Source organism: Nematolebias whitei, chromosome 14 (assembly GCF_014905685.2).
Source record: "Nematolebias whitei isolate Nwh7 chromosome 14, NemWhi1, whole genome shotgun sequence".
Taxonomy (NCBI): Eukaryota; Metazoa; Chordata; class Actinopteri; order Cyprinodontiformes; family Rivulidae; genus Nematolebias; species Nematolebias whitei.
In genome coordinates, this window is record NC_056511.1 from 12,683,780 (window position 1) to 12,752,715 (window position 68,936).

General features: G+C 38.5%; 2 protein-coding genes across 2 annotated transcripts in view; one reads left to right on the forward strand and one right to left on the reverse strand.

Moving 5' to 3' along the window:
* The first annotated feature begins 742 nt into the window (after positions 1-742).
* On the forward strand, positions 743-47,921 carry stk10 (serine/threonine kinase 10). Its single transcript, XM_037687876.1, has 20 exons — positions 743-990; positions 16,306-16,470; positions 21,339-21,387; positions 22,040-22,189; positions 25,045-25,117; positions 25,759-25,953; positions 26,457-26,538; positions 31,744-31,878; positions 34,571-34,921; positions 35,019-35,411; positions 40,336-40,460; positions 41,460-41,583; positions 41,805-41,984; positions 42,101-42,193; positions 43,175-43,304; positions 43,427-43,551; positions 44,875-45,063; positions 45,145-45,270; positions 45,383-45,496; positions 47,708-47,921. The coding sequence occupies exons 1-20, from the start codon at positions 841-843 to the stop codon at positions 47,846-47,848; spliced, it is 3,090 nt and encodes a 1,029-aa protein (XP_037543804.1). The 5' UTR covers positions 743-840; the 3' UTR covers positions 47,849-47,921.
* A 5,378-nt stretch (positions 47,922-53,299) lies between these two features.
* sh3pxd2b (SH3 and PX domains 2B) overlaps positions 53,300-68,936 on the reverse strand; it is a 46,768-nt gene continuing 31,131 nt past the window's right edge. Inside the window, exons 5-15 of the mRNA XM_037687877.1 lie at positions 68,478-68,569; positions 63,427-63,452; positions 62,988-63,023; positions 61,228-61,359; positions 60,931-61,032; positions 58,516-58,599; positions 57,735-57,852; positions 55,865-56,070; positions 55,580-55,626; positions 55,362-55,487; positions 53,300-55,213 (exon numbers count right to left, since the gene is read on the reverse strand). Coding sequence (XP_037543805.1) covers positions 53,678-55,213; positions 55,362-55,487; positions 55,580-55,626; positions 55,865-56,070; positions 57,735-57,852; positions 58,516-58,599; positions 60,931-61,032; positions 61,228-61,359; positions 62,988-63,023; positions 63,427-63,452; positions 68,478-68,569 — 2,505 coding nt within the window. The 3' untranslated portion in view covers positions 53,300-53,677. The remainder of the gene's footprint in view (positions 55,214-55,361; positions 55,488-55,579; positions 55,627-55,864; positions 56,071-57,734; positions 57,853-58,515; positions 58,600-60,930; positions 61,033-61,227; positions 61,360-62,987; positions 63,024-63,426; positions 63,453-68,477; positions 68,570-68,936) is intronic.

A 68,936-nucleotide genomic window follows, 5' to 3' on the forward strand; every position in this document is an offset into this window, starting at 1 on the left:
GTCTGGACTTGGCTTTTTAAGTGTGTTGATATAAATGTCCACTAGAGGGGAGTGTTTCTCTAACTACAGAAAAGTGACACGTGAAGTAAACAGGTAACCAACATTTAATGCATTTTAAATTTGAACTAAACTGAAAGTTGATAAATAACTGAATACATTATCGACCGTATAACTCTGTTTTTTTAAGTCTAAAACTTTCCTAAATTAAATATAACTAACTAACTAACAATGAACGGTTGAAAAACAGTGGATTGGTGTGATTACAGAAAACTAATAAAGTTATCCCTGTGGAGTTGTTATAACTTTATTAAATGTTTTACACCCGGCTTTATTAAATGTTAAATGACCCTAACCCTAACCCCGCCGACGCTGCTAGCACTAACCCGGAAGTGAAGTCCTTCCGCCGCATCGACACCATGATGACGCACATTTAGAGGACTACATTTCCCTGACAGCACTGGGAGGACAGTTGAGAAATAAGGTGGGGCTTCGTCGCTCAGTCTCAATCAACAAGTTGCTCAGACACTCAGGCAGGCAGCAACTCCATCCGTGCGTCCGCAGCGGCAGGTGGTCAGCGCGCAGCTTCCAAAAAAGGATCATCATGACTCGGTTTCACCTTAGAACCAGCAGATCTGGAGTTTAAGATGGATGGAGTAGAATAACTTCTTCAATCCTGCTTTTTATCTCTTTTGTTTAGTTTGTTTTGTTAAAGCGGAAAGAAAAGATAAAAGTTTTCTCTGACAGGCGGCGCGCTCCTGCGTGCGTAAAACCCGAGATCCAAAGCGACTGATTGTTTTTAGCGTTTAATTTTATTGAACTCGGGTTGACGCAGACTAAATCATGCCTTTCGCGAAGCTGAGTAAAATCCTCCGGATTGACACCAAAAAGAAAGTGAAGCAGTACGAGCACGTCCATCGGGACGTCAACCCAAATGACATCTGGGAGATAGTTGGAGAGCTCGGCGACGGTGCGTTTGGGAAGGTCTACAAGGTAGGAGTGATTGCGCAAACACGCGGCACCTGCCTGTCAATCATATAACGACTAATACACTTTTATAAATTGTGTCAATCACATGTTCCTTCAAGTTTTAGGTTATTTTATAACTTTTCTTATCTCCCAGTCTTTTTTTTTTTCCTAGTCATTTATTTATTATTGGGCCACATTTTGAAGCGTTTCTGTTTTAACTTTCTGCGTTTTGGGATGTGTTGAACTCCTTCCAGTCACATGTGAGGTGTTTGACCTCACAAACATTGCTGCTAATCTATGACGGATATCTGAAATATGTTGTTGGTCCAGAACTAAAAGTTAAGAGTCACTCTGAACTCACCCAAATCAACTGAATGAATGATTTTTACTCCCATTAATTATCACATTACTTTTTTTTTTTTCAATTTGAAACATCTTCAAATGTAGAAAAAAACAAGAATACATTGTCGTCCCTCTCTGACACCCACCAGTTTTTTTTTTTTGCTGTGAATGCTCAACACAGTCAGCCCAGGGACAGTGAAAGCTCTTTTTGTTTCTTCCATAACTCCACAACCTCTGCCTCAGAGGATGGATTTAATCTGGACCTGCCTGAGCCCCCCTCTGTGACGCAGGGCACAGGCCCCCCCTGTGCCTGCAAACTGCACTGGAGCACAGTGGACACATTTTACGCTGCGGATGAAGAAATGCTTCAGAGGAATTCTGTCTTGACCAGAAAATGCAGCGTTTTTATTTTTCTAAGAAGGAGCCAACCTGTTTGGCTACTTGGGTTTGACTGGAAATGTTGCAGAAGGCATGAGGAAGGCGACTGTTCAACGTGCTTCAAGCAGCCATGTTGCGTAAAAGTGCATTTTACCTTACGGAGAAGTTAGAAAAAAGTATAAATCTCTGCAACAAGTTTGAATAAAAGTCACATAAATCATATTAGAGTGCATCTTTTTAAAAAAAAGTAAGGAATGACACCACATGAAATATTACATAATTAACTATTTTTCCCTTCAAGAAGCCAAAACTTGCTTAACTTGAGGGGTTATATCACAATTCTTTCCAATTCTGTTACAAAGCATGAAAACAGACATATTTAGCTGCACAAAAGCCTCAAATTAAAGCTTAAATCTGATTTAGGAATAATGTACATCTCATGTTTAGCCAAATATCAAGTTTGAGCTTTGGCTTCCATTTCCTCTCGTTAAGTGGAGGGACGTCTTCATACGTGCAGCTGGCAGATATGGAGGGTGGGAGGCTGAGTGGGAAGACGGATGATTGCCAAGACAGGAAATTGTGGGACAGCCGCTGGTTCTCTGAAACCGACAACTTCCTCACACAGCTCCCAAATCTCCGAGTAACCATCTTGTGTGTGTGGGAGGGAACAGCCCCGGGAGGCGAATTGTATGTTTTCTGTTGAAGTATTTGAGAGGTGGCCTGAGTGAGGGGTGGGGGGCTCAGCGTTCTCCATCACGATCAGCGTGTTGAGGACGTGAGTGCGAATAAAACTAAAGATGCAAAGGAAGGGTTAGCAGATTATCACAAAAAAATAACCGTTTTAAAGACTATTTTGCAAGAACAAGAGCCGTGTGCTTATGAAGCTGCTCTGAGGTTAAACAGGCCTCTAGCTGTGTCGTGTGAGTGCAAAGTGTCAAAAAGGATTCTCTAAAGGAGAGATGAGGACAAACTCATGCCGAGTCTTGTTCAACTTTTGTTTTCTAGAAGCTCAACACAAGAGAGTTAGATTTTAAGCGCTATGATGTATGTAACCTGTTAAATGACCTTACAACCCTCGGCCTATTGTTCTGTAACCAAGTTAGCTTATACGCTAACACCACGATGGTGGAGATTTAGCATCAGGCAGGAAACACCCTGTCCTGTACAACATAATGGTTTTTTTAAATGTGTGTACTTGAGCAGGATTTCTATTGGAGATTGGTGCTATGAAGATACTTGTGTGGGCTAGTTAAGAATCTAGTTTTACTTGTGACTAGTACAAAAGAAACTGTTCATAAGAGTGCATGCTGAACTATGCAAAAGTTTTTCAATCACACACCGTTTGCTTCTTATTTTTCCACCAACACAGACTTTCCTGTAACATTAACGTTGTCTCGATCAAAAGGTCTCCAGGCTTCATAAAGATCGCTCAGCTTTCTTCAGACTTCAGCTGCTTTTCACCTACTTTATATTTCGAACTATAAGGCGCGCTTTTCATTCAGCCTTTATTTAGACAGAAAAATCACATTGAGCCTCAAAGACTCATTTCCATTTGAGACCTGTGTTTTTGGCTTTTTTTAGTTGAGACCTGTTTTTGCACTTAAAATCCTTAAATTTTCTCAAAAATCGACAGTGAGCCTTATAATCCGGTGTGCCTCATGTATGAAAACAGAGCTATTTGTTGATATTGCGCCTTATAGTACAAAAAATATGGTATTTTTACTTCAGCTGATTGATTGTGCTGAGAGTCCACCGTTTACTGTTCTGTGCTTGTTGGAGGCCATTTTTTCTTACATAGAGGGAACCTTGTTTTTTCCACTTTTATTTGTGTGCGTCGATCACATGCAGAATTTTTTAACGCACAGGTTGGTTAAACATCAAAAAATAAAGTTTGCTAATAATCTTTTTAAAGAGTACCTATAGGGTGAACACACGATCTGAAGTAAATATATTAATAGTGTGAACGCTTGTAAAGCATTCACACTATTGTGATCCATTTTTTCTTTCGTACATTTTTTGACGTGGTTCTCGTCCTGCAGTGTTTAAGCTATTTTAACAAATCGTATATCAAAACGTTCATCAGTTCTTTCAGGACAATCCTATGACTTTTAGTGTTGGTGCAACTTTAGCTTGTTGAAATATTTAGCATTTTCTGCCACTTTTCATATCATAGAAAATTAATTGAGCTCATTTCCTTCATATCTTTAAATATGTTTACAACCTTACTGCTCCTTTCACATTTTGTTCTGCTTCAGCTTCTTTCAGCTTCCTTGTGCACATTTAGACATTTTTCAGCTAATTTCAGGTGTTTTTTCAGCTGTTTTGTGCTTCTTTCAGCTTTGTTCTGCTAATTAAAACATTTTTGTGCTTCTTCTAATTCCTTTCTGCTAATTTCATCTTATGCTAATTTCATCTTATTTCTGAAAGTTTCAACTTAGTCATTTTCAGCTACTGTTTAGCTGTTTTATGCTAATTTCAGCTTTTTTCAGATAATTTTCACTTTATGCTTCTTTCAGCCTAATCTGGCAAACATGTTCTTTCTACTTTCTTCTGCTTTTTCTACCTTTTCAGCTACTTTTTTAAGTTTTTTTTTTTTTTTTTTTAGCTAATTACAGCCGTTTTCAGATAAATTCAAGTTTTTCATGGTATTTATTTTGCTACTTTCAACCTATAACTTATTTATGGTAATTTCAGCTTCTTATGCTCCTTTCTGCTTTTTCTGCTAGTTTTGACTTGTTTCTGCTATTTCAGCTACATTTAGCTGTTTTATGCTAATTTTAGCCTTTTCAGCTATTTCCACTTCCTTTTGGTAGTTTAAGCTTCTTTCTGCATTTCAGCTATCTTTCAGCTATTTTTTGCTAATTTCAGCAAATCTTTTTTTTTTTAGCTATTTTCCTATATTTTGTGCTACTTTCTGCAAAGTTATACCAAAGTCTGTTTTTCATCAAGTTCTTCAGCAATAAGCATTCTCGCTGAATTTTCACAGGAAATATACTTGCTCTAGTTTTATTTATGTTTGTATATTGTGGCCCTGTGATAGACTTGCGACTTGTCCAGGATGTACCCCATCTCTCGTGCAGTAACTGCTGGACATGGGCACCAGTGACCCCCATGGCCCACAAAGAATTAGCAGTAATGTTAATGGATGGATGTGTGTGTGTTGTACAAACCTAAAGAAAAATGTTTCATTACAGTTTTTGTTTTAAGCAGTTGACATATTGCTGTCAATCAGCATGGCAGCAGGTTTTTACAGCTGATAAACTCGTAAAAACAGTGTTTGCGCCTCAAACATCCATCCTACCTACCTCGCTTCTTCTTTTGCAGCTTGCTGTGGTCGCTGGTGTCCATGTCCATCTGTCACTGGAAGAGGCAGGGGACACCCTGGACAGGTCTCCAGTCCATCGCAGGGACGCATGGAGACAAACAAGACAACCATTCACTCTCTCACCTAAAGACAAATTAGTTAACAATTAACCTTACATGCAGGTTTTTATTTGTGGGATGAAACCAAAGCATCCACAGAAAACCTATTATTGCACGGGGACAACCTGGAAAGGTCCTTTAAAGAGTTTTAAAGATGAGACTTTATTTGAGTATCGCCCTGTGGTGAGTTAATGTGAATATTTGGCCTTTTTAGACCAAAAACAATATATTTTCCCCTTTAAAAAAATTTAAAATGAAAAAAACTACTGGAATTTGGCAGAACACAAACAGAAATGAAACAATATTTACGGATGAATCGGTCGCTTTGGTTTAAAAAGCCAAGTAAATATTAAGAAACTGAACTTTTCAATGTCATCACAACCACCTGGATCTTCCTTATCATGTCATAACATGACAAACGTTTCTCTACTCCTACGTTCAGTGTCAAAGAACGTTGCGTTAAGCTTTCTTCACACACGCAGTGCACTTCATCAATCTGTCAGCAACAAGATGTGTCTGTGAGACATGCAAAGTATCCCGCTGGCACTGTCCAGGAATCTTATCAAGTCTTGCCTTTTCACATACGTGTGGATTTCAACACAACCGCCTCAGATAGATTTTTATAAGATAAGCACAGCGTTGAGTGAGATCATGATCCTAAATGCTTAAATAATAGCTCGAGCTTTCCTCCTCCAGATTTTTCTCCTTTTTAGTTGTCTTTTTCGTTTAACAATAACGTATAAGATTTTAAGTTTTATCAGAACACAAAGTTTCGTGTTTGTTGCTTGAACGGGAGTTTTTTTTCGTGTTATCTGATAAACGGTGACGGTGTTCTCAGGTAAACTCACTCATCGTGTTTTTCTCGACTTGACGGCCTCGTTGCACAAGTGCAGTTAAAGCTTCAGGTATGCAATGTTGACTTTTTTTTTTTTTTTTTTTAAATTTGCTGTTTTCAGCTGTTTTTGATTTAACCATTTGGTGCTTTTGTTGTTTAGAAAACTAACACTCAGAACTTTTATTTTACAAACTATCTTTTGCACCATCTTATCTGGAAGTGCTCAGACTGCAGGCTTACTCGCGGTTCCTAGAGTTTCCAAAATCAGAATGGGAGGAAGCTCTTTCAGTTATCAGGCTCCTCTCTTGTTGAACCAACTTCCAGTTTCTGTCCATGAGGCTGACACGCGTTCCAGTTTTAAGACTGGGCCTAAGACTTTCCTTTTTGATAAATCCTATAGTTAGGGTTGGCTTGTTACGCTGCTATAGGCGTCGACTGCTGAGGACAAATTGACCTAATTTCCTTAAATGATTTGCTAAAATTGAAAAAGATTTCATTTGATACTATTTCTATCTTAGTATCTTTTTTTTAATCTTTTTTTTTCCCCACAGTGATAATTCTGGTTAGAGATTCATGAGTCTAACAGCTTCAGGGTAGAAGTTGTTCCTCAGTCTAGTGGTTCTACACTTAATGCTCCTCAACCTCCCTCCTGAGGGTAGTGGGGCAAAAAATTGTGTGTGCTGGGTGAGTGGGGTCCTTCATGACGCATCTAGAGGTCAAACCCAGCTGGTCGAAGCAGCTGGCCGCTTGTCCTGAGCCTTCTGCTAAAGAAGTGCTATCAACTGGTGGCCCGTGGGCTGGAGTCCGGCCCACTTCATAAAAAATTTATAATAATAAAAATTATTATTTATTTATTTTTTTGCTTCTGGGTTTTGGGTTCTGTTTTTTGCATTTATGATTCAATGCAATAAAATAAACACATTTAAAAGATACAGATCATTGTAAAACTTTGTTTATCTACATAATCACTGCATGTCTGGCCCCCAAGCTGTTGGCTTTCAGAAACTGTGACACCCACCCCCGAGCAGTTTTGTTTAATAATCCTGTGCTAAAAGTTTCTTCATCATGACGGAGTTTTAAACTGAATTGAATTAAATGACTTGTATGCATGCTGTAGCTTAGGTCACTGTCATAGGCATGTCTGGTTAAGGCATGAGGGGTATGCATAGAAAAATGACCATGCCAATCACTAAATACAGACCCTTTACTAGAATTAAGAAATTAATTTATGTTGTCTTGTGCATGGAAAGCACTTTGTTTGAACATTCGACACTTGTTTACTCTTCTTGAATTCTGTGCGCATCGCTACAGTCGGGGCATGAAACAGATGAGTTGTTGGTTCCTCTCACTAATTAATGAGTCACGTGCCGCTGAGCACATTGCCCTGCTGCTGCCTCTGGTGAACCGTCTCCATAGACACTCTCAGGATGTGAGGATACACGCCGTCGAATCCCCATGGTCCCCGTGGCTCTGGAGTGTAAAAAGACTGTGCTAAACCTGGACTTTAATGGTGTTCTGTAGTTGGTGCCCACCTGAAGTACAAACTCCGTTTATTCAGGCCCTCTCAGAAGAACAGCTTGTCTCAAGTACATGATTAAAATTGAAAGATGAATTTGTTTTGTAACTTTTTTTAAATGGAGGATTGTTGGTGATAACATATTGACTCATCTTTGACAATTTTAATCTGGTCTTAAAATCTTTTTATCAGTCTCATCATGTTTCAGGTCTTTAACCAGTGTTTTGTTCATCATTTACAGCATGTCAGAGCAGTTGTTCAGGTATTTTAGAGTTGGTTTCTGTGAAAAGGCTGCGAACAGCTAATGGAATAGTTGCTGTATAAAGCTCTTTAAATGAGAGTTTATTTCTGACTCAACTGATGAGTTGATGTCTAGTCCAGGGGTCTGCAACCTTTACGATAAGAGCCATTTTTGCGCCTTCGTTCACTAAATTAAACGTGTCCAGAGCCGCTACAACTGTGGTTAGCAATTGGTGGCCTATGGGCCGCTTTTGGGGGGTGGGTTGTAGCCAGTAGAGGCCACATACTGTAAAGCTAAAAATGTTTATTTTTTTTATTTTTTTTTTACATTTATTGATATTTTTTACAATTTAAAACAAAATAAATAACAGATTATTGTAAAGAATGAAAATATAGTTGTTGTTTTTTTTTTAACCATTATTTAAATAAATTTAAAAAATAATAAAACTGCCTTGTGCAGACCTGTGATTTTATTTTTTTTATTGTGGGCAAAATGATTAAGTATAGAAATAACGCATAAAGTTAGTTAGTATGTTTTACTTATTGTATTAGTTCTAGTATTCACATATTTGGAAATGACCAAAAAGCTGAACAATAAAAACTACTAAAAACCAGCTTTATGTATGTATTTATTTATTTTTGTTGTTGTTAAAACAACCAATAAAATTCAGTTTTATGTCAGTTTTGGTCAAAGCTTGAAAGAGCCGCTGCAGAGGGACCAAAGAGCCGCATGTGGCTCTGGAGCCGCAGGTTGCAGACCCCTAGTCTGAACAAGATAACTTTAATAATATTTATTCCTGCAAAAATATTGTGATTTTACCAAATGGTAATACCTCAGGCTACAGCTAGCTGTTGTGTGTATATATATATATTTTTTTAATTTAAGTAATCATACATTTTTATAAGTAATTCTGTATTGTCAGTGTTGTAAAGATTCATAGAACAGCTATATGTTAACTGTAGACGTTTTAAAGACTGGAGTTCCTTTTAAACGGCTGGAATCCACTTTGGTTTTGTTCTTGCTAAAACTAAATTTGAGCGCATTGTTCTGGTTAGAAATATCTTCAAATCAAGACGTTCAGTTTACAGCAGATACTATAAGATAGAAATTGTTCATAACCTTTCCATAAAATCCTATACTTTTAAAAGATCTGAGCGGATAAAATTCATAAAGGCTCACCAAAAAAAAAAAAAAAAAAGTCACATTCAACTCTAGTCTTTGCTTTTTAACCACACAGGAAAGATATATTTCTTAATCCTTTTGGTTTAAAAATGATTAAAAATGCAAAACTCATGACACTTTTGAGCATGACACTGCTGTCACGGTATGTTGAGGTGTAGTCGGCGTAGAGGTCATCCCTGCTGCAGAAAGTCTGTGCTTTCCCTGCGTCTAATCTCGGGGCACAGCTGAGCCCATGCTGACTGATAAGAGCCCAGCTGGTTGGGTGGGAGCACCCTGTGCTGGGAGTCCCCGTCAGCCCTGTGACCCCAATGCTGGGGCTCTTAAAAGATGCTTTCCAACATCCTTAGATTCATTGCAATGCTCACTGTTTGCAAAGCCGAGTTTGTTGAGCTGCATTTTTTTTTGTCAGAAAGTCTCAGTTTCATAAAGTTTGCTCATTAACGCTTAGTTTTTTTTTGTTTGTTTCTAATACGGAAGGGCTTGCTATCATGTAGTTGGTCTGTGTTTATGTTTTTTTAACCCACGTTGCCACCGTTTTAATCACAGTGGATATAGTTTCACTTAATAATCTTGCAGTACCTGTTTGGTTTTCTTCTTCCTGTAGCACGCTCTTAAAAACCAGAATTGTAACTACCACAGTCTGTTTGTGCTGTACTCGGGAAGTGTTTCTCATTTGTCATGAGATTCTTGGTTGTGAAAGTTCACTTAGAAAAAATGATTGGCATCTTTTTTTAATTTTTTTTTTTTTACAAGGTCTTTTGTAAAGTGTCATAATTTCCGTCCACACTGAGCTGTTTTACTTTGAATTTTTCACTTTTTTTTTTCGTAATGCTGATCAAAACATTCACATCCTAAAGCGACTGCTTCATTTTAGGGCGTGTGGTTGACGTTAGCATGAGTGTCACTCAGTTTCATGCTTCACGCCTAACACGCCTGGAAAAGCAAACGTCTTTTAAATGCAGTCAGCAGATTGGGCAAGAGAGGAAGCTTGGAGACGATGCGTCGGATGTTTCTGTTTGTGCCCTTTAAAGCTGTAAAAGTTTAAAGTTTGTGTAGCTGCTACACACGGACGCCTGCTGACGGAGGGTACGCAGGTACTGAGAGCCACATTCCTGCTTGCAGGACTGTAAAGAGAACATACAGAGGAGGGGAGGTTTATAGGTTTATGATGGGGCAAAGGTCTAACACATTCATGTTGCCACCCCCCCTGAAGGGAGGTGTGTGCTTTGCAGAGAGCATAACTCTGCAAACATCAGCATGTGGTAAGCTCGTTCAACCAGGAGGTGATTGACCTCAGGAAGTCATCAGATTCACTAACGGTGATTGTGTTTTCCAGGTATACATATTAAAACGTTGGCTATAAGAAGTGGAAGGTTTTTGAGGATTTTCGTTTTAGGTTATTTTGTTCTTGATGGTGTAGTTTGAATATGAACTGTCTGGAAGCTTTTAAGCCAAAAAAACCCCAAAAAACCACAGAAATTAGCATAAAGCTAAACATTGTCGGTGCTGAACACGTTATTTCCCAGCTTGAGTCAGAAGAAAAGACTGCGTGTTAATTTTAAAGTGTAAACAAATGGTGCATTCAACACAAGTCCGTGGTTATTGAGTCAGTAACATTGTCTTCCTAGTTTATCTTTCAGCTTACGCTTTTATCAAGCAGACAGTTGCTGAGATGTAAGTAAAACTTTACACAAGCAGGGGTGATGAACAAATCTGACAAAAAATAAACGCATGCTGTGGGTGGCAATTAACAAAAACTAAGTTTTGGTTAAAGCAGATAATAAGCATATAATCAAACATTAAGCCTATTGATTTATTTATTGTTATATATTCACTTCACAAAAAAAAAGTTAAGTCAGGTCATCTGGACAGATTCTTCACTTTTTGTGATTTATTTACCTGGATGACTGAGCTTACATCAGGACTTACATACTCAATTAATCACCGAGTCGAAAACAAAAAAAAAAAAGACAATAAAAAGACCTTGGCATCTAACAAAACTTATAATTATTATTATTTTGTAAGATTGCAGGTTATATTTAAAACCGACCACCTTTAAAATCAGACGCGCACAATAGTTAAGATTTCGTATGAGGAGTAATGTAAAAAAAAATGGCTATGTAAAATTTTAAAGGACGTCAGGACTTTATCACCAACGTTTAAAATATTACAACTATTATTTTGTTTTACAGAATCCAGAGAAATCACGGTATATGGAAGGGGTGATGCCTGAAAACAGATATCCAAAGGTTACGACCTCCATTTATAGCATTAAAAACAAAATTCGATGGCAAAAAACTCAAGAACAAAACCTGAAAACTATTATTAATCCACAAAGTTTGTTCCTACTGTTGCAACTGTTATACTTGCCAATAATTACATAGTTTTTTGAATAGAATTCCATCAAAAATTCAAAACCTTTTGATGATAAACATCTCATTCCTCAGCATGAAGAACGCATAAACTATCCGGTTAGTCATCAGCATACTGTGCTACGTGGTGTGTGTGTGCTTATTGCAATGAAATCTTGCACATCTGTAAAGGTGCCAATTAAGTTAAATGTTATGTAGAGGTTCTTAGGCTTCAACCCACACATGCTGTCACTCAGGAAACATGTTCTTCAGGGTGTTTTTTTTTTTTTTTTCAGCAAGACAAACGACATTCTCTGTGTATTACAACAGCAAGGCTCCGCTGGAAGAGCTCAGGGTAAACTGGTCCAGACGTATCTCCTATTATTAAAAAGAAAAGAAAGTGTAAACATTCATAAACCCCAAAACTTTTAAGCAGCACCAAGCATGGAAAATATAAAAATTTATGAAAGCCAATTAAAATATCAAAGGTGTGTAATACTAGTCAATTGTTGGGCTTTTTGCTAAAAATAGTACAATAGCCTGAGTGCAGCTATTTTCTGCAGACAAACGGGGAACAAATGTGATGAGACGCAACATTAAAAAGTTATTTGGACCGTAACCATGGAAACCAACCCCAAACAAGGACAAAGATTGTTGTTCTCCGGAGTGCGGCTTAGCGAGAGTTTGTGGGTTTGAAAACAGAGAGCTGTTGTTTTCTCATGGGATGCTGCAGCAGCTACGGTCCGCAGCACTTCTACTCCCTTGAGATTGTAATTCTTAAAAAAAATAAAATAAAATAAAAACTTTTTTGCCCTACATGGTTTGGATTTTTTGTAGCATTAGTCACAAATTATGTTCTTCCATTAGGTCTGGACTTTTGATTGAAAATAAAACTTTTTTTTTCTTTTCTTTAGTTTCTAAACCCTCCTCTGCTACTCTTGGGTCAAAATGACCCACGAGGCCTCAGGGTTTGCACTGAAGCATTATGGGTCATTTTGACCCGAATAACCAGGAGGATAAATATGTGATACCTGTGTGTAAGATTTTGCTATTCTTGAACGCACCTAATAAATGTTGATCTAAACACAATCGTTTGCACAACTAGACAAGTCGGGTTTTGCTATACGTTGTTTTTTTGATGTACTATTACTCAAATTTACGTTTCCTTTTGAAGTGTTGGTATGTGGAAAGTAAAATATAAGCAGTGTTGCCAAGTTTGCTTATTATAAGCAAATTTGGGCTTGTTTGTTTTTAAAGTCGCTTGCAGAGTCGCGGGTTATGTTTTTTTTTTTTGGCTTGTTTTTGAACGTGAAGTTTCTTATTTGGGCTTGACTTTCTTTCCGAGTGAAACTTGATTATCTCCCAGCTCCGCACAATAAAGCAAAAGACGAGTGGTAGTAGGTAGTTTGTCCCTTCCACACCCCCGTTTCCCGTTTATCCCTCCCGCCGCCCAAGTTGGCGAGGCGAAAGGCGCACACCCAAACCAACGCTCATTCTGTGGCTGACCACTAGGGGGCCCCAATCACACGCAGATGTCAAGATGTTTTTTTTTCTAAAAATATGTAGAAAAAATTATTTTTGTCGCTTACCGTTATTCCATTGTTCAGTTACTCTGTGATCTCAGTTGGAGTTGAGTAAACGAGGTGATCGAACTTAGCTCCTGTGTCGTCATTCACAATACCAGCCAGCCAGAGCCCAGAGTGACGAGACCACGGCATGTGTGTCTTTGCATTCAAACGGTTTAAATAGTTTTTTTTTTGTTGACTGTGTTTACGATGAGTTTGCTGTTACATATGCAAAATGTGGTGTTTTATTATTATTATTATTTTTTATCAGAGCTTAAAAGTATATTATTCAAAGTGTTAGCACAATTTTGCTGTTATGTGTATTGTCATAATACATGTATGTTTAAAAACGGCCTCTGTTTTACACAATGTGGCGGGTTGCCAGTTGGGCTTTTTTTGGGCTCGTTTTCGTAGAGCTGGTTGCTTGTTTCTATCGTGAGATCTGGCAACACTGCATACAAGTACAAGAGCTATGGATATAATTTGAAGACATAAATATATCTTCATACTGCCAATTGTGAACAGATTTCCAAGCATGCAAACCGCCTGTCACTTGACATCATACTGATTTTTAGAAAGTAAGGAGGTTCGATGTGAGATGAACTGAGATGTTTAAAGTGTTTTTTCCTCGTTGTGTGGGCATAAGCAGTTTCAGAGATTCGCATAAAAACAAACACTTGTCGCTACGTTTTATACTAGAGGATCCTGTTTGACGTCACACGTTCCCATCGCAGCACAATAAAAGGCGTCACAAAAATGCACAAGGTTTGGAATTTGTCCGCCCCGTTTTCTCCCCACATCCAGTCATCAGAAGGCCAGAGGCACATTCCTCAGCCTTGTTACCACTGACATGTTGCAGTTTTGTGCGAGGGTGAAGGCTCTTTTGAAGCCGGGTCAAGAAAGCTGTTTGAGTTTACAACAGCAGCCTAATTTTGAGGATAAAAAGTAAATATTTCTGAAGACCAGGGCTTCGTGTTTCTCCTTAATTTTGTCCAGCTGAAGATGTCCATGGGAGGGGAGCTGTGGTGAAATGTTTCAAACCTGGTCTTCAGCAGATATGGCTCTGTCCAGTTCGGCTGAAACACAACCACAGTTTGTTTATAGCAGTGTGATGCTAACGACACTGTGAAAGTGAGTGTCTCAGCGTTTACTGTTGAGGCTTGTTGCCCGACTGACTGATGGTTTGATGGCAGGAGCAGACGACCTGTTGACTCACACTGTGGCTTTTCTTTGATGGGTGTGGGGGCAGATTTTACTCTTAGATGCCAAATGAAGACACAGATGGCCTAATGTGATGAGTGTGAGTCACTGAGGGTCAGACATGTTTTCTCAGATGTTTTCCCACAACCCCTGTAAACCAAGAAGGCATCATACATCAGCAGGCTGTTTAGTCTGTTGTTCCTGCAGGTCACTGGATGAGCACGCGTACACCGAAATAGTCGTAATCTTTGGTTTTCTCCCCAGCGCACATCACACTACACATGTGGTGCTCCTCCTAGAAGTTGACTTTTTGTAGAAGTCAAACCGCACCATCTTTGAGGGAGAAAATACAGAAATGGTAACACATGTGATGTATGTCAAAGCATGACATCACGTGATGTTGGTCTCATCACTGTTTTATTACCCCGACTGTCCTCACGCAGATCATGTGGTTCTGACCAGGAACACAATAGAGTTTTACCACAACGTATCGTCAGTCTGCTTTCGCATCATACGTCACACAGTGTTCATCCTTTTGAATTCCGTGCCATCTGAGTCACTCATCGGTGCGTTTCTTTCAGTAATTAGCCTGCTCTCGCATTGGTATCTACTCACTGTGTAGCTATGCAAGTCAGCAATTTAATATCTGTTTAGTGCGGGGGTCTGCAACCTGCAGCTCTGGAGCCACATGTTGCTCTTTGGTCCCTCTGCAGCGGCTCCAACTTTTGACCAAAACTAACATAAAACAAGTTTATTGGTTGCTGTACCCACAAGAAATGGCTAGTTTTAGTAGTTTTCCTGTAATTGATTTTGTCAGTATGTGAGTGATGTACACAAGGAGCAGTGGTGTAGTCTACGTGATACGCCGGTATACAGAGTATACCCACTAGAAAAGTTTAAGAATTTCAGTATAACCACTTAAAAGTGCCCAATGATAAATAACATATAATTAGGCATGTGTCAATGATGCGTTAAACGGCAGTTAAATGCTTTCGTAACAATTTTATCTGTATGCAGCGCTCGTTTATTACACTTGCTTATCCAGCGAATTATCGTATAATTATGTACTTACTACTTAGTACTTGAACATGTTTTGCTTTGATACCGTTTTATAAATTCTGTAACGTGTTTTTAATACAAAGCCAACTGTTGTACAAAGTTTGTTGTACATTTATTCAAATATAAGCATTAGAGAAATTTGGAAATGCTCAATATGCTTAAAAATCAAAATAAATTGATTAAATTGCACTAACTGGTGTACTTTGGTTTCTAAGCGCAGTATACTCATCACAAAAATGAAGACTTCACCACTGACGACGAGTAAAACTTGTTGACTACGTGCTAGTAGTTTGTTAGCCACTTCTTTTAGCTCACTTCCAGTCATCTCTTTTCTCAAATTCACCAAATTTTTGGGAGGAAATGCCTTTCAGGCAAGGTGCTGAGAAGAAATATGGTGAAACTTGATAACAAAAAAAAAAATGAAAGAAAAAAACAAATTTGAAGCATTTATTTTCGTTTTAAAATTCAATCATATATCCAACAATCTGGCCTAATTCTTAACTTTATGCTTTATTACTTAATAATAAGATACTTTATGAATTGTTTCCACAATTAAAAAGGAAACTCTCATAAGCTTGCACACTTGTTCAAATTTTTATAAAATTGGTAAAAAAAAAATAAAAAAAACATTTTTTCTTCTTTACATAAATCCAGTCTTTTTTCTTTTGCCCTAAAATGTAAAAATATCAATAAATATGAATAATAATTTGATATTTTAGTTTCATAATATTACACTTACTGTCTGGAAAAGCCTCCTCCAACAGGCTTGAAATGGCCCATGGGCCACCAGTTGATAATCACAGTTTTAGCAGGTTTTGTGGCTCCAGACATTTTATTTAGTGCACGAAGGAGCAGAAATGGCTGTTTTGATCATAAAGGTTGCAGACCCCTGGTTTAGTGGCTTTCTGTGGTTTTTTTTTTTTACAGCTGGAAAGTAGCTCAGTATTTTTTATTGAGCAAGTTATCAAAATTGATTATTTCTTGTTGGATTTTCTACTGGAAAGTTCATTTGATGTTCACGTTTTTAAGCAGTTAATTTGGCACAAATATCTTTCACATCCATGTAATTCCACAACTTACACCTTAATGTCTTCTGTAGAATTTTTATTAAAAAGGAAGAATAGTCCTAATCTGGTTTGAATTAGATTTTTAACCTGGAAAAAAAAAGTAAAATACAAGGATTTTGTACAAAAGATCTGCGTTGCTTCTATTTGTTGGGTTTAATGTTCTGTTTTTTTGTCTTGTAGGCCAGCAACAAAGAGACTGGTGTTTTGGCTGCAGCCAAAGTGATCGAGACAAAATGTGAAGAGGAGCTGGAGGACTACATAGTGGAAATCGACATCCTGGCTAAATGCAACCATCCCTACATCGTCAAGCTGCTCGACGCGTTTTATTACGAACACAAACTCTGGGTAGGTAACGCAGTTCAGACGTTTGTTCAAAAGTGCTTGGAATGTTTTACTTTTAATCTGACAGCATTGTTATTACATCTGCACTTTTTCTCAAATATGTTTCTTTGTAAAGATAAGAGAAGAAGATAGACTAAATGAGAAATGACAGCAGGTCCCCAGGGTGACGTAACATTTCAGAAATGACCTCATCCTCAGTCTGATGTTGCTCCAACAAAGAGGATCAATTTCATATCACTGCTGTTTTCTGCTCTCGAGTTATTTTCTGTCTCCACATTTGCACCCGGAGTCGAGAGTAAATAATTCAGCTCCCTCTGTAATCTTCCATTCTCTGGCCAAGACAAATATTGGTGACCTCATGCTGGGACCCAGCCTCGAATATCTGAAGAAGTACAGCCAGCGTTCAGTCTAAAGATAGTTATGCCGAGTTATTTTATTCTTTTTTAACTCTTTTCCTTTAATGGACAATTTCCAGATGGGAAAGATGCTTGTTTGCCTCATCCAACTAATCAGACACAAATTGTGAAAGCCCAGTTTTACCTTCACCTGTTATATTTTATGGTAAATGGACTGTACTTGTACAGTGCCTTTCTACTTTGTATCTTATCAAGACACTCAAAGCACATTACACTACAATCTGTGTCCTCATTTACCCATTCATACAGCACTTTACTAGATCTCTACAAAGCTAATTGAACAAATCATTCTAAAGAGACCAATCAGTGCTTTAGATCGTGTTAATACACTTATGGGACACATCAGATGCAATCAGGGGTTCAGTGTCTTGTCCAGGAACACTTCAGCATGTGACTGCTGGTGAATTCGAACCCCCAACTCTTGCATTGGAGGATGACTGTTCAATTCAGTTTATTTATATAGCGCCAAGTCACAACAGAAGTCGTCTCAGGGCACTGAACAGAAACATTCATATACTTAAAAATTCATTTAGTAACATTATTTATCTAAGGAGCAGACTGCTTTGATCGCAGACTCTCATCCTGAGCACGGCAACAGTGGAAAGGGAAAATCTCCCTCATGAGGAAGAAACTTTTAGCAGAACCAGGCTCGGGCCAATCTGCTTCGACCGGCTGGGTTTGAGAGGAACAGGAAGGAGGAACAGATACACAATGGCAGGTCGAGAATCATATGTTAAGATAGAATTAATATCAAATGAAAAGTATTCCATTGTAACAATTCATTTTAAGAAATGTGGTCAATTTGTGTTCCAGTAGTCTAATCCTATAGCAGAATAACAAACCAATACTAACTATAGGTCAGGGCTATTTAACTGGCGGCCCAGGGGCCAAATCAGGGCCACAGGTGTGCTCAGTTTGCACCACCAATGGGTTCATTTTAAAATAAAACTAGATTTTAAATCATAAAACAAACTTACTTAATGACAATAACGACTGGATGTTCAGCCCCTGAGCTCTTGGCTTTCAGTAACTGTGGCTCTTGAGTGATTTAGTTGAATAGCCCTGCTATAGGATTTATCAAAAAGGAAAGTCTTAATCCCAGTCTTAAAACTGGACAATGTGTCAGCCTCACAGACAGAAACTGGAAATTGGTTCCACAAGAGAGGAGCCTGATAACTGAAAGGTCTTCGTCCCATTCTGCTCTTGGAAACTCTAGGAACCACAAGTAAGCCTGCAGCCTGAGAGCGAAGTGCTCTGGAACAATAAGATATGTAGCATAAGATGGAGCTAGGTTGTTGAGGGCTTTGTAAGATTTTGATGTCAATTCTGAATTTGACAGGGAGCCAATGGAGAGAAATTAAAACCGAAATTTTAATTTAAATGAAGTTCAAAGGCACTAAAAATTGGATACAGCCTGAGTTCGGTACAGAAAAGATGAAACCTTTTAAGGCAAGACGGTGATCTATCTTTATATTGTTGTGACAAGTCAAAAAGTAAAATGGTCTGAATGTTTGTTTGTTTTTTTTCATTCAAAAACATTTGGAACCACGTACGTTTTAGCTTTTGGTAAGCTCGATGATGCAATAGTTTAAAACGCATCAACTTTTGTGGCACGTTTACCAAGTGAACTACAAATGAATTGTGAGAGCAAAACAAGATTCACACCTTTTCCTTAACGTTTCCTGTTGGTGACCTGTTTTTTTTTTTGTTTTTTTTTCAAAGCGCTGCAGTTTATAGTGTTTGATCTTCATGAAGACGAACTCATATCCTGTAATTGCTGTACAAGATGCTATATTGTCAGAGTTTAATGGGCTAATAATTCCAATTAATAGTTCAGCAGAAAACATGTCAGATTAAGAGTTCAGTAGTTTTGGGTGTCAAACACGGATCACGTTTCTTCTAAACATTACTCGGGGTCCTCCTCAGCATACAGCTGTTTCACGGTCTCACAAACTGGCCACAGCTGTGTTGGCCATAGTTGGAATTCCTGAATGTAAAACATGAACCTTCCCCTTCAGACTGAGGTAGACACCCGTACTTGATGCTGATGAATCGGATGTACAAACACCCCCACTTGTTCCATTTAAACCACACACTTCCTGTGTCTGCTTCATATTTGCAGCTTTTACTGACGAGTCTCAGCTCTAAGTTCTATTCAGAAACCAATCCATACCTTCTTTAAAAACGTATACAAAAACAAAATCTCCAAATCTTGGCAACTCTTTGCTAATACTGCATGTGCTGGCCTCAGAATTTTAACACTTGGCTAAGTTGTTAGTGATAAGGCCTCGGTAACCTCCAGATGGGTGGACCAGCCAATGTGGGCCCACCCGTTCTGCTTTCTACTCAACATGAGAGAGTTTACAGGAAGAAAGAGGAGGGAAATAGCCGTTTGTTTCACTGCAGAGACGACTCTGGACTTGAGACGAGCAAAACACGTTGAGAAAAAGGGGCCTTTAACACGATGGTGACCGCAGCACGCTCAGAGGAAAGAACAGAGAGAGATGCAGATGATAGTTTACACGGAGGAACAGCAGCGCATTAAATTGAAAGCACCTCATTTAGTGTTGCTACAGTTTATTTTAAAACAAAGTTTCATCCTGAAATGTTGCAATCCTAAGCCATATAGTTCATGTAAAAACGAGCTACAGGTACTTATACATAGTTTAGTTAAAATCAAATACTAATAATTGCATTAATTTAAATAATGATATGTATGACAGTACAAACAAACATATTGTTGCCTATTTGACGACCTTAAAAAGCTTGAATCCAAGCCGGTGTATTGTTGGCAAACATGACAAATGAACTTTCAGACGTGTTTATGTTCAGACCCTTAAGACCAGCTGATTGGAGCATTTTAACACTAGAAATAAGCCAATCACTGTGGCTCTAATGTTCTGGTTTTAAGCTGAGCTGGTGCATTTTTTTTAGTTTGAATTTTTCGAGGTGGGCTTTTGTTGGGGAATAGCTCGACTCTTCCCTTTTGTTCCTCCTGAGAAAATGAGGAGGTAAACCACTGAAACGAAGTGGTAAAACGGTGGATCACTGTAGAGTCGGCAACGTTTTGCTCCATTTATTTGAAAGCTTGTAAGGTTATGCAAGCTCTGATTTGTCCTTGATTTAAAGGAACAAAAAGAGACGCAAGTATTTTAAATCAAAAGAAATGACATGCACTAATACTTCATGTTTGACTGATCTATGAAGTGTTAGGAGCAGGAGTTTTTGCTACTTTTTCAGGTTTTCCTTTATGTCCCAATGAGAGATTTGGGCTGCATGCATGTTCCACCCACAGTGGGTATGCTTTACATGCAGTTTGACCAGTTGGAGCACATTCTGGACCACAGCCCAACACGCCAGCCAGGATTCCTTCAGGCGCACTAAACAATTGCTACAGAAGCAATGACACCAAAATATTGTGTTTGGTTGGTGGTGATCAGGAACAAGGAAGTGGTGCACAAAGTTGTAAATGTTCTCCATAGGTAATGAAATGCGATTTAAGGATATAATTTGAAACTTCGAATTTTTAAGTGTTAAAATGACCTTTTTTTAAATGCGTGGTACATTTTTCGGTTCACGTCAGTTTTTGGGAAAAATCAATAATAACGGCTGAGATTAAAGCTCCGAAGTAGAACATTTAAAAATAGATAAAATCAAACCACGTTCACGTAATACTCTTTGTCTTAAAGCTGCGATATGAAACCTTCCTTCAACCAGACCATACCGAAGTGAAACATCCTTGTAAACGCATGATTAACGCTAAGCTAATAAACTTCACAGAAGACGTTGTTCTGCTTGTTTTATGCCAAGACGGATGTTTTTTTTTTGTCATTTTGTTTTCCTCACAAAGTCGGTATGTCTTTTTCACGTGCACCTTCTGTGTTTATAACTGGCTTGACGGAAATGCCACTCCTTATCTGCTGCCAGACTGATGCTTTAACAACATTGTCATAGTAAGCTGGGATTGACTAATCCTACAAGACTGAGATAATAAAAAAGGGTATGTTTCACAACACCTGATGCAGATTTATGGCAAAGTGAGAGTATTGAAATTAAACTGTCGGCATCAGTTCAATAAGTGTTGTCAGAATAATTCCAAGTTCAGACACTGACTGTTATGCACGAGCATATGTAGTTGTATAAATAAAAAATTAAACAGCTTAATAAATAAAGTCAGAATTGTTTAATACTTGTGCATTTTGGATAGCTTTACTTAGCAAAAGGTTAACATTCATTACTGGGTGCTGCTATTGGCATAGGAGAGACCATTTAGAGATGCTAAATTAGTGATGACATCACATATTACACAAATAGATAAACTGTGATTATGAGAATTATTTTAGGGTTTATACACTTGTGTTCTAAATTACAAGTATTCATTTTCTAGTTCTTATTTTCCACCAAGTCTTTATTGTTAAACTTTTAATGTTCTCAATCACCTCTTTTCTCTTTCAGATCATGATTGAGTTCTGCGCTGGAGGTGCTATGGATGCCAACATGCTAGGTAGACCCTCCTCTCTTTTTGACGTAGCTTTTATTTGTGATTTTAAAGTTCCACCTTTTTGCACCTTTTGTAGGGCATGGATTTTTTTTTTTTTTTTTTTTAGAGTTGTAGAAATATGCGAGAAGCAGTTCTACACAATGTACACGACAAATATTTGTGAAAGTAGTTTTATGCATCCCATCAGTAATGGTGTCGTGCATCTTTCCCAGTCTCGAACTGAATACCTTGATAAAGTCAGACTAGTTGGAGTCTTTGGGTGTGGGAAACCTTCTTGGTCTGTTTTCACTGGATAATCCACCTCCTCATTTGTGCCTGTGCCCCTCTGCAGCTAACCAAACACAGACGGAGTAGAATAAAGTCTGTGGGCTGGGTCCATTTTAGGTTTTTCTAATCTGGGATTATTTGTCCAGCAGCCCTATCTGCGCAAACATTACAAGTTTACCTTGTGAGGTTTCTTTAACGGCATTCACATCGTAGTTCAGTTCTCTGAACTTTGTTTTTCTATGTGTGCAGGCTGAATAATGCATTATTTAGTGTTAGTCTGGGATTTTCAGCCTTTATTTCCAGTTTTCTCTTTATTCCACTCCTGTTCATGCTGCTAATTTTTGCTCAACACTGAACCCCTCCATCTCACTCCATTTGCTCCTATCAGAGTTGGATCGAGGGCTGACAGAGCAACAGATTAGAGTGGTTTGCCGGCAGATGCTGGAGGCTCTGGTTTACCTCCACAACCAAAAGATCATTCACAGAGACCTGAAGGCCGGAAACATCCTCCTCACGCTGGATGGAGATATAAAACTGGGTAAGGGTTGGATTTCACATGCTTTTAATGTTCTATTTTGTGAATTTCTAGTGGTTAATTTAATGGCCGTGGGATATTTAGGTGCTGCGTTGGATCTACGCCACAGGAAAAACGCTTTGCTGTATAGTTTGATGTGAAACTATAAAATGCATATATATAAAAAATAAAGGTTCCAGATAAAACTTATGTTTATAAAGTGACGTTTATGACATGCAGGTTTAGTGGTTCTCCCTGTTAAGCTGAATAGGTTTTAGCGACTGAACTATTACTTTATGTACAAAATTATCCAGGCGACATAGAAGGTATGCTAAAATGATTGCAATCTTCATAGAATCAGACTAGATGTCAAAGAATGTTTTTGTGCTCCAATTCTCTGCATGTCTCTTCTTCAAAAACGAAACCAAAAAGGCAATAAATGTCCCAAAATTCCAATTAAGTTTAGCTTTGATTTGGACATAATGTTTAAAAGGGGAAATGGTACGTCCGCTGTAAAATTTTCCAAGTGGAATGACTTCTCTGATAAATCCCATCCCTCAGTATCACGGTGAAGGTCATCGACAAAGTGTGTGCATGTGCAGCATGCCTTTGCGGGAGATCCTGCAGGTCTGTCGGTGGTTCATAATCGAGCATTGTGTGGCAAAACGGCATCCTGAGAATGTTGCATATTTTCTTTCTATTGACTTTTTGAAGAACTCGCCACATTCTTAACATTGCGCAGCTAAGGTTATGAACCCAACCCAAAGGTTAGTGTATTTTGATTAAAGTGCAGCTTTCGAGAACAGAGGGGGAAAAAAAAAAGTTCTGATGTTCATGTCTGTTCAGGAAGTTAGCCAATTTTGGGATCCTCAAACGGAAACTATACTAAGCTTTTTGTACTAAAGTGTTACTCTGTTTAGCTATAAGTTAAACGTAAAAGATGCACAAGAGTTTTAAATACACCTGTTTTTTTTCCTTGTGGATTGCACATCAAATTAATCTTGTCAGTTACTCTGAAATCCCTGAGGTGGGCTCTGGCTTCCTGTTGAGAATCTTTACTGCCCAACATTCCTTCTTGGCACACCACAGTTGGATATAATCACTGGGAGTTGCCTCTCTAAAGTCATTATGTCAAAACACGGGCTCATTTACAGTCTCCTAACTTATACAACTACACGTTAATTCAAACTAAGTGGCGATTTAGCCTCTGTAAGTTCAGCTGAGTGCATTAAAAATACTGGTGGTATTCATCACAATCGTGTTTAAGGAACCCTTGGTGACAACTAATTCCCAGTTTTGTCTTGACAAATTGAACAGTTTAGGGTTTGCATATACCTGTATACATACTGGTAGTTTTGGCTGCACAGCAGACTGATGGAGTCAGCCTCCCCACCATCACAGACATCTATACTTCCAGATGCAGGAAGAGAGCCACCTGCATCATGAAGGACCCCACTCACCCAGCACACACACTTTTTGCCCCACTCCTCTCAGGCAGGAAGTTGAGGAGTAGCTTCTACCCTGAAACTGTTAGACTCTTAAATCCCTAACCAGGAAAGTCACTGCAAGTGGGAAAAAAAAAAAAAAAAATGCTTATGCAACTTTGATTGTTTATGTGCTGCTGATTATCCATGCTGCTGATCTCATGCTGCTGATTATTTCATGCTGCTGTATTCATTCATTCGTACTCATCCACCCACACAGACGCATGTTTGCTGCTGTTCGATGTATTGTTTTGCACCATTAGTGTTTAGTGTATATCTTAGATCTTTTAGTGTACTGTTTAGCATTCGTTTAACATATAGCTTAGTTTATATCTTAGATCCTTATTTACTGTTTTTTTTTTTACACTTTATATTTTTGCTATTTTTGGATGTAACTGGGACCCTGTGTACAAAATTTTGTTCCACCTCATGTACCACATGTGATGCAAATGACAATAAAGAACCTTGACCTTAGAGCAGAGGCTTAGTAAGCTGCAACGACAGTCATCAAACAAAGATGAGCATGTTTACGGTAATTTTTATTATAATCGCTACATTTTACCAGTTACAAAAATATATATAAAATAACTGTTCGATAGCTATGGTATATTAGTTCTTGGCTTTTTTTTTCAAGTTTCTTGTTAAAACGCTGGCTGATATGCATTCATTTAGTTCCATCTGTTGTTTAGTTTAGTTCATTATTTTTTGAATTTGTAAAAAAATAAATAAATAAATAAAAATACAGCATGAAGCATAATGTCAAAACGTTTTGTTTTACATATTCAAGGGAGTGGGTAGAAGTATAAACTTATCAAAATTCCCACTCCTTAACCACTTGCATAATCTTACATTCATTACATGTATAATCCATACATACAGTATAACAACTAAACTATTTATCCCATCAATATAGTATCTAAGTTAACTATAGTAGATGAACAATTATTATTCCTTTAACTTCACAAAAAAAACAAAAGCATCAATAAAAAATAACAAAAAACCCCAACAATAATTGAAAAAATATTATTATATATTATATCCAGCAAAAATCATATTTTATATGATAATTTGAACAGTTTTATGTTTCAATATTCAAATTATTCCACTGTTTGACTACACTTACTGATACACAAGTTATTTCTAGTAGTTGTGCCACTGTATGAAGAAAAATGTAAATGTGATCACAATGGTTCTTCCTAAAACACTGTGCTGGTTAAGTTATATGAGTAAGATGAAATAATAATATATTGGGTGGGTTAATGTGTTCAGCCAGGACTGCTATAAATAATAATTCTTATGTAATTCTTCACCGCTCATAATTTTGCAACGGCATCACTAAACATGTTTCTACAATAATTTCAAGTGTTTAAACTAAATGTTTCTCTTTTTTTACAGCTGATTTTGGTGTATCTGCAAAGAATAACAAAACCCTACAAAGAAGAGATACTTTTATTGGAACGCCATACTGGTGAGTTAGACGACTCATTTAATAACCTAAATAGTCTAAAAACGAATATGATGCTTTAATGCTAAACACTGTAAATGCAGTAATATTATTTATCGTAAATGTACTACCTCCTAATTTTAACTTATTTCCTCAGTAAACAAAATTTAATTCTTATCTACAAAAAAAAAAAAAAAAACTTAAAGAACTTTGTAATAATCCATAAAAATAACTCTAACTGTATTGTTTCAATCATCCCTTTTTTGCGGTTTAAAAATCACATTTGTTTAATTGTCAGCACTTTTTGCGTACCTAAAGAACAAGATGTATTTGCGTAGACTCAGTCAAGCACCTTGAGTCAGTTTTAATCCTCCTTTATTACTGCAGTGCAGTTTGTGATACTTGAATAAACTGAAAATATTTCTGGGTCATAAAGTAACTATGGCAGAAGCTAGTTTAACATTAAATAAAATGGGTCATCCATCAGTAATTAAGTGTTTTTTGTTTCTTTACATTTTTATTTTTGGGGTTAAAATTATTTGTCACACACAATATTTACTTATGAATGCACATAATAATATAACAAATAGGTCATTATTTTTAATGAATTATGCACTAATATTTTCATACCTACATAATTTAATGTTTGTTTTTGCTTGTCCTAGGATGGCTCCAGAGGTGGTGATGTGTGAGACGACCAAGGACGCCCCGTATGATTACAAGGCTGACATCTGGTCTCTAGGAATCACTCTGATCGAGCTTGCACAGATCGAACCCCCACACCATGAGCTCAACCCCATGAGGGTCCTTCTGAAGATTGCGAAGTCTGAACCTCCCACCCTGGAGCAGCCACACAAATGGTGAGGATTCCACATGTTGCATGTTGAAAACTCCCAAGATAAGTAAAGAAAGGCTGAATTAATTGGTTACAACATGCACTATGACATCATTCTTTGCACACTTGGCGTATGACACAATATTCTAGTCATGCCATGTGTGAGCTTGTTTTCACCTGCAAGCTTTATTTAAAAAAAATTGTTCCCCAGAAGTGCGGCAACAACTTGGCAAGGAGGCAGAACTTGACCAAGTGCCAAACTGTAACTCTTCCTATCAAGTTTATGAGTCCTAATGTTCCATTGGAGAAAATTTATCGCTGCAAAAGCAAAGTTATAAGGCATTGCTGATTCATCATTCCTGCTGGAAGTGATGGTTTCATAAAACACAGATGTGCACAGAGATGATCATGTGGCAACATCCCATATTATTACTATCAGCTTTTTTTTTTGTATCCCTTCCTTCTTTTGACACTCCATTTTATTTTATTTTTTGTGTGTGAACAAGTTGTGTCCCATGTTTTCTCAAGGTCCAAGGACTTTAACAACTTCTTGAAGAAAGCTTTGGACAGAAACACAGAGACTCGTCCAACTGCAGCACAACTCTTGGAGGTAAGACCTGATTTGAGCACTTATGATCTAGAGGTTATCTTCATGACAAAGTGTCTTTTGAAGGTGGGGTGTAATCTAGTTTAAATCCTGAATGCGATGACTCGTGCTAGGGAAAAGACTGGCTTAAGGTTTTGGGTCCACGTGATGAGCTGTGATGCAAAGTTGTTGCACACTTTGACACTTGAGTCCAATAAGTGATAACTTGATTTTAATGACAGAAACAAAAGGTTTACAGACTTTCTCACCAGGAATATTACCCTGTTTTGTGTTCTTGTGATCTTGGAGTCATTAACTATACAAAGGTGGTAACTTTGAATTTCCATACACAAAATTTAGAAAAACCAGCTTACTTTTTTCCTCTTCGGTTGTTGGTTTGACTCTCATTGGTCTTCTACAGTCTGTCTGTTCATAAATATTGTGCAACGAATGTCAAGGTTGGGAGAAATTGGCAAATCCTTTAATACAGATACAGATCTGTAAAGCACACGGGCGTTACTGGACAGTGAAGTAAATGTTGAAGCATACATTCTGCATTGCACTCCAACCTTTTGACCAGAAAGCTTGGCTGCTAAGAAAACTGCTTCTTTGTTTGGGGTTGTCAAAGACTGGTGTAAATATGTTGCAAAGTTATTTAGTTGTACTCCAGAACGAATGATTATCTACAAACGAGGCATTTCAGGTCGTTATGAGCCTCAGGAAACCTGGAAAGAAAATGGTGCTCCACTAACGTTCAAGAATTTAATTTATCTTGGAGGGCTAGCCTGCTAACTTATTAAAAAAACTTTGCGTAAAGCTAGACCTTTATATTATTAATCTTCAATTGATGAGAATAAAAATAACCACAGGTTCATTTTCAGTACCATAGCTAGTCTAATGAAAAATCCCATCTCTGTTGAACCATGTACCCTTACAACTATAAGCAGTGATGAGTTCACGAGATTCTTTATAAATAAAATTATTTCAATTAGGAGAAAACATTCAAACCAACCTTTGTGATTCTCGACCTGCCATTGTGTATCTGTTCCTCCTTCCTGTTCCTCTCATTCCCAGCTGTTTGAAGCAGATGACCGCTTGTCCTGAGCCTGTTTCTGCTAAAGGTTTCTTCCTCATGAGGGAGTTTTTCCTTTCCACTGTCGCCTTCATTTTTGCTCAAGATGAGTCTGTGATGAAGTTAAACTCAAAGCAGTCTGTGCCTCAGATATATAATGGTAACTTATTTTTATATATGGATGTTTCAGTGCCTTGAGACGACTTCTGTTGTGACTTGGCGCTACATAGATGAACTGAACTGAATTGAAATTGAATTTCTGTTGAGTAGAATAATCTATTATTGTGTTGCCTTTGGTTTTTTTTAACTTTGCTGACTATCAAAAAATATATATATAACGCACTTAAGGAAAGGAGGGAATAAACGAAAAAGTAAAAAAAAAATTGGAATGTTTGAGAGAGAAAAAGCTAAAGTCTCAGATCTATAAAATTGTGAAAAATCAAGACTCTTTTTCTGTTTTGAAAAAAAAAAAAAAAAAAAAAATTGTTGCTCAAGAACATAGATTAAACTCTGATAATTTCCTTAGTAGTCATTATCCCCTCAACAAACTTCTAAAACCAGGCCAGCGGCAATGCTGGGGAAAGGGAAACTCAAATGTTTCCAAGCAAGTGCCAAAATAGTCCACTGCAAGTTTTTATTTTTAGGAATGCTAATGTTTCAGCAATGTAGAAGTGCAATGATCTTGAGTCAGGAAAAAAAAAATAGAGAAGCAGTAAACTGGGTGTGGATTATAGAATGAGTAGCATCTATTAAAACTCAGAGGCACAGTTTCCTGTCTGTATCCCACAGCTGAGGGAACGCCAGTTATTTACATTCCAACTCTCAGCCAATAGTATGCTGCGACCACCCTCAGCACGCGACTGTCAGAAATGAAAATCATTCCCGAACCTGCTGAAAGGGGGTTAAAGGGGAGAGAAATGGGCGCGGTTTGTTTTTTGGTGCTGTTTGGGAAGTTTGAGATGTTTATCATGCCTGCTGCCCCCAATGCTTGCAGATACTTGTGCAAACAAAGCCATTTAATCTGCTTTGCAGTGATTATTGGATGTTTGCAAACTGTAAATAAGTTACCGGTATTACCAATGTAGTGCATCGTCTGCATAACGGGTTTTTCATTGTCATTATCGTCACAGTCTCCCAAAATGAGCAAGCACAAGGCAACTGTGGAAAGGAAAAACTCCCTCACAACACAAATAAACCTCCAGCAGAATCATTTGTTTTATCATATATATTCAGAATTTTGAGTAAATTAAACTGTTTTTCTCAGAGCCTCACCCAAACCAAGTTTTAAACAAAAATGTTCAAACCTAAAAACAAGTTTAACCTCTGACCCACCACTGAATAATGCAATGACTGACCACTTAGTCAGAAATGAGTCTTGCCAATAAGCTTCCTGCTCTTACAACATGCTGGACCACATTGTTTACATAAAAAAAATAAAAAAAAAATTAAAAAAAATTACACAATCCATGACAAATATTCAGTCCTTTTGACTCTAATTAAAACACTGTGAAACAAACATAATAAAAGTAGGCTGCAACGATCCACACCTTGACTTATTGTTAAGAAAAGCAAACATGCTTAGATTTAATTAAAGCCGTTTCTTGTAAGTAAACCTTTTTTTTTTTTTTTTTGTTAACTAGGAGAAAACAGTATTTTTTTTCTTGTGTTAAACAAAAGACTGAACTCTTGTTTTAGTTCCTGCTGCAGCCAGACTGCAGTGGCAGAACTGTAGGAGAAAATGGAATTTACAGATTGTACAGAGAGCAGGGAGGGGGCGGCAATAATTTGAACTGATTGCTACGTTTTTAAAGCCTTCACATCAGTGCGCTGTAATTGGCCGGTCTCTACGGGCTCAAAATGTGCCGAATGCAGCAAAAGAATCCAAGCATAGGATTGGGATGATAAACGCATCATCACCCATACACCAAGTGGGTCAGAAGACACGATTGGGGAAAATACTTTGTGTTGCTTCTTAAGTTAGTCGGTCATGAATGATTGTTGTTTTCACAGTAAAAGAAAACTATAATGTTCGTACTCTGATTTAATGTTTTTTGTTGTTGTTGTGCAATTTCAGTTCTATTGTGTTAAGTGCTGAACAAAATGACACCAAACATGGCAGGTTGAACTTTTTTTGTCTGTGAAATATGATGTCAAATTTTACCATGGACTCCAGAGGGTTAAAAATGAATAAACAACAAAAAACACAGTTTATTCTGTTCTAAATGCGTACGAGTTGGTTGTTGAAGCTCAACAAAGCAGAGTTTGTCAGATATGTTTTTTCACACTGAAGGTGAGCGACTTGAAAATGAAGCAATTGGGTTTTAACTTCTCGGTTTAAAAAGGCGTCAGAAGCACAATCGGTCAAATACATAAAAGCAAGAAACTCACAGTGGAACTTGTGAAAATGTCATTCCTATCAAAACTTTGTCCTCGGTAGAAGTTCTAGAAATGATGAACTACTTTCTTTCATTTGGAAAACTGACTGGCAAGTCGTTATGACGGAGCTTTAGGGCCACCCTAAAAAAAAAAAGGAAAAAAAAAATTACCATTGCCACTCTAAGAAAAAAATAAAATAAAATTACAAGAATAAAGTCGTACGAGACTGGGTGCCCAAGATGGCAGATCTCTGCTCCACACAGATGGTGGTCTGTGGTTGCGTCAGGAAGGGCATCTGGTGTAAAAACAATTGCTAAGTCTTCATGCTAGTTAGTTCACTGTGGTGAGCCCTGAAGAAGGGAATAGCTGAAAGAGCAAGGGGAAAAAAATCCAATGCAATGAACTATTGTCTCAGTTTTAATGCACAGTTTTTCTAGTTAACTCTAAAAACACTAAAGCAGTCACACCGGTACAGATACTTTCAAATGCTGCATCGGGGCTTTGTTCAGTTGAACGGGACTCGGCATGCACACCGTCCATTAGGCATTAGCTGACTGCTCTTTGTCACCTGAGAAGCTAGGAGCTGAAGCCTAATGCAGTTCTTAAGGACCTGCACGTAAACATCTCTGTTCACTCACACACACACTTCATGGTCCTGCACCACTTGCAGTCTTTTCCCTTTGTCAGCTGTTCTAATTAAATTACACACAGTGCAAAACAACTAAATAATGGATGAGCAGCATTTTATCTTTGCATCATTCACCTTTTTCATTTGGGTGTTTTCTATCGGCTCCTATTAAGTGCCGTTTTACATCGAGCAGGGGAAGTTGTGCAGTGAACCTGCCATTGTTGGAGCTCTTCAGGACTTTGCAGGTGGCAAAGTGTTTCCTCTGAAGTCCAAGCATCTTGTTTTTCATTCTCTCCTGCTGGTTCACTGGCAAACGGACGTCTGTTTTTTTTTTTTTTTTTTTTGTAGTTTGTGCTGTAGAGCTTTGTTTGACTCCGTCTGTATTCACTGTTTACACCTTTCACTCATTTTGACTTATTCATTTATGCTTTTTTTTGCAGCTTTGCCTATGATACATTGTTACTCAAAAGGATATGTTCAGTGGTCTTAAGTTACCCTTTTAGTGGTTGTTAGTCATTTCCTTGTGAAGATTTTCAGTCTTATGATCTCTATTGCTCTTTGTACAAGCGACAGTCGATACGGACACGTATCTTATTTTGGCTTTTCCTCTCTTCAAGGGTTGCCACAGCGAGTCATCCTCCTCTGTCTCACTCTGTCCTCACTCCAACTACCTCCTTGCCCTCTTTAACTGCGTCCACATATCTCCTCTTTGTCTTTTTCCTTGCAGCTGCATTTCCAACATCCTTCTACTAATATACCCACTGTCCCTCTGGACATGTCCAAACCATCTCAGTCTGGCCTCTCTAACTTTATTTCCCTGTTCAACTTGTGTTGTACCTGATGATTTCATTCCTAATCTTCATCCTTGTCACGGAGAACCTCAACATCTTAATTTCTGCCACTTCCAGCTCTTTCTCCTGTCTTTTTGTCAACGCCACCGTCTCCAGATCATACAACATTGTAGCTGGTCTCACCAGTGTCTTGTGGATATGGATTGATAGTCGATAGGGACATGTATAAAGCCATGAATACAAAGCGATGTAAATAAATAAATAAACACATAAATAATAATAATCTGTGTCAGAAATGCTTTTCGTGTTCAGTTTGATCCATATTTTGCTCAAAGGCTCATCACTCCCTCCTGTGTCTACAGCATCCTTTTGTGAGAACGGTGACATGTAACCGTCCGTTGTTGGAGCTGGTGGCCGAGGCCAAGGCTGAAGTCATGGAGGAAATTGAAGACAATAGAGAGGAAGGAGAGGACGACGACATTATGGAGCTCACCGGGGTACTCAAACCTTCAGCTTTTTATGTTCCGTTTTGATGCGCTGTAATTTTCTTGGACGATATTGGGGCTTGCTCTGTTTTCAAACACACCTGAGTTGAATTCGTAGCACAACGGGACAGCTTCCTGTACCAACACAGTCACAATCTTTCTACTGTGGTCTGAAGTCAACAGACGAGTAATAAACACTCTGGTTGAGCAGAAACTCATACGTATGATCAAACAAGAAGATGCACTTAACCTTCATTTAACACCCTGCATCCCAAACACTAACGCATCCTGCTGGCAGACTGCTTGCCTCATAGTGTCCCTGCCTGCTTGTTGACTCAGTCGCGTTGCATTTTCTGCCTTCCTGCTGATGGATTTATGAGCAGTTTTCAGAGGCCGTTCACAAATCCACAGAGTGCACAAAATTAGAAAGTAACCGCAGAAGAATGTGGCCAACACGAACAAAAGAACAGTAACCGGAATCCTGGCACTCGCTCACACCCACATGCAGTTAAATTTAGGTGCTGCTGTTAACTTCACTCCTGTTGACCGTTGTCTCCAGCTGATGATGAAATGCATTTAAGGTTACTTATTGTTCTTCTGGCTGCTGTACGCTAACCTTAAAAATAAAACCTGGTGATTACCAAGCAGCTATAAAAGCCCCAGCGAAGGATTTTACTCACAGGAAGCTGAAGTGAATGTGTCAATAAGTGCTTTCACTTAATAACAATGACTTTATAAATCATAAATCTTTGGTGTTTTGTCAGCTAATAAACTTTTATTGTTGTAGTTATCCTTGCCCTCATGCAGAGAAAAAGCTTCAGGCAGTAAAAGCTCAATAGGAAGCAAAGCTTGGAATAAAAGCTGGGAGCATTATGGGCATAGATTGAAAGTAAAACATGCAAATGTGCAAACCATTTCTATAATAGCATTAATTTGAGATGTTGGCTAATTGAGTCTTTTCAAAGGCTGATGCTAGTCCTTAAAAATCTGGGCAACTGGTGACTAATTTAAGAAACCAGTTTGTTTAGTTTTGGACCAATAACATAACCATACGTAATATTTCTACACGTTACAGTTGACTTGATCTTGAAAAGTAAAATGAAAAACTCAGACTTGATGCAAATTCAAACCCATTGCTGCTAGAGTTTATTAGAGGTTTGATGTGACTGCAGCATGAAATTACTCCGATTTCCTCCATTAAAGCATCAATGTCTTTTGAGCAGGTAAATACAAAAGGTTCTAAAAGATTAAATAAAATAGGGTCTTGCAATTTATTAATTTTTTTAAGGAAAGTACATCTTTTTTGATTTTAAAATAATAAAATATCCTTGTTAAAACCTGGTGCGACAACAGCCACTGGGATTTTTTCAACCTTTATTTAGACATGTTCATCCCATTGAGCCTCGGGGACTCATTTACAAGAGAGACTTGATTTCTTAACGAAGAGTGATGACAACAGTGAGTAACGACAACAATAGTCATAAAATAAGCATAGGTATACAAATTTGTTTCTCTTTTTTAATTTTTTTACAAATCAACAAAATGGCAACCAAAAGGACAAAGAGGAATAGTAGCAAAAAACATCTAGATTATAAGGCGATTAAGAAAACTAAAAACAGGAACATAATTGCATTGTTTTTTTGTTTTGTTTTTTGCCATGAACTTAACAGATGTTTAAAGTCACTTTAGAGAGGTGAAGGTCGAGAACTTCAGAATGTATTTAAATATGGCGATTGCACCTTCTGCTCCACTCGAGCAGCCACAAAGTTAAGGGTATATGTTAGAACAGTGATTTTATTTACAATACTGAAAATCATTGACTTTTTGGAGCCTTACCAACTTCAGGGTGAGCCCAGGCCAAAACAACAAACCAAACAAACTTATCACCACAATTTTTCTCTTACTTGAAGAAAAATAAAATGACAAAAATACAGGTCTCTTTTCTTAATCAAGCTAGCGAAAAACAGGAGAAAAGGTCTTAAAAATAAAGTGGCAGCTCACCCCCACACACGCCTCACAAAAGGATTTTCAACTACTTGACCTGATAACAAGTGATGGCAGGTCAGCTGTGGCTGGTTGGAAGCGCAGAGTGAATGGAAGCGGACGTCGTCTCTTCCGCAGCTCATTTTATTCAGCACCCCTCGTCCAGCAACCAATCCCCATTTAGCTCCTCGGTGTCTTCCGCCAATCACAGCAGTGCACCTGGACACTAATTCACACAATTAAGTTTCACACATGCACACACAAAACTATACGACAGTCATAACAATCCTAGGGGGGTACTATTTTAGGTTTACTTTCTAAATTGGTAAGAAACAAATACACATTATAAATGTCCTAAGATGCTTACTATTAACAAATCGTGTAAAGGATGGATGCACACCAAAGAAAAACTACATGTTCTTCATTCTTGTAACCATTAATATATGAACTTTTTTTTTAGACATTGTAGGATACAATTGTTTTGACCATGTCAATCACATTTAAAGTAACTATTAAAATGAGGAAGGACTGGCCACTCCATTCTGATTAAAGTTAAAGATAGTTCACTGGAGGCAGCATTCAAAACTTCCTCCATGAGCACTTTGGCCTTCAGCAAAGGTTGAAAACATTAACACTTGGGAGGACACCAGCACCTTAAAGCCTACAAACCGAATGTTTGGTCACATAAGAAGTGAATAACAATGCCTCCCTGTTCCTTCAGTCTCCAGAAAAGGAGCCATGCCAGCAAAGTCAGACCAGTTTGGAGGGAGACCAGTCCCCAGACACCTCCAACCCCGCCACACCTTGCCCACCTTCACCGATGGCTTTCCCCAGGAGAGGGGCCCAGTTGGATTCACCCACAGGGGAGCAGCTAAACCCAGTCATGGGACTTCCTGTTCCTCAACCACGCCTGATTCACTTCCAGAGAGATTCAGAGGAGGTGGGGGGCAAGCTGACTGATGACGGTGTCCTTGAGCTGGAGAAATCAGAGAGTGAAGCTTCAACTAAGACTTTCAATTCGGACTCGGGATTCGAAGATGGGAAGACTACCCCGACACTGGAGGAGGACAAGGTGCTCTATGTAGTTTTTTTTTATAAATATATATATTTTTGAACAGGTATGCATTTTTTTAAATAAATTATAATAATTTTTCTTTTTTTTTTCCAAGTTTCTTGTAGAGACACCTGAGGCTACCGAAGACTCACGACCTTTCCGTCAAAGTGAGGAGAATGCAAAGCGTGATGGCTTCACCGTAGATAGTTTGTCCGAGGCTCGAAGCACCTCTGTGGGTCATGGAGAATCGCCGTCTCTGAACTCAAGTCGTTCGGTCACTCCTGCACCTACTCCCACTCCCTCCTTTGCTACCACACCAGTACTCGCAGCCAGTCATGACACAAACAACGCCAAAAGCAAGGGCACTGTAGAGCGAGGATCGATGGGAGGAAACTTCGAGTCCAACTCGCCTCTTATGAATGGAAGGAGAAACGACAAGCAGCAGATAAACAGCCTGGCGTCAGAGCTAATGGCAATCAACACAGAGACCATGTCTGTGTCTGCAAGGGTGAGTCTTCTGTCATTTATATACATCTTATCTAAAAATGATGCAGAAAAACTGGTTCATGCATTTATCACGTCTAGACTGGACTATTGCAATGGTTTATTATCTGGGTGTCCAAATGCTTCTTTAAAAAGTTTTCAGTTGCTCCAAAATGCTGCTGCCAGAGTCTTAACTGGAGTTAATAGGAGAGATCATATCTCTCCAGTTTTAGCTTCTCTCCATTGACTCCCTGTCAAATCCAGAATTGAATTCAAAATCTTACTTCTAACCTACAAAGCTCTCAACAACTTAGCTCCATCTTATATTCGCAATCATATTGTTCCATATTTCCCTAACGGAGCACTTCGCTCTCAGGCTGCAGGCTTACTCGCAGTTCCTAGAGTTTCCAAAAGCAGAATGGGAGAAAGATCTTTCATTTATCAGGCTTCTCTCTTGTGGAACCAACTTCTAGTCTCTGTCCATGATGCTGACACATTGTCCAGTTTTAAGGCTTTCCTTTTTGATAAATCCTATAGTTAGGGTTGGCGTGTTATGCTTTCATAAGCTTAGACTACTGGAGGACAAATTGACCTAATTTCCTTAAATGAATTGTTAAAACTGAATAGTTTTCATTTGATATAATTTATATCTTAACATGTGATTTTCGACCTGCCATTGTGCATCTGTTCCTCTCAAACCCAGCCGGTCGAAGCAGATGGCCTCTTGTCTTGATCCTGCTGCTAAAAGTTTCTTTCTCATGAGGGAGTTTTTCCTTTCCACTGTCGCCTTCATGCTTGCTCAATTTGAGAGCACTGCAATGGAGTTAAATTCAAAGCAGTCTGCTCCTCAGATAAATAACTATTTTATATACTGAACATTTCTGCTCAGTGCCCTGAGATGACTTCTGTTGTGACTCTATAAATAAACTGAACTGAATTGAATAGAGAGAGATAAAACAAACATTGTGATATTTCTTATGGAGACCAGACAATTCAGGTAAAACTATCTAAACCGTTACTTGCGTTTATAATGAAATGGACCCATTTAAGTGTTTAGAGAGGCTGTTCTGTGCATCTGTAGGAAAACCCCACCTTGGAAAAACTACTACTCTGCACCCACTGAAGGACTGCAGCAGCTTTGTGTTGTGTTTTGGGGTGTGGGTGTTAACCGTCTGACACAGAGGATTGCCTGTCTTCTGTTAGCTTTACACCACTTATTATGCATCAGAAAAAAAACCAGAGGGTTGATGGTGTCATTTACAAATTACACACACCTTTTTTTAAACTTTAAGCTATTCGTCCCTGAAAGTTCTAACGAGGTTTTGGAAGCTTGAGCAGCCAAAAATGTTACATGTTCCAGTCATCGGGACCAGCGGTGCCCTTTGTGTGGGCACAGTCACTCATTCACTGTTGCGAATAGACGTTTCTATTCAGCTCATTGTCACTCTGTAGCTTCTGAAGGGCAGAATGACAGACTGTGATTGAAATCCAACTAACTGCATGAAGTCGGGTCCATCTGTGGCGAAAATAATCTTGGGATTTGAGTGTGTCCAATCTAATCATAAGCGATGTAAAGCATCCGTTTGAGCACATATGCACTGATCCGTCTACATTTTATAGGCGTGATTAGTTTGGATTGGATAAACGTAGAAAGGCAACAAATTATGAGTAACTTCTTAAACAAATAGTGGAGTGGCCAACTGATCCTTAGAGGATGATGTCAGTGTGTGCTTGATGACACACAGGGAAAAACTGAGTGCTTTCTCCCCGTGTCAATGAAATTGTGTTTGTGGTGGTGGAGAATAAATATACAAGAGGGAAAGGTGTAATATCTGCATTCAGGAGCTGTCATTTGTTACAGGAGTCTCGCAGGAGACTGTTTGCTCAGCTGTCAGTAGACAGTAGGTGTAACAAAGCTCTCCGGCTGTCCTCTGGATAGAAACGTATCTCGCTGATACTTAACCTCATTTTCCTGTCTCCGGTCCTCACACAGCACTGTACAATAAAACATGAACCAACCAACCAGCTCTCAATTCTTTGTTTAGCTCTCAATTCAAATCTTTTTTTTTTTAATTTAGTTTTTATACAAGTGTGCAGTGGCTACTTTCACCTCACCTTGACAACATGGCATGCCCTTAAAAAAAAAAATCTGATACAAGTAAAGAATAGAAGACCAAAACCTAGAAAACTATCCATCTTACCACATGCCTCATCTGTTCAGTTAAAAATTAAAAACAAGCAGAGCTTACACAGGACCCAAGGGTTCCGGACACTGATCATGTACTGAATGTCAACCTTCCAGCTAAAGCCCTTTGGAATTCACTCAGTTGCTGTTGATGTACAGTAGTCCCTTGATTATCGTTGGGGTGACGTTCCACGCGCTCCCGCGATAGGTGAAAAACCGCAAAGTAGGAACGCTATATTTTATTGTTTCTTCTTTTTGGCTGCTCCCTTCTTCAGGGGTCGCCACAGCGAACTGTCGCATGAAGACTGCGCAATTATTTTTACTCCGGATGCACTTCCCGACGCAACCACAGCCCACCGAGCTACCACAGCCCTCTGTGTGGAGCAGAGAGCTGCTATCTAGGGTGCCCGAGGGAGCAGATGGTGGGGGTTAAGAGCCTTGCTCAAGGTTCCAGTGTGGGGCCGATGACGGTGGAGGCAAATGTGACTGCTTCGCTTATCCCACCCACATTTTGATGTTGTTGGCACCGGGAGTTGACCCAGCGATCTTCCGATCACAGGCTCACCTTCTCTAACCTCTGCGCCACCACTCCTCTCTAAGAACGCTATATTTATTGTAGTATTTATATATATTTTAAGGCTTTGCAAACCCTTCCCACATCCTTGCAATGTTCTAAACTCTTAAACCTACAACATTTTAACAACATGCGTAAGAAACTGGTCCAGATGAAATGATTTAACCTCTTTTGTTGTAGCATATGTACAGTATGTACATTTACTCACCAGCTCTGCAGAAAGCTCAGCTCTGTTCCGGTTCTGCAGACCTAACTGGCAGCGACAAAGCCCACCGCCCCGTCCAGGTTTATGTGCGCATGGATAATTGAGTTTCAGGATTATTTGCAACTTTTCTGCCCGTTCTGAGCTTCATATAGCATAGATTTGTTTTGCAAAACTTTATCTCCATTTTGGCAAAAAACAGCAGCCAAAAGCACTGTTGGCTTCTGGGTAACGTAGTTCTTTTTGACTGGCCTTACAGTGTAGGCTTATTGAAAGAAAACTACAAAAAATGGCGGTGCCTGTCCTAAGCATTTTTTTTTTCTGTTAACTTTTTATTCCATATTGTCCCAATCACGCAAGTAATGTTAAAGTTGACAATCGTTGAAAAAACACTAAAGAGCGAGTCCGTGAACATTGAACCGTGACGTAGCAAGGGACTACTGTACAATGTTTTCAATTTTTGCCCCCCTTTTTTTGTATATAAATGTGTATGAACAACATGGGTTTATTTCTTCAGTTATTTATTTTTTATTTTTTTTTATACTTAAACAATTTATGTTAGTGCTAAGTAGCTTAGCAAACAAACAGCTGCCCAAACTGGTCAAATGTAAGGAACAGATTGATAATTAGATAAAAAATAATAAATAAATAAAGTAAAAAAAACAAACAAACAATTCTTCACAAAGCATGACATCATATTAATCATTACCACTTTAAACCATTACAAGAACAGTTCCTTAGAAGAAAAACAAAGTAAAAACAAAGTCAAGAAATAAAGAAAATAGAAAAAAGAAATGGGTCTTACTAAAATCTTTGTGTTGCATAAACTATTTATGAACCTAGAAAGTTCTGACATTCAGTTTGAAATGAACCAGTGTGGAGTCAATCTTAAACTTTTTATTTATTTATTTTTTTATTCAACCTCATCATTTTAAACATCTGCTGATGCTAATTAAATCTGAGGCGACACGTGACTTTCAATGATTACAAGAACAGTGTCTGGTTCCTTGGAAGCAGAACATAAAGAAATAGTTCTTACTAAAAACTTTGTGTTGTATAAACTATTAATGAGCCCAGAAAGTTCTGACTGTCAGTTTGAAATGAACCAGTGTCGAGTCAATCTTAGCATCAGCAGATAGTTAAAAAAAAAAAAAAAAGTTAATTAAATCTGAGGCGACGCATGACAACATGCTGGAAGCGTCCCACGTATAGGCACTGTCAGTTTGTCATGACAACGGTTTCTGTTGGGTCACAAGGTGAGGTCACTCAATGACTCATTAATCTCTCATTGTACACATAAGATGACATCATTAGACTAGTAGTCTCCGTTACTTTTAACTCTTAATCCAAGTTTGATTAGCTGTAATCTGCAGCCTAAAATGTAAAAGATTAGTGAGTGGTTCCACAGCAGCGCAGGTTCAAACAAAGACAATAAAAAAGTTGCATTTTGTGGATGACTTCTTCTTTTAAGTTATTTCCTGCACCGTTGAAAGGAGCTCTTTGCTGCTTGTTAGAAAAGAACTTCACCAGTAGGAAAACTAATGTCAGAGCGCATGCACACAAAGCAGGTTCTGTTTCTACATGATGTAAAAAAAAAATTACAAATGGAATCCGATTAATTAAAAGGAAGCTGCAGAAAAGTCACAACACTTAAAAGGGCTTGTACTTTTCAAGCTGACAGTCTTATTACTATAACAATTGTTGTAGACACATTTAAGGCTATTTATGGGAGAGTTTGACAGATTATAGTATATTGAGTTTTTAAATCCATTGTCTGGTTTACGTTATTACATAAATACAATTATTTGTGGGTAATGTAAGCACAGCAATGTAAGCATTTGTAAAAAAAAAATTTTTTTGAATATTTGTATCTAAATCTGTCAACTTTATTAAACAGTTGGAAAAAAGTTAAATGTATGAATGTACAAAAGGTGCAAGCAACACATGTCTGAACCTCAGGACTTTATTCCTTTCTGTCTTTCAATCAGGCATTTTCCAGTAAGACTCTAAAGCGGACGAGGAAGTTTGTTGTTGACGGCGTGGAAGTGAGTGTGACCACCTCAAAGATCATTCGCGATGATGAGAAGAAAGATGAGGAAATGAGATTCCTGAGGTATTTATCCACATATCTGCTCATATCAAACATTTTGCACGTAACTTTTAAAAATGTATATTTTAGGTGGTGCCCATTTGGATAAATCGACATGGATGCTCAGCGTTTTATTAAAATGGGATATTTTTTATATATTTTTTTTATTTATTTAAGTACTGTGAGAACTCTTGATTTCTGGGCACAAAGTGCAGACTGTAATGTGACAATATTGCTTTTTTATTCTTTTTCTTATTTAAGGAGCTCTGTTCCTTTGAGCTTTAGGCCTTTGAAAGTAGAGAAAAAACCTTTTCTTAATTAAATAGGAAAAAAGGGCTGTAGATTGCCATTTCTCTGCCAGAGTCCAAAACACACCTCTGCCATCTAGTGGTGAGAATATGAACTGCACGCACGACTGCCGTTAAAGTCTGATTGTTAAAAAATATCCTGATGCATGCTTAATAATCATTGTAAAAACTTACCTGAGATCTAAGTATGATCATTTTTCTGCTTCACTCACCAAACTTTACAAAAACATTGCAAAGAAAACACTTGATCCATAATATTTTACACTTCTATTGTGAGGATGTATAGAATACCTGGGTGTGCATACATAGCACCAACATGCCCCGACTTTCCCCCAAAACCCCTTTTCACAAATAAAGTACCAGTATATTTATTTTAAATGCTTTGACACCTAAATATATGATTATAAACTTTAAAGCAGTGGTTCCCATCCCTGGTCCTTGAGGGACACCATCCTGTATGTTTTAGTTGTTTTCCTGCTCCAACACACCTGATTCATTGATTTAATTTCTTCCTCATGTTCTGCAGAAGCCTGTAAATCACCAATTTATTAAAATCAGGTGTGTCGTAGCAGAGATACAGCTAAAACACACAGGTTGGTGTTCCTCAAGGACCATGGTTGGGAACCCTTGCTTTAAAGTAAACTATTAGCGGATAGTTTGCTCCTTGAAAACGTTGATGTGAGCATGTTTAAACGTGTTTTGTGTGCGTGTTTAGACGGCAGGAGTTGCGTGAGCTCCGCTTGCTGCAGAAGGAAGAGCAACGCAATCAGAGTGATCTGCACGCCAAACTGGAATCACAGAAAGAACAAATGCACAAACGCTTTGAGCAGGAATTGAACGTGAGTTGGGGCCTGTCTAAGAACAAATTGCATCTTACATAAAAATCATCAAAACATTTGTTGTTAAGTTATTTTGGAGCCTGTAGTTCGAGCTCGTCATCCATATGTGTCAAAATCACTGGTTTTGGCTCTAATCACATATTCTACATGTTTTTTAGAGTTTCCTTTTCTTGATTTGGGTCCAAAGTTTTTATGCTTTTCTTCCTGTTGGTTTGTTTCAGACTAAAAAGAAGCAATATGACACGGAACTGGAGAACATGGAGAAGAACCATAAGCAAACTATTGAGAAAATGGAGGCAGACCACAATGTTAAACTCAAGGAAGAAACCAAGCGCATCAAAGCAGAGCAGGAGCGAGAGTACCACAAGTTCCTGGACCAGTTGAAACTAAAGAAGAAAGAGGTGTATTTAAAACTTTGTGTAATAAGTCGTGATTTGTACCGTTCGTGTCAGTAAATGGTGATAAACTGCACAGCATGAAAACGTACAAAGGTTCTCAACTGAACTTTCTTTTTTAGCTGAAGCATTCAATTGATAAGATGCCCCGAAATCAGCGGAAAGAAAGCTTGAAACAGACGATGTCTACTTTTCAAGAAGACAAGACGAAACAGGTTTGTTGTTTTGGTTTCGCATTTGAGCTCATGGTCTTTTCATACGAACTCAACCCAGCTGTGTCCAACACATTGCTGCTGGACTCTCCCTTAGAGATAGGGTGAGAAGTTCAGTTATCTGGGAGAGACTCTGAGTAGAACTGCTGCTCCTCCACATCGAGAGGAGCCAGTTGAAGTGGTTCGGGCATCTGATAAGGATCCTGGGCGCCTTCCTAGGGAGGTGTTTCGGGCATGTCCGACTGGGAGGAGACTCTGGGGAAGACCCAGGACACGGTGGCGAGACTGTCGCTCGGAACGCTTTGGAGTCCTCCCAGTAGAGCTGGAAGAGGTAGCTGTGGAAAGAGATGCCTGATGGGGTCTGGGGGTCCTCCCCCAGAAATTTTCTAATTAATTAGATGCAATTTCCTGCATTTTGGTGTATTTTACCAGGTTGTTAAACATATACGTTTACCTACATTTGTAAACACACCGCTTCTGTCAAACATCCTGCCCCAACCTCCCTTACTTGACGGTTCCGAGTCGACTCTTCTCCGCTGAATTCACTGTCCGCCTCCACATGTGAAACCTCCAGGCGCCTCCTCCGTCTGTTTTCTGCTGCCTGTGGGCTCCTGCCCGTGTACGACTAACTGGTTAGCTCGGCACTCACCCCCACCACTCTTTTAGAGTGACGAGGCAGTTCGTATGTAATATTAAGAATTCGTAAGTGGCTCTTGTGTTTAAAATGAGTGTTTATGTAATAATTTTCAGTTTGCCAATATAAGTTTTATTCATTCAAGACAGTTATAACTTTATTATTAGTAAGCCTGAGAGTTACCAGATCCAAGCAAACAGTTACTAGAACACACCCTGTCAAAATAAGAGTTCCCAGATCCTGTTCCGGCAGGTTCCAGCTCAATTTAAGCATACTGCCTATACTTCTATACATTTTGTTTGACTTCCATCTACTCTCTCCATCTTCACCTTCCTTTTGATGTGCTTCAGGAGGAGAAATTTTTAGCAGCACAGCGGGAGCACCTGAACACAACACTGAAGATGATGATCGCAAACAACAAGAGAGATATTGCAGAAATGGAAAGGGAATGCCTCAACAAGAAACAAGAATTTATCAGAGGTGCGGTATACGAGCATAAACCACTGTCATGACCCTTGAGCTTTTTTGCTGTCCGCTCCACACCACGTTTGTGTGATTCATATACGAGATCGTTTATATTTTACATTTGGGTCACTGATTAGAGCGCGAGTCTGCGACATGGAGCATGGAGGAGAGCCATCTTTATGAGAAGCACCAGTTGTTGAAGCAGCAGTTGAAGGATCAGTATTTCCTCCAGAGGCATTTGCTTCTGAAGAAACACGAGAAGGTAAACTGGAGCTCTTAGCACTTTTCTTTCAGAACTACTTTCACTTGTGGTGGGATGTAAATCACAATAAGCAGGAATTCACTTTTGCAGTGTTTTCCAGCTACAGGTTAATTGTGTGAACGCTTATAAAGCTTTCACACTATTGTGATCCATTTTCCTTCTATATGTTTTTCAGCGTCTTTCTCGTTCCACAATTTTGTGCTATTTCAACAAGTCTTATATCAAAACGTTCAGCTTTTTCAGGACAATCCTGTAATGACATTTTGTATTGGTGCAACTTTAGCTTTTTGAAATATTTAGCCTTTTCTGCCACTTTTTTCCCCATAGGAAATTAATTTACATCCATCAAATATTGAGATATGTTTACAACCTTTTACTGCTCCTTTCACATTTTGTTCTGGTTCAGCTTCCTTGTGCAAATGTAAACATTTTTTTCCAGCTACTTTCAGCTGTTTTGTGCTCCTTTCAGCATATTTCTGTGTTTCAGCTTTTCTGCTATTTTTAGCTACTATTTAGCTGATTTTTTTGCCAATTTTAACCTTTTCAGTTAATTCCACATTTTTTTTGCACTCATTTAAACTTTTTCTGCCTAATTCAGCAAAAATGTGCTCTCTCCACTTCTGGCAATTTAAACTTCTTTCTACCTTTCAGCTACGTTTCAGATAATTTCTACTTTTTGTGCTAATTTCTGCTTCTTTCTGCCTAATTGAGCAAACGTTCTTTCTGCTTTCTTCTGCTAACTTAAGCTTGTTCTACCTTTTCAGCTAATATTTTTTTTAGCATTGTTAGCTAATTTTAACTGTTTTCTGATTCAAGTTTGTCTACATAATGTCTGCTACTTTCAAGCTAATTAACTTCATTCTGATAATTTCAGCTTGTTATACTCTTTTCAGCTTTTTTCTGCTAGTTTCAGCTTTTTCCTCTATTTCTTCAACTTTTTTTTTTAGCCTTTTTAGTTAGTTTTTTAACTTTTTTTTTAAATTATTATTAGTTTTTTTCAGCTAATTCTGCATTTTTGAGCTCATTTCAGCTCTTTCTGCTTCCTTCTGGTAGTTTAAGCTTCTTTCTGCCTTTAAGCTACTTTTCAGCTATTTTTTAAGCTAATTTCCTAATTTTTGTGCCAATTTCTGCTTATTTAAACCCATTTTAGCAAACGTCCTTTCTGCTTTCCTCTGCTAATGCAGCCGTTTTATTTTACTGCAGCTACATTTTAGCTAATTTCAATAGTTTTTCAGCAAGTTCTTCTGCAATAAGCATTCACACATCATTTTCACAGGAAATGCAATTTCTCTTATTTTCTCCTGTTTTTCTGTGCCTCTACAGGAGACTGAACAAATGCAGCGCTACAATCAACGAATGATCGAGATTCTGAAATCCAGGCAGCAGCAGGAGAAAAGCCGACTACCCAAGATCCAGCGCGGCGAGGCCAAGACACGTATGGCTATGTTCAAGAAGAGCCTCCGCATCAACTCAACAGGCAGCTCTGCAGAGGATAGAAAGAAAACCAAAGAGGTTGGATGATTTAAACAAATGTCCTTATGATTAGGTATCAGCTTGATTTATTAGGAACTCACTCCCTGTGTGTCTCTCCAGTTCTCTCAGCAGGAGGAAAAGCGACAAAAGGCAGAAAGGCAGTATCAGCAGCAAAAGCATGAAAACCAGATGAGAGAGATGATTGGTCAGTGTGAGGGCAACATCAGGGAGCTGCAGCAGCTGCAGGTGAGTAACGGTCAAAGCTCTTCTGTTTGGAATGTGTCTTTTAGAAGAGAGGACATGCTATTGTAGATATAGTCTGCCTATGCCAACATATTTATTTTTATTTGTCCCCAAGAATGAAAAGTGCCACATGCTGGTTGAGAATGAGACCCAGAGGCTCAAACAACTGGATGAGAAACACAACCAGGAGATGAAGGAGTGGAAGGACAGCCTGAGGATCCGAAAGAAGGTGCACATTTCGAGTCATTCTATTATTTTTGTTTATTTGGTAGCACTTTACAGTAAAAGTGCCCTTATAAAAGATTATATGATTTATAATCAAGTTAATCATCAGACTGTAAACACTTTGTAAATAATTTAGGCAAAATAATTCCAAACATTATTCATACACTGAAGCAGGTTTACTACTTTGCAAGATCAGGGTAAATGTAATGTATTTTTCTAGTTTCTCAGGTTAGTTTAATTTAAATAACTTTATATATACATTGTTCACAAAACTCATCATGTTGACATTCTGGTACATCTTTAACAAATGTTTGATTTTTAAAACCTGAATGATGAATAAAGCAGGAACCAAATGAAAATATGTACAGATAAAAGTTGGCTTACTATTCAGCAGGAAACAAGTCATTATTGTCCTTTTCTGTCTAATGCACTGTAACTGCTTATAAATAGATTACTAAGTGTTTACAGCCCATTAAAGTGTACTTTTATTGTGAAGTGGTACGTTTTTAACAAAATCTGTGAAGATATTTGACCTAATACGAGTGTTTGAATTGTTTAAAGTGTCTGTGACAAACACATCCTACATATAAAAAGAGAAAGAATACATTATTTATGAAATTTGGCACAATTAACATGATTTTATCCATTTTGGCATATAACTAGAATATTCTTTTAAACGGTGTGGCCATTATGAAACGGGAAGTGACGTCAAAGGTAAATTCCCTGGTCTTTGTTTATTGAAACAATAAACAGTCTTTTTTTGTCTCTGATGAGGCTCAAAATAATCTTAAAAAACTAAACAAAACAAAACAGATTAGTTGCTACTGTCTGTGTTGTCAGCCATTCTAGCAACGCTCCGTTTATATAAAGTCATTCTACTTTGTCATAACGTCCTATTACTGCGCATGCAAATATCTTTTTTTTTTTTTTTGCAAAGTTATTATCTTTCCAAAAATGCATTTATAATTATTACACAATGTTGATGTCACAGACACTTTTAAAGTTTTAATCAGATTTGAGTGAATTGGCATAAACAAGCCTAAATAAATTATTAGCTTGCCTTGTTTGAGCAAAAAATCCTATTAAATGTATTAAATTTGGGCATAAGCTCGACTTCAAGCTCTGCATCAGCTTCAGTGTGTTTCTTCCACACTAGATTTTTATGTAACAAAATTTCAATTTAAAATATTAAAGTAAAATAATACAGTATATAAATTACTTGTAGTCAAACGTGGATCATAGTGATGTTATTCTTATTGGGGACTGCATAGAATATGCAGACTCCTATTATTATTCACCTCGGAAAACGGGTTTCTTAACTTTATTTATTTATATCTTAACTCTTCCGTCATCTTTAATGCGGCCCGAACCGCAATGTGTACCCCCACAAATGTTACATCAAAACGACCGGCTCGGCCCCGTGATGCGTTACTTTCATTGGTTTTTCGAGTTACCATGGCGACGTACTTTGCTAACAAAGACGCCGTATTTCCTCATAGGAAAAGGAACACTCTTCGCATTAACTGCTGTTTACTTGGCGTGTAGAGGTCCCTGAAGAAAACAGAAGCTCACTGTTAGATTTGTTTGAAACTCACAGAAAGTAATCATCAGATAAATGTATAGAACTGATTAACGTTTAGAGCCATTTTGATTCAAGATAGCTGCCACAGCTTCCTCAGCAAGCACAAAATTGACTATAATTCTGTCATTCTTTGAGATATTGAGCTGAAATTTAGTATGGTTGTAGCTGGGAGAGCATTGTTATACATTCCTAATGCAAATAAAATATCCAAAATGGCCACCTTAGCTAAAAGAGAAAAAAAAAAACCCATAACTCGGCCATTTTAAGAGAGATTCAGCTGAAATTTAGTATACTAGTAGCGGAGCACGAACCCAAACACACATTACTGTCAAATCACCAATTTAAACGGGCAGCAGCCTGGCAGTCCCCATCAAAGTTTATCCACAATTTTTTTAGGTAATTTTTATCAGGTTCATACAGAAAATGAACTGCTTGCACTAAATTGGACACTGTCCCTTTTTATGCTGCATGTTAAACATCTGTAGAGTACTTTACATACAACCCAATACGACAGTTTTACCTTTACATTTGATGTAAAAATTGATTTTAAAATGAATACAAACCTTGACTGTTTGCGATTATGTAAAGATCTGTTTTGGTGAAATAATAACCCTAATGTCTCCACCCCTCCAGGCTATCGAATATGAGCTTGACATTAAGAAGAAAGACCAGGAGGCTTTTTTCATGATGAGCGAGAGTTGCGATTGCTCGGACCCCAGCTCTAGTCAAAGACTCTCCAAGTTCGTGCCTTACTTTGACTCCTCTACCATATAAGCACACGTGTCGCAAGGATGCACACAACTGGCTGCCCTCAACACACAAACGCGCACACACGTGTGTTCTACCTGCTGCCTCAGTTTTTGCTTTCTCTGCAACGACAGAATGCACGTGCTCCAGATTTCTACAGTTTTAGTGAATATTTATGTTTTAACTGAAGTCTTTTCTTTTAAAATAAGATTTCCGAATCTGTTCCCATTCAGCTTCTTAATGCTGAAATCTGCTTGGTAAACATGAGAATGATACGATGTTTGGATGAAAAGACGATGCCAAATTATGCTTCTGTGTGTATTAAAGTACACATAATTGTTGTAATGATGCACAACCAGCGAATTTTAGCATTGCGGCAAGTGTTAATAAGCAATTATGCACTTTTTTGTTTACTCCAAACATAATTTACTGACTCCCTTCATCAATCTCAGCTTGGCTTGACTAATTTTTATTCATCAACTCTGATGCATGTTACATAGCAGCCAAATATTTATTTTTACAGGTATACAACGTTCAGAATGATGCTGTAAGGTTTAATTCAATACTTTTTTATTTGTCTTACACCCATAACATGAAGGATGGGCTTTAACTTTTTTACTTTACTTTTCAAATGAGGGATGAGGCTAAATGCAAAACTAGAATTTAAGGTATTTTTTATTATTATTTTGCATTGCTTATTTTATCGTACCAGGGAAGAATCTGTCATGTGGATAATTTTTATTTACTGTACAATCAGTCACACTGGATGGGAACTGACAAAGCCAAAGTTTAATACTGTTTCTTTATGTTGTACGAGTGATTTAAAACTTATAAGTGTACAACTATTATAGCAAATGCAGTAAATGAACTGCTTGTTAACTAAAGTGCAATATTTTACATATATAAATATCTGCTCGGCTTACAGAGCTTTATTTTTCTTAAATTTTGCTTTCCTTTGCACTGAGAGAGAAAAATGTAAAACATTTATTTAAAAATAATAATAATAAAAAAAGTGACAACCTTAAAGAAGCATACTTAAAATATAATTTAGAATTTTATTTACTTCAAAACGAATAATTATGTGATCTCACCCATCAATAACTTATACTCATAACAAACCTCATCTTTTTAAAGATGCTCAACGATTATAAGCATCCAGATATTTAATCCTTAACGTTGTTTTTCTTGTCAAATGAGTTTAGAGTTTGGCCTGAAGACTTGCATCCAGCTAAATTGTTCACATTTTCTCTGGAGAAGTATTTAATTTAAACGAGGAACATTTTTGTCATGTAGAAAGTCTTCCTCTGTGCCTCAGTTTACATGTTTGTGTGGAAGGGGTGTGCATATGAATGAGTTTGTATCAGAAGGAACCACTGATGTATAGAGCTTCAATAAAATGAAACTTTTTTTTTTATTACATGATTGTGGCGATTTCTTTCTCCCCCTTCTGTTTAAACAGGTTGCAGAACTCCTTTGGGCTTTCCGTTAAAATCTAGTTTTAGAAAACACAGTGCAGTAAACCAGTAATGTGTATATATAGTATTCTGTAATCTCATCCTAATGGAAAAAATGCAGCCAGAGGAAAGATGGATCTCTAAAAACAATTAACTTTTGCCTTTTAGAAATGTTTTTGAAATACTCCAGGTAATTTAAAGTGATTTAGATCTTTTAAAGTGCTCTTTTGAAGAAAAGTAATTATTATCTTACATGATGGTTCTTTGAACAATCTTGTTTGGAGAAAATGTTTAATTTTGATGACCTGACACGATTAATAAGTCTAAGCAGGGCAAAGATCAATGTGGATTTTTAGTTTTACATACTTATTTGTATCAAATTCAAGCAGAAGTGCCATGCATGCCAGATGAAATTGACAGCTGTGTAAATTTTATTAAAATGTCCTTTATGAGAAACATTCTGAAATTGAAAATGGTTGGCTCCAATTAAAAATAAACTTTCTCCAGAGGTAATCCAAACACTATAAGGTAGTCCTTCACTTATCACTGGAATTCGTTTGAGACACCCTCGCAATAGGTGAAAATCCGCAAAGTAGGGACATTATATTTATTTTAGTATCTATATATACATGTATACTAAGGCTTTATAAACCCTTCCCGCACTCACGCAATGTTCTTAACGATGTTCTAAACTCTAAATTATCTAAAAAAGCACAGCTTGTCATGATCTCCTCTCGCTGCCACGCCCACTTCTCCACTGCAGTCACACATGCTCATTGCCTGTGTCACTCCCAATCTCCATCCTGCTGCACCTGTGTGCTCACCAGTCTCTGCATCCCTGCCAGATTGTCTGATCGCCTCGTGCCTTAAGTATCCAGCATTCTTGTTCCTGCTCTTTGGGTCGTGCTTGAATATTTTTAAAAACAATCCATGCAGCTTATTCTGGTATAAGACAGACACGCCCACTCCCTGTTTTTTCTTTTCAAGGAAAAAGAAAGGAGGGGGCAAGGGTGTCTGTCATACCTGAGTGAGCCACACTCAGCACTTTTTTATTTATTTATTTTTTTTTTTTTACTGATTCACTCCATTTTTCCACCTAAGCATTTTATCCGGTTTACTACATTAGTTAATCTGATCTGTTCATCTCTGCTCCCTGAGCAGTAGAGATGCGGAAAGACAGACTCCTCCCCGCCTTTCTCTCGCTGAGGCTGTCACAGCAGAGCAGACAAGACACCCTTTCTCTTTTTGAGGCTGTCGCAGCAGAGCAGAGACACCCTCCTTTCTCTTTCTGAGGCTGTCACAGCAGAGCAGAAACACAGGCTGTGACAGCATCAGAAAGAAAGGAGGAGGTGGGGGTGGGTCGTACCTGCGTGAGCCGCACTCACCCACGCTCAGCCACTTTTTTTTTTTTTTTTTTTTTTTACTGCTTCACTCTTATTTTTGCACCTAAACATTTTCTCTGATTTTCTACATTAGTTCACCTGATGGGTTCATTCCTGATCTCTGAGCAGTAGCAATGGGGAAAAACAGACCCCACCACCCCCTCCTTTCTCTTTCTGAGGCTGTCACAGCAGAGCAGAGACACGGGCTGTTGTGTCTCTCTGCTGTGATGGTCTCAGAAAAAGAAAGGAGGGGGCGGGATCTGTCTTTCCCCATCGCCAATCGTGTACAATCTTACATTAAAAACGTGAAAGAGTGAGTCTACGAAAGTCGAACTGCGAAGTATTGAGGGATTAATGAATATAAAAAATGAAAATATTCTTCAATGTCTAACAGACCTTCATTGAAAACTGTCTGGCAAAACAAACAGTAGTGAATTGAGACACATCTTCAAAGACATTTCAGATTGTTTTATTGACAAAGCAAAAGCAGACTTAAAGTACTTGGCAGGAAGTAAAACAATTACAATACTGAATGAACAGCACTAGTCAGTATATTTGTTTTTGATGTGTACTGTTCTATCCTGCTTTTGGCCACAAAATACAGTTGAACAGAATTCTGTGTATCTTGTCTCCCGCCCCAGACAGTTACTTACTGTCATTTCTGTATAAAAAAATGATTTAAAAAGTGGTGCAATGTTATAGCAACTAGAAGCAGAACAGGATCAACGTTACAGCTTTTAGCTTTGTCAAGGCTTTTCATTTGTATAAGCAAACATGAAGCTTCTAGATAAAAATAGCAACCAGTTGCTCGACAAAGTGTCTTTTAAGGGACCCACTTTTCATTTTATATCGCAGAGAAATTCCTTAGTATTTAGCATAATGAGCTAATCTCAGTGAATTAACCATTCAAATGTTTTATTCCAAACCCAAGCCATTCAGTCCTAAGAAGAAGAAAAAAAAATCTACTAGATGGACCAAAGACGAGCGCTAAGATGACTCATTACTGTACAATAAAAATAATCTGCACTACTGGCTATGCTTGAGACCAGTCAAGCATTGCTGTAAAACATTATACGATGATCATCACTTTGTAATTTGAGCATCAAACTTCTGTTGCCAAGCGCTTGTAACACTTAAAACACTGTAAATCATTGCACAGGTCAATGCAAATCTACACTTTATAATATCCAGAGTGCTCTGTGATTCACATTTCACAAATCTCATTTTCAGACATGAGATGTAAAAAAAAAAAAATGACTTCAACACTCTTATAGTTTGGATCTTTTCGTCTCATCTTTACAAAGTGAGTACTGATCTGAATGTGTTGTCACAATGAAGTAAACAAGTCATTTGGCAAATAAAATGAATGGTATAAAAAAATAAAATGCATTGTTGCATTCTTTCCTCTCTCCTTTTAGTGTGTGCAAACATTTATCTTACTTCACCTGAACTGACTGAAAGTGCACATCTGGTAAAAAACCACTGCTATTATGACTGATTGAAGTTGAAGGAAAAACTCTGATTGCAAGAAAACAGAAATGCAGCTCTAAATTAGCAGACTGTATTTATACTTAGCAAATATACATCCTAAAGTGAACTTGAATGGTACCAGATCAAGTCGATTAAATATCCTGAATAAGTGTGTCACCATTTACAGGATTCAGTTTTTTTTTTTTTTTAACTTTTGCTTTGAAGAGCATTGTAATATTTGAACATCTAAACCTACAATAAGGCAAGTCTTGATGGAAGATGATTGCAGTGACTAAGTCTACAGCTGCATACAGTTTAATATCCACCTTGCATATATGTTGAGGCACCATATTATAAAAGGCATGGGTACATTGACTGCAGTTCTAGTGTCTGGCCTGAGCAATTGCAAAATGGACACCGGCAGTGACTGACATGGCCGCTAAAGCAGAAACGATTTCTTACAATTTCTAGATAAAAAATAAAAAAAAGACAATAAGTAAACAACAAAAAAATAAGATAAAATAACAGTCAAGTTATTGCTGGTTCTGTTGGTAAAACATTTTAAACAGGACAAATCGTTAAACCCTTAATATAAAATAAAAAAAAAGATGCATATAAATAAACTATTTGTGTGTTCCATTTGTACTCTTGAGCTTCAAGTCGTAAAATTAAACTAACAGCTTCCAAAGTCATAAACCTGACTGAGAATTTAAGAGATTCTTTGTTAGAAAGGACAAGGGATGCACAATATTATCAGCATTGTATTGGCTGATATTTGCAATTAAGTTAAATATTGTCTGTGTGTGTGTGTGTGTGTATATATGCACTGTATTGTTGTCATTGTGTTAGAGAGAATACCGGTAAATATGAATAAATTTGATATTAAACATAATTCCAAGTTGAAGTGTTACATCATTTTCAGGACCCTTTTTGGCATCTGAATTTGGTAGCAGGCCAAATTGACAAATACCATGCAGAAAAATGCATTTTAATTCCACAGCAGAGAAAGCTATGTAGTCTATGTAAGTAGGCCTAGGGGGAAAAATAATCGGTATTGGTACTGGTTATCGGCCAAATACGTTTTAACATATCGACATATCGGCCAAAAATCCAACATCGTACGTCCCTAGTAAGGACTTCAAAATCCAACATGGCATCCACATACACAGTGTTGACACAAGTGTTGATAACAGGAGTGATAAACGGTCTTTTGCACTTCTTGTCAGTTTGTTTTTCCATTTACCAGTCACTAATGTACTGATAATGTAGTGAACATGTTGCTGCAGTGTTTGAAAGCATTAAATGCATAAAATGACATTGCTCGGGGTTTGTATTACTAGTAGTAAGCCTGATGGCTTGCAACGGGCAAATTCCACAGTCTTTCTGACTTTTTTCCAACAGGAATACAATTTGGGTGTGACATCATTCCCAGATCCAAGTTCCAACTTAAGAGGTAAATGGAACACAGCAAATGTAACAAGAAACCTTTTTTGTTTTTGTTTCACAATTTTTTTCCCCCATTTCATTTTATTGTAGAGCATTTGTACAACTTAAGGTTTTTTGCTCAGGTAGTTTGAGGGGATCCAGCCCTCAACTTCTTCTCCTACATTTTTACAGAACCACCAACCACTGTTGTTTTTTTCAAGAACCTCAAACACTGTACCCACCTTGAAGCTAGATGTCTGCTCATCCCCTTCAAAGTCTGCCACAGCTAGATAGAGCTCATCCTTACTTGAATCTTTGATTAAAGGTGGAAGCTTGTCTTTTGGTGGTCCAGGCTTCTCGCTTTTCAGCTGGGGCTTGGGAGGAATTGGAGCTTTATTCACTCTGGACTCCTCTTTCTCTTTGCTTGAAGGTGGCTGAACAAACCCTTTAGGTTTTGGGGGAGGAGGTCGGCTGAGTTGTGGTGGTCCAGGCTTGGTGATTTCCTGGGATTCTTTAAGGGAAGGTGTGTTGTGTTGTGTTGGGCTTGATGGATCGGTTTTCTTTGGAGGAGGTGGTCTTTTCGGCGCTAAGGTAGGAGGTCTCTGAGGTGGTTCTTTGTGGGGAGGTACTGCTGGTTTTATAAGGGGTGATGACCTTTCTTGGCTAAGGCCATTTGTGTGTTTTGGGGGGAGTTTTGGCTCTTTAGAGTGCTTAACATTATTGATAGAAGGAACATGAATAGGTGAGGAGCTAGGGGACAAACATTGGTCAGAATTATTTCCTGTTGCTGGAATATCATTCTGAGGGTTCGCCTCAGCTGACGCAGAACTCAGATCGGCAGGTTTGGATGGTCTTAACTTGCTTCTCAGATTGGTGATGTCCACTTTGTTGTCATCTGCTGGTGGATCTGGTTTGGCAGCTGTGATAGGTTTAGGTCTGATCAATGGCTTGGGCTTCATGAATGGTGGGGGGGAAGATGCTTCTGGTTTGTCCTCCCTAACTTCTGATTTAGGTTTCGGTGGCTGTTTGGGAACAGGTTTTAGATTAAACTTCTTCACCTCTTTGGCAGAAACCTTGTGACCACATTCAAGACCCATTTCATTCCGAAGGGGAAGAGCTTTGCTCTTATCCTCTTTCTTGATCTCCGGTGGTTTGTCTGGTTTGAAGGGGGGTGTTTTGGTTCCAGCAATAGGCATGATGACCCCTGGTGCAGGGGGTTTTGGAGGCAAAACTTTGGAATGATCAGATTTTGGTTTCTCTGCCACCTCTAACTCGAAACTCTTGTTGATAGACTCCCTTCGAGGTGGCAGGGCTGGTTTCTCCTCAGCTGGAGGGGCTGCTGGGGCTGGTGGCAATGGCCCAGAGAAGGCAGAAATCCCCTTGGTGGCACTGGACTTCCAGTCTCTAAGCTTAGGCCGGGCAAAGGACTCGGTGGCTGTACTTGGCTCATCTGGTAAAGGCTTGGACCACATGTCATCAACATTCGAGGAATCACCATCCTCCAACCTCAATTTTTCCATCTCATTGGGTAATGGAGCCAGGAAATTGGGTCGCAAGGCATTACTGGTCTTCTTGTACTTATCAATAAAGGTGGCAGGTGCCCAGCCCTCTTTGTCATCTATTTGGATATACCACCAACCGCTTGCATTCTTCTCAATCACCTAATAGAGCAAACAAACATTTTTAGACATATGAAACTGATACAGTGTAAATACTATAATGTAAAATTGTTATTAAAATGAATATACTATTATCTTATAAATACTGTTTCTGTTGTTGTAAAATTGGTTTAGGCCACATCAGACTTACCTCCACTTTGATACTAGCATGGAAGCTAATACCATCAGGGATGGTGGTCTGAAAGTCTGCTATGGTGTAATATTCTTCCTCAACTTGAGGAGGAACAGGTGGTTTGGGTAAGTTTGTACCACGTGGCTGAAACACAAACGTTAATTTTTTCAATTTTTTTTTAATCAACCTAAGGGAAATTTTTTTGAAGCACATAATTAGTGATGTTAACATCTTACGATGGTAAGGTCTCTGCGAGGAGGAGGTCTATGTCTTAATGCCACCTCTGTGAATGGAAAAATGTGTGAGAGTGGCCCAAAAAAAATCCCCTTAAAACGTCTAATGGTGCGCAACAAAGTGAGCATTTTCATTTACTTTTGAATAGTCTTGGTTGATAAAACAATAAAAATGTAGCCTGAATAACATTTATGTTAAAACAATGAAGTATTTGTCAAATGTATGAAAGCTGTTCATATAGTTAGGACACAAATTCAAAAGCTGCTTCTTCAATTAAATTTACTTACTTGTGTTTTCAGAGAAAAGAGGAAGTTTATTTTCTTTCTGGCTGTCTCGGTTATCCTTCGCTGCATTATTTTGCTGGTTCTGTCTGGAAAAAGCTTCCAGGTCATTTGTACTGGAGTGAGCAGCAGTACCTGCTGACTGCTGCAGGCTTTGAATATCAGCCTTCTTTAGGTAGGAAGCTGGGGCCCATCCCTCACGGCCCTGGTACCTGAATGGATGGGATACATACTGTAGATTAAGTGGCTTCAACAATGATTCATCAAACAACACAAAGATATCATCAATATGTCTATTTAGATTTATTGTTTATATAAATACTGTGCAGCACTTTCAGTTTTTTGTGGACGTTTAAGTATAAACTTATGTAAAAGTTTGTTTTTAATGGAGAAACAAAATAAACACTACTCAGTGTTTCCCCTACTATTATACAAGTGGGGTGCCCCTCCCTGTCAACATAACCGAGCACCTCATCTACTGAACCACGCACCCCCCACTAACCACCTGTCAGCACTGACGTGACACTAACCTAGCGGCTCGTAATACAAGTGCACTAGCTAGAAGGCTAAAGGCAGCCTCTTCCCTCACGCTGAACCCCACCCAGTCATACTGTCTGTACAAACACAAATGGCGCATGGCTCAGATATGCCTCTGCCCCCCCCCCCCCCCCCAAAAAAAAATGTTGGTATAAACAGCGCACTGTGCAGCTCAGGATGTCTCCGTCTGTCTCTTCCCCACTCCCCCCTGACAAAAACCACAGACGAGATGAGTGCCCCACCATGGCAAGTTCTCTAGGGAGAAGATACTGGTATATATTTTTACACACCAAAAACACTAAATGGTCATTAGGTGTGAGTTAGAGTGCGAATATTTATCTTGTCTCATTTGCCTCTGTGTGGCATTGTGATGGACTGGCGACTCTAGGGTGCACCCTACTACTCTTCGGATTTTAGCTTAGGGCTCTGGAAGGCTGCGAGAAGACCAGATTTTTCAAAGCTGTTTTTCCATCACAGTTTCTTATGAGTATTTTCTTAATCTTGCTATCCAATAAATTTTGACTGACTGGTTGGAACCCTGCAAAGGGAGACTGCATTTTTCCTATTGGTAATGTTGAAAAACCTTGTCTTTTTGCTTCCAAATTGTTCTCGTCAATACTTCAGTAGAGTCTCCGTGTGTTATATTATAGTCATAAAAACGTGTGTGTGTGTGTGTGTGTGGGGGGGGGGGGGGCGCTGAACTGGCCCTTTCTTCATATCTGTATGTTGTGCTGATCTCGAATCAGCACTGATAATAAATAACATGAAGAAGAAAAACAGACTTTTTTTTTACTGGAATAAATGCATTTTAAAACCCTTTTAGATTATTTTTTTGTTCTAGTAAGACGGTCATTAAAATGACTAGAGATATGCATTTTAAATTTATCATGCAAATTTAGCAGATGCATGTTAGTACTTAAACCAGTCAAAATGTTTTTTAGGTCATTATACAGTAGTCCCTTGTTTATCGCGGGGGATCCATACCCTGAAGCTCCACGATAAGAGTACAGCATGTCATGAAATCAGCTCTCTGCCTCCTATGCTCTCTACCACCTGCCAGCGCTCTCGGTCACGCCCACTTCTCAGCGATATGACACGCTGCAGGAGGAAGCTTCTCCTGCAGCTGTGGGCTGCACACAGGTGCAGCAGGTGCTAAATAATTTAAAATTAATTTTAAATAAAAATTCCATGCCAATCATGCGGCTCATCCATCAATCAGCCAATTGTGTCATGTCCAGTCTTACTTAGAAAAACCGCTAAGTAGTGAGAGACTACTTTACTTCATTATGCACCACTATTTCATTAAATATATATTACAATGGAGAATGTCACAGCTTACCTGATCTTCCACCAGCCTTCCAAATTCTTCTGAATGACCTCGACAATCATTCCCCTCTCAAGATCAATCTCATCCTGATCCCTGGCAGTGTACTGGTAAATCACGGAATACTTCTCTTCTAGATTTAGAACAAAAACAGATATTTTAGACAAAATAATGCAACGTGTAATTTATTGTATATGAGGACAGAACACAAATATGGTTATTAGGTAAAAGCTTGGAGGAAAACAACATATTTAACAAACTTGGCTTTATCAACCTAATGCTAAGGAGGCAACAAAATAAATCCCATTTAAACTCTCTCTTTATGATTGAGGACACTGTATGAGCAAGTTTGTCTAAACTCATCTAACTTATTTAATAAGGCAAGGGGTGAGCAGCATCTTGTGGAATGGAGAAACAAATGCACAACACAAAACAAACAAAGGTCTTCCAAAATGCTGATTACAAAGGGACACATTTGTTACAGAAGCAATGCATTATTTCTACTAATACATTGTACATACTACACACAGCCATAATATTACTATAGTCAGTATACAATAAGAGTTTTACTAGATAATTAAAATGGTTATTTTTATTATTCATCGTACACAAAAATTGCCTTTTTTTTTTTTACATTAGTCCACTGTCATTGCATGCATGGGATTTTATTTACATGCCTGGATCCCTCATGCAACATCCAAACAGATGCATAAACGAGCATTTACACTGTTGTGTATGCATAATCACACACAAACACAATCAAAATAGGAAGGGAAAAGAAAGGCGTGCGCTCCACCTTGCCCAAAGCCTGTGCTGAATAGATCTCCTAAAGTTCTGCGACGACCCACGTGCCTTGGCAGTGACCAGAACCTCCGAGGTACTGACATCCCAGCACAGTAAGTGGGGCAAAATAGGAAGTGAGTATTACAAGTATGTTGTCTGAATGATGTTTTTAACTTCAATAAAAGCACAATCAGAACAGACAGATCTATTAATTTAGTTTTTCTTTCACTCTTTTATCAGCAACTGCTTCTTATTGTGTACAAGTTTATACTTTTATAATTTAAAATAAGACTCAATACAATGTAGTTTGAACCATTTACATTTTTTTCAATGAGATTTGATCATTTTTAAGCTAATGTACAATTTTTAACTGTGGGTTGCTCCTTTCCCATGCTGCTGCAGCAGAAGGCTGAAATGTACTGCAGAGCATCTTTAATGTGTTAAGGCTCCAGTATACTTGGGTGTACGTCAGTCCGCGGAGCTCCGAACGTACAGGTTTAGAGTTGCAGCGGACGCACGCAGAGCATGTCCATGCGAAGCTCAATTTTTACGACTGTGTATTCTGTGTCGCACAATAAACTGCCCAGCAACGGACTGTTTTGTATGCAACACCAATGTATAAAATTCCCCTTCTTCATCTCTGATCTGGTTTAATGGCTTATTCTTTGTTTTTTTTGTCAAAAGGCATGAGATCTCTTCTTCCTCCTCCTCCATTGACTCTATGACTGAAATGATGAGAAATGAAGGAATTTGTCATGAGGAAATTAAAATAAAGGTCCAGCGTGGCTGTGGGAGGGTCTGGACATTTTCTGGTGGGCCGGTCTGATGTGTGGGCTGCAGGGCCAGCGCTCCTTGTTTTTCTTTATTTTTTAGAACTTTTTATCAACAAAATATAAACACAGAACACAGCTGGGGCTGCCAGCTCTTACTTTTTTTTTTGCAACCTGTCAATCAATTCAGTAGGCGTGTCAGCAAATAACCAATGGGCAACCTCAATTTGTCCCAAAGGTAAACGTTCCTTGCCTGCGGAGCTGACTGCAGCCGCTCAGGGTAGACGCTCGAGTATGAAGTCTCAACCCTCTGCGGACAGTGCACATCGAGTCCGCATGGAAAAAGGTCTGCGCGAGTACACTGGAGCCTTTAGTGAGAAATGTTGTGCCTACATCAACAGTTTTCAGCATTTCAGGAGTGGTTCACTTCTTTTCCTCTCTTCTTTTGGCTGCTCCCTTCTTCAGGGGTTGCCACAGCGAACCAACTCAGACAAAGACTTGACAATTCTTTTTATGCGAGACACCTTTCCTGATACAACCACAGACCACCTAGCTACCACAGCCCTCTGTGCTGAGCATAGAGCTGCCATCTAGGGTGCTCATAGGAGCAGGTGGGGGTTTAAGAGCTTCACACAATTACCCAGATTGGGGCAAATGAGGGTGGAGGCAGGTGTGGGGTTTTCACCTTTCCCACCCACATTTTGATGTTGTCTGTCCTGGGAGTTGAACCGGTGACTTTCCGATCACAGGCTCACATTATCTACTTTCTGCGCCACCACTCCACAAGTGGCTTACTTTAAACCTAGCTAAACCATCAAGCACAGAATAAACACACAACCTGCTGAGGACATTTTTTTTTTCAAAGAAATCCTTTTTAAAAAGTTCCTTCCCATCAGTCTTTGCTGTAACATCTGTTAATAATGACTGAATGTACATTGAATTCTCCCAATAACTGTCGGTAAATCAATGACGACGTATCAATCACCTTAAAATGCAGAGAATTAGCCATCATTTTACGGTCAACATTAACTGCAACACCATAATGATTCAGCTACGTGTTTACACTTGAGAAAAATAACGCTGGTGACCAGTTTGTTTCTGGTTTATTTCATTTGTTAATTTACAAATAAACTGTTTTCTACCTGAGTCCAATAAACATGAACCTGTCAGTGTTTGTGGATGCTGCACAATGGTGGCTGTTCCCACAATGTTCAGTTATACAGAACATATTTTTTCCAGCTTAAAAAAATACTGTAATATTTAATTAACTGCTTTTAAATAAATGTCTTATAATTTGATTTGTAATTTGTATGCTGGCTGGCTACTTTTCTTAGTTTAAACTAAACTATTTAATTTAAACTAAAATTTCATTGTTCAGTATTCAAGTGTTTTTAACAGAAAATCAATTTTCTATTTCTATTTTTGCAGGCATCATACAACTTTCTATGCACATTTATCAACTTACATAGGCATAGTTTTCCTCTTATCGTTTACATTTTAATTTGGAACAATGAAAAACAGGTCATCACAATTACAAAAATGAACAGTTTAACCCTCACTTGTGCTCGTCATTTTTAACAGATCTGAAAAAAATGGACTTATAGCATTGAGAAGAGTGTCTTTGTGGGACTGTTAAAACTTGTAAAAAGCAATTCTACCTTCTTCTCCTGGAAGAGTGAAGTCATCAGGGTCATCCTGTACCTCAAGGCAAGTGGCAGGGACCCAACCCTGAGCATCTTCGGAGCTCACAAACCACCACCCTAAATGACCAGAATACAAGGTGACTTGAGAATTCAATGTAGATGCCATCGCATTTAGATAACTGTGACATTAAGCGCCAACAGAAATACATTTAAAAATGACATATTATTATAGCTGACCTATGATAACCTTCCTTAAAGTTTGAAATGACATTAAACATTATGACAATATGAATACAAACGTATAGCACTTGCCAGATTCACTTTTCTCAATGACCTCCACAACTTGACCCACGTGCAGGCTGATCTCAGTGCTCTCCTGCTTCTCATAGTCTGTCACTGCCACATATTGTTCGAGGAGGAGAGGATCAGCAGAGGTGGAATCTCCTAGTGAAACGATTGAGGAAAAAAAAAAGTTGTTTCTTACTCGAAACTTTCTTAGGAAAGACGAGAGCGGAATCTCACCAGTGAACAAGCCTTCACTCTGTGTCTTTCTCAGGATCTTTGGTAATATTAGCCGATGTGGTATTAACTTTGAATGATAAGATTGCCCCGGCGTTGACATTTAAAGGTTTTGTACCTCAATAACCAAATATAAAATGACCTTTTAAAAATGCCAGATTTTATGTGCTCTTTAAGGAATTCTACTAAAAACTACACTTCCGAATGTTTAATATATATCAAACAGCCCATCTATGAAAAGCAGCAAAGTTCTAGTCTTTACTTTAAAAAAAATTACCTAAAACATTCAGAGTTCATCCTTTAGGCACAAAAATCTTTATTAGGTAAAAAGAGCGAAGGCTTATCTGCAATATGACCAAGACATGAGACTGAGCTGTTAATGTTGGGGATTGGAAACATGTCAAGGGGGAAATAATGAGCCAATTGGGGAGCAGAGGGATAAATGGAGAGTAAAGAGAATGATTTCAGAAAGGTGTTAATATAATCACAAACATGGACATGATTTCACCATAGACAACCAAGACCCACCACCGTTAGCAACAAAACAGTGGGAGAAGAAAAAAAAACCTCTTTAAAAAAAGGAAGGCTCACTTACCAACCACATGTTAATGCTTGATGGTATAAACGCAGACTAAATAAATTAACGTATAGCAAAAGTGGCAGCACGGTGGCAAAGGTGATAGAGCTGTCGCCTTTCAGTGAGAAGGTCACTGGACCAAATCCCAGCCGGGGATCTTTATGGGTGAAGTTTGCATGTTCTCTCTGTGCATGCATTGGTTTTCTCCAGGTACTCCGGTTTTCTCGTACCAACCAAAAACATGCACGTTAGGCTGATTGGTAACTCTAAATTCTCCCTAGGTGTGAGTGAGAGTGAATGGCTGTCTCTTTGTGCCCCTGTGATGGACTTGTGACCTGTCCAGGGTGTCCCTTGCCTCTCAGAGACTGCTGGATATGAGCACCAGTGACCCAAAAAGAAAGAAGTGGGTAAACATAATGGATGGATAGATGGATGGATGGATATAGCAAAAGTTGCAACACTGTGCACATGTTAAGTTGAAGCCTGTCAAATATAGCACAAGTCAAAACAGCTGTCAATCTAAAGCCCTTTGAGTAAAAAAAAATATTAGTCAAACGGATACAGAAAATTAGCTAGAAAAGTAGCTAACCTGTCTTAAATATGTTAGCTGCATGGCAAAACAGCATGAATGTGCCATAAATGCATTCTAAATCATTAGAACAGAATTAGAGAGCATTAACATGAGTTTGGTACTGTAGTAATTTGTATGTCTCCAAGACGGTTGAGATTTCAGAGATATTTGAGATTTTTTTTTATTTTTATTCCCCTCAACCAGATTATATTTGATGTTGAAGCATGACAAAACTAAACTACAATCCCCCTCGTACACTTTTACTATGTTTGACTTGGACTCAAAGAAAGCCCAAAGCCTTCAAGTCCAGTCCAGAATTTTTGGGGAAAAAAAAGCGCAACAGACCACCAGCGACCCACCGGGTTACACACACAGCACGACAAAGCATGACAGTGCGTTTACTACCTCGCTTTATGAAAGTAGCCGCTCTCTCCACAAACCCTGATGAAAAGGAAAATGAATGGAGAAGAAAACTGAAAAAAAATAACATGGTCGCAATTTCAGAACACTTGGGTGAACTTAGAGCTAGACACGTATGTAATGAAGGAGGAGAACAACATGTTTAAGTTTTTTTTTCCTTATCAGCCCTCTGATAAGATAAGCTTCAGCAAAATAGTCATTACTGAACAGATTTTATTTGAGAAAAAAAAAAGTTCAAAGGAAGTATTTTTATTTTATTTTATTTTATATATTTAAACCACTAGATGGAGATAAAGCTATACCATGACTTCAGAGGAATAGTAAACAAGAAGTATATTAAACATACAGTACACATTTCTTTCTTTTTCTCCAACCTCCACCCATAAACAAACAAGCATTGCTAACACACAAACATAACTCTTACCAGTTTTCTTCTTTCCAATAGGTTCCCTGTTAAAGAAAGCAAAACATGTGAAAACATTAACATTGAAGAAAAATAAATCTAATGTTTCACATGCATTTTTATTACCATCATGTAGCACACAATTTCCATTTTGAACCATCCGTTAATTTGTATTTTCAGAATTTACGACAAAAATTTTAGATACAAATCGCGCAAATCATTAAAAATATTAAAACAACCCAAAGGTTTACATTATATTATCTTAACCTTTTACAAGTGTTGCTGTTCAACGAACACATCCGAGGATAACTATCTGCTTCCATCTACAGTCGAGGCTGACGTGAGTAAACTGTCTCTCACAAAAACTTGGCTCCATCTTGAATTCAATACAGCGTCTGCTGTGTCTGGTTTCGACATTAGCCAGAGAAATCGCCCATCGCTCCACAGCTGCAGTCAGGAGATGATTCAACAACCAGATGCTTCAGAAAAATCGTTTGTGGCTAAAGCTAGGCATTTTTCTCTCTCGATCCCTCCTCTCCGTTATCTGAATATTTCTGCCTCGCAATTTGGCCTTCCTTGGTGTTTCTTTTTTCTAGCTCACATCTTCCACGTTTGCTAAACTCACCTTTGTGTCTCTTGATTATTTTTCTTGGCATCTACTCCTTATCAGTTTCCCTGAATGCTCTCACTTTCATAAAACATTGTTTGATGGGTAGAAATGTCAACTGCAGACCTAAATCTCAATAAATCTGAGCATATAAGCCTCCCCATTGTACTAAAAAGAAGTATCAGGGAAAGCTAAAGCTGTACTAATAATCCTGATCATTATGGAAGAACATGCATAGCATACAAATATACCCTTTTAATTTCCTCCTTGCGGTGGTGAGCTCAGCTGAGGACACAGTCTGTATCTTTGCCTTGGCAGGAACATTTTTTAGCTTGTTTTGTGCGTGCTGGGGTGAGTCTCTTCCTTAAGTGAGAATTTGAAGTATCTGGGAGTCTTGCTCATGAGTGATTGTAGGATAAAGCAAGAGATGGATCATTGGATTGGGACCTTATCCACAGTAATGAGAAGATTGCTCCAGTCTGTTGTAATGATGAATGAGCTGAGCCACAATGCAAAGGTCCTAATAAGCTGGTCTGTCTATAGTATGTTCCAACCATCACCTATGGTCATTACGTGTGGGTCACACGGCTGAAGATCCTACAAGATCTAATAAACAATAAACAAGATCCTACACTAAAATTAACTTCCACTGTAGGGTGGCTAGGTTTTGCCTTAAGATAAAATAAGAAGCTACATCAACCGAAGGGCGATGATGTGAGAGTACATGCAAATTATTATTTTGTTGTAATAAAAAAAACAGTGCAAATTAGGATAAAATCTATCAAATACAGCCCTACAAGACAGCACAAAATCCCAAACTTGTGAAATGAAATCTCACGTTTTACACTTCCGCTAACACCTTATGGTATAGCACAGAAGACTTACTGCACCGATGTATGCAATTAGTGAAATCCTAACCCACCGCAAACCATCTTGCTTCGTTGCACGTTGGATGCTAGCACCTTTTTTCTTACAGTCAGTAATAACTCACCTTGATTCACCAATTAATTATCTTTTCTTCCGTACAATCCCCCAGTTTTGACTTTTCCTTTTCTAGTTTCATTCTTGTCACACATCCTTTTTACCCCTCCAGATTTCCCCTTTTGTCTAATCTTTTCTGGCTTTGTGAGCATCTACTTCCTCTTTAAAATCAAGTTCTCCTGTTCTTCTCCTCTTCACGGCTCTTAAGAAAAAGTCTACCATGTCCCTGTCAATGCAGAGGATTTACAAGGCATGATAAATCTGCTTCCACATTGGCTGCTGCATCTGTGCACCATGCTTGTTGTCAGTCAGCCAAACAATGGGCTGCACTAATGGAAAGCAGCAATCCAATTTCAATACAGACAAACCAAGGTCTTTCCTATTTTTACCCCCCTAAAGTAAATGGCCCACCCTCCTCAGACTTGCCCCTCCTTTCAAATACTGTATTTTCTTGGCTATATGTCACTCCGGACTATAGGTTGCATCAGTCAAAAAATGCTTCATGAAGAGTAAAAAAAAAACATATATAAGTCGCTTCAGAGTATGAATCACATTTATTATGTGTCGCCGCTGACCCCTTGCGCCCGGTAAACGTGGGCCGTTCCCGTCGTGGGTGGCACAGTCAGGTCGCACTGAGAACAGTCCGTCCCGATCTGCAGCCATGCTGGGGCGAGGGGGCCCGGTCCCTCCACCACCAGAGCAGGGAGGAAGGGCGCAGTGATGCAGCAAGGTGCAGGCGGTGTGATGCTGTAGAGCTCGCGGCCAGAGCCGTGAGCCACCTTCATCCCTGGACCCTTCCAGGCCGACCCAGAGCCGGTCGCAGCACATTGCCGCTGAGGAAATGCACCTTGCGGGAGCCAGCCAGACATGGGGGGATGGCCCCTGTGAGGGGGGATCCTCCGCTGCTGAGCAGTGGTCCCTTTCGCAGGGTTGAATCCCCCGGGCAGACTGGGGGGGTGGGATAGTGGTAGAGGAACAACATATAGTTGTCAAAAGCCTAAAGGGGCCCTCTCGCGGCTACAAATGGTAATGTTTACTGTACTTTTCGGACTATAAGGCAAACTTAAAATCCTTTAATTTTCTCAAAAATTGACAGTGAGCCTTATAATCAGATGCACTTTATGTATTAATTCTGATTGCGTTTACTGACCTCGAACTTAGAGACGTTAAAAATTGTGCCGTTGAAGTTGTGGACTATTTACCATTTACATTTTAATATGCATTAAAATGCATTAAAACATTGTTTATGTAAAATACATAGGCCATTTTAATTTGTAAATTTGTATTTTTGTCTGTACTATATTTCAGTTTCACAGTATATTGAATAAACATAATTATGTGTCGCATTGCTGTCTTTTGAATCATAATCAAATCGAATTAGGAGGTGTCTAAAGAACTCAAGTGTATATTGGCTCATTTTAAATATTAGCACAGGGATGCTCTTCTCAGCTACCTTAACATCAACGTACAATACTTTGTTCAATGTTCTCTTGTTAGAACTAATCAGCCTCAAATGTTTATTTGCTCTGCTACTTTCTCATCTGCAAAGCTTTTCTTCTGTTCCTCTTGCTTAAGTATGTCAGATGTGAAGTAACCCCTCAGTCTCCTTTAACTATAATCATGTATTCTTTTAAAGAGCAAGCAGAAAGCAAAGTTCAAAGTGACTTCTATATTGACAACATGACAGGCTGATGCAAGTGTCCATTTTATTCTCATTGTTCTCCATTGCAGATCCTTTTGATTGTTCTTGGTTAACATCTCCCAGATATGTACTCAGTGCAAGTAATTCCAGATTAATCATAATATCATAAAGAAAAACTGAATGTAATATTTGAGATACCTTTGGCAGGATTTTATAATTCAATTTCAGAATGTTATGCTTTAAGTTGTCGAGTAAAACATGCATGTTATCCTCATAGCATGCATCAGCAAACATCTTTAAAAATGTAAAAGAGATTATTTAAAATTCTAAATTAAAATAAATTAAACCTTTTTTTTTTATAGTGCCCAAGTAAATAGGACACAATTATGTAAATAATATGCTGGTAGAATAGAGTAATAAGACATTAGGTTTAAAGTAAAGTTTTTAAAACTCAGTTATCGTATTTACCGGACTATGTTACACCTTTTCTTCATAGTTTGGCCAGTCCTGCGATGTATAGCCCAAAGCGACTTATTTACTTTTTTCCCTATTCATGACGCAATTTTTGACTGACGTGTTAAATGTTCATTCATACTGACATGAACCAAAGAGTAAACCTTACCATTTGTAACCACAAGAGGGCCCTCTAGGCTTTTGACAATTATGTGTTGTTCCTCTTCTGCTATAATGAACTGAAATGGTGAGAAATGAAGGAATTTGTCACAAGCGAATTAAACTCAGGTCCAGCGTGGTTGCGGGAGGGTCTGGAGATTTCCTGGTGGGCTGGTCTGATGTGTGGGCTGTAGAGCCAGTGCTCTGTTTTTTTTTTTGTTTTTTTTTTTAGATCTTTTTATTAACAACATATAAACACAGAACACCGCTGCGGCTGAGGCTGCAAGCGCTTGCTTTTTTTCCGACCTGTCAATCAATCCAGTAGGCGTGTCAGCAAATGACCAATCGGCAACCTCAATTTGTCCCGAAGGTAAACGCCCCTTGTTTGTGAAGCTGCTCTGCAGCTGCTCGGGGTGTATGCTGGAGTACAAAGTCTGAACCCTCTGTGTACAGTACACACGTACGTACGCGTGAACGGACGTACGCGGCAGTATACTGGAGCCTTTATACTCCAAAGTGGCATATGTTTTTTTTTTTCCTCTTCATGAGGCAGTTTTTGATTGACACGACCTATACTCCAGAGCGACGTATAGTCTGGAAAATACGGTATAATGTATGCATCGGTTCCAAGATTCGGTCTACAACTTAAAGATCCACTTTGTTTTATTTTTAAAATGCTGGGTCAATGTAGGTCACAAAACCTATGATGCAACACAGGGGGGCAAAATGTTTGTATGACCTCTTCTACCCGTGAAAAGACTGGAAACCTTAAGAAATAATTTTCAATTATGGCATGTGTGTTTCAGTACACATACACGTATGCTGAGTGGTAGTGTTCAGTGCACAATGGTGTCTTTGTTTTGGCACTTACTGTCAGCACTCAATATGTTGCTTCAATGTTGAGTAAGTTTAGAAGTAACACGAGAGCAGGTTTACAAGTGGTAAGAGCAACCTGCAGTCTCAGCTATCTGAACCTGAGCTGCAGCTACATGCTGAAAAGCAAACTCAGCACTTACAAAAGCATTAAACGTGTTTCTGCTTGAAAACAAAACAAAGGAAAAAAATATATAGGAGAGTGACATTAGAAGGTGTAATGAATGCTCATTACCAGCAGAATGGATGATAAATGCTGACAGGGCATGACATTGCCACAGGAGCATAAATTTGCCATTGAATGCTAGCCTGAAGTTTACAACATTTAAGAAAACAAGTGTATTTAATAGATCTTACTCTTTAGGTGGGTTGAGATCTTCAGGCCTAGTCTCAAAAAACACCCGGACCTCCTCGCACTGGGAGATGTAGACTGGCAGTTGGATCAAAGCCTGCAAACACAGAAAGCAGCAGGAAACTTGAAATAAGAACACTCACTTCTGAGAGTAACTCACGTGACCAGAGGCATTTAACTTCTTGTCTTAACATTAAAATAGGCACAGTAGAGGATGGATGGATGGATGGATGGATGGAACTTTATTGATCCCTTGGGAAGATTCCTTCAAGGAAGAATATTTGCTTTTAATCTTGTTTGGATTCCTTCAAGGAAATATTAACAATACATAATAATAATTATTATTATTATATCATAAAGTTTTTTTTTTCCCCTAATTACAAAAAATAAAAATATGAAAATTAGACAACTGTAAGCTTATCCATCCATCCATCCATCCATCCATCCATCCATCCATCCATCCA

Bases quoted from the DNA above. Each gene is read 5' to 3' on its own strand.
- stk10 (XM_037687876.1), top strand. From the start codon at position 841: ATGCCTTTCGCGAAGCTGAGTAAAATCCTCCGGATTGACACCAAAAAG. The intron at 21,388-22,039 runs GTAGACCCTCCT...TGCTCCTATCAG, and splicing joins TATGGATGCCAACATGCTAG to AGTTGGATCGAGGGCTGACA. The intron at 42,194-43,174 runs GTTTGTTGTTTT...GATGTGCTTCAG, and splicing joins AAGAAGACAAGACGAAACAG to GAGGAGAAATTTTTAGCAGC.